This window comes from Alligator mississippiensis, chromosome 3 (genome assembly GCF_030867095.1).
Source record: "Alligator mississippiensis isolate rAllMis1 chromosome 3, rAllMis1, whole genome shotgun sequence".
Lineage (NCBI taxonomy): Eukaryota > Metazoa > Chordata > Crocodylia > Alligatoridae > Alligator > Alligator mississippiensis.
In genome coordinates, this window is record NC_081826.1 from 217,363,080 (window position 1) to 217,435,168 (window position 72,089).

The 72,089-nt window shown below is 40.8% G+C and overlaps 2 long non-coding RNA genes across 2 annotated transcripts; one reads left to right on the forward strand and one right to left on the reverse strand.

The window, feature by feature from the left end:
- The first annotated feature begins 12,223 nt into the window (after positions 1-12,223).
- On the forward strand, positions 12,224-41,618 carry LOC109280743 (uncharacterized). The gene is made up of 3 exons (XR_002087151.2): positions 12,224-12,368; positions 38,074-38,177; positions 38,552-41,618. It is a non-coding gene; the product is annotated as an uncharacterized LOC109280743 (long non-coding RNA).
- On the reverse strand, positions 34,297-58,246 carry LOC132249547 (uncharacterized). Its single transcript, XR_009461031.1, has 4 exons — positions 57,893-58,246; positions 57,131-57,189; positions 56,785-56,880; positions 34,297-35,179 (listed from the first exon to the last, which is right to left on the reverse strand). It is a non-coding gene; the product is annotated as an uncharacterized LOC132249547 (long non-coding RNA).
- Between the last annotated feature and the right edge of the window lie 13,843 nt (positions 58,247-72,089).

The following is a 72,089-nucleotide window of genomic DNA, read 5'->3' on the forward strand; positions in this document are numbered from 1 at the left end:
TTGGCATGATCTTTAACGAATAATGTTTTTCAATTTGTGTATGCATCCGCGTGTGCATGTGCATATTTTTGGCATAATCAAGGAAGTGAGCCTATGTTCCCATTCAACTCCCAGGCACCTAATGAATGCAATCTGGAGAGCTTTCAGTAAGCAGATATATTTAAAACAAACAATGGTAACAATATTGAAATGCAGCTCATATTACTACCTCACTTCTAAGCATTTCCTCTCAAATCCCTTGCAACATGACCACATCAAACTACAATCCCATGTCTTCCTTGGGTTGCTTCTTAGCCTGAAGCTTTTTGAGCATGTTCTTTGGTTCAATTCAGGTTTTGCAATCTAATCACTACTCTGTATGGTTGAATTCCCCATTGAGCACTAATAGCATGTTAGAACAGTGTGCGAAAAAAGTCAAAGGAAATGACTGTCTTTAATAAATATAAAAGACATTTTCTCTTTCTCTAATTTTAAATTCAAGGATAACTTCACATTAATAGATTCAAAGCCGCAGAAACACACAATAACAGGTCTGGTTATACGGTTTGTTAAACACAAAATAGAGCTGTACAGCACAACCTCTGTTTCTGTCATGACTGGAAAAGTAATAACATGTTTAGAAAAGAACACATTTTAATGAAGATGCATCTGATACAAGAAAGAAAAAGAGGAAAGAAATTCTTCTATCTAACCTGTCATAAGTGCCTACATGAACATATTCTTGCTTATATTATGCAGACAGCATAGAGAAATAGTCAAGATCTAATTAATTTTACAAGTCTACAGTGACTGCAAATTTCTCCTCTATTAGACCCTGGCCATTGTATTCAATGCCCTTCATTCCACTAATTCTCACAAAGCCCCACTCTCTCCTTCTCCCCTCCCTCCTACCCCCCGCCCCAACACTACAGTCTGTGGAAATTGTAATTGGTATTTTGTTGGGTAAGATGACATTCTAGATAACTTATTCTTATCTTGGGTCTAACTTAGTGGACAAAAGGAGAAGCACTTTTGAGAGAGAGAGACAATCCTTTAGAAAGGAAATTTAGTTAAAAAACTCAGACTTATGCATTAATACAGTCATCCTCAGTTGCAGGTCAGCCAGCAGAAACTATTGAAGGTTGTAGGAGGATTAAGCCTAGGTCCTACAACCTGCTCACTTTTCCATGATGTTTTTTGTAGATTATGTATTAGAAGAAAAAGGTATTTAAAAATCTATTCTGTTAAGTTGCCTATACTTTCTTATATAACATTAATATATATTTAATACATTCTCTGTGACCTTATTAAAAAAATCATATTCAAGCAATTTCAATGAGGACAAAAAAATAAGCTTCCTCTAGTGCTAAATATTGTATTAGTGTTGTCTACTTTTCTATTAATATTTGAAATTAGAAATTATAACAAGAGAAAAAGAGTGGATTGAGAGAGGACTGCTAGTAACAATCATATCTCGATAACATTACATGCTTATACCAGAGAGAAGATATGCCTACTGTCTTTTCCTTTGTTGTTTTCACTCACATTTCCTTCCCCATCCCCAGGCACAAAAACTGATGTGAATTCAAATCTTTTGGGAAGTTTCACAAATACTTTAAAAAATTTGCTTGAAAACAATTTTTTTCTTTCTGCACATTGTGAAAGAGTAACATAAGGAGGGAAATATTTCACTTCTGAAAAAGTAACTGAAAACAAGGAAAAAACGTGGCAATTGTATAGTTTTCAAGTGTGTGCAATGTTTTTCTTTGGTGCTATCTGAGCAGTTTCACAATTGTTTGAATTATGATAGTTAATACAGTTTTAAAAAATAAACCACATGAAGATCATTATTTCCTGTTTTTACCATACAAAGCGGTTTGAATTGCATAAAATTTGTTATTTGTATTTTTGCTTTTTTTGCAATTGTAGATTTTTTTTCAAATGGGCCTTGAGTAAAGTTTTTACTTTTACTTCTAGCATGAAATTTAACTTTTAAAGTTAAAATGTTATGTCCTATCTAATAAGTGCTGTGTGGCCTTTTAGTATCATTTTTCTTATTTCCTTTGGCGCACCACTTATGGCACTGAATAGAGAGAAGCTTCCTTCCTTTTTTTTAGCCTTGTAGCACTGAATTGATTTGAAGACTTGTGTATGATTTCTTATCTCAGGAAGGAAAGAAAGAAGTGTGTGTTATAGGAGGCCACCATGTGTGGTTGGTAGAAATGCAAAGACAAAGAGGAGATGAGCTAAGAAAGAGGAGAGCAAAAGTCCAGAAAGAATGTTTTTGGTTCTCTTTGGTGTATGTGTTAATTTGCTGATTGGCTCTGGGGAAAGGTGATGGGAAAGACTGTTTTGGCAGAGCAAGAGTTTAACATCTTACCAGCTTGAAAGGCAGTTCTCAGGGCTGATGTGGGTCACCATTGGAGTACAGCGAACAAAAATCCAAAGGTCCCCCCAAGGTCAAAATCCTGAGGCTATGTGGAGAGGCAGGGGCAGGAAAAGAGAGAAACAGAGCAAAATGGAAATGCAGATTTAGAAAGACAAAACCAGCTACTGTCTCTATCTAAAAAGGGGGCGGGGTGGGGGGAGGGGAACCAGCTGATTTTCCTCTCTTCCTTTCCTCAAAATCCTCAGAGATCTTGAGCTTTCTATCTGGCTGCCAAGATCTAATCAACATCTTTTCCTGCCTTGACTCACCCATAAAGAAAATAATCTGTATTTTGAAATGATGGTTACATTTAGACATTATGGTGAAAATCTTTTCGCAATTAATAGAGGACTTGGGAATATTTTTTAAGCATATGATACAGTAATCACAAAGCAAAGAGAAACATATTCACAATTTTATGTCCAAATTTTCAGCCAGCTGATTGCCTCAGGTGTAGTATTGTGCAGATCCAATACAGTTCCCTCAAATGCACGAGGAGGGCATCCAGAGGTGATGTGATTCAAAGTTTGAAAATTGGTGTTACAGTCACAGTTCGGTAAGCTAGTCCAATGCCATCAATGTAACAGAAATGCACATCTGCTGTGCCCTGTCCTGATTTGGTTTAGAGAAGAAACTGAACTAAAAAACTACATGTTTGGTTACAACTTGTTATAACAGACTAAATACTGCATTATGTGTCATGTTGGTTTCCAGTAATATTTGAAATTAGTTATATAGTTACCTTCACCAAGTGTTATTAACTGCAAGAGATCAAAAAAAAAAAAGAAGAAAAATCTGTAATGATTCTGATACTTAATGACTGGTTGTCAAATCATTATACCTTAGGCTGTATTAATTTCAGTGGAGATGGTGGGGCAATCCACCCGCCCTACCTTTCAGCTGGCTGGTCAAACCACGAACCAACCTCCCACCCTTCCCTTCCTCTCTCCTATTCTGAAGGCAGCCCTGGAGCTGGGAAGAGGGAGGGTGGGAGGAATGGAGGGGCAGGGCTAGGGAAAAGTGGCTGCAGACATGCAGCTTCTCTAAACTGGAGCTCGATCCCCCAGCCCGCTAGACCGAATAGTGAACATGTTAGGTCCAGGGTAATACTGCAACTCATGGGCTTCCTGCAAAGCAGCATGAGTTATAGCAGGGAGCTGCACGTTTGTCAGTGCCCTGAGAATCTAAACAAAAATGATGGAAAGGGGCACATAAACAGCATCTATTCAAATGACACAGATGTACAAAGCCTTAATTATGGATAGGAATTGTTCCTGAAGTAATAGTAGGCTTCTGGCACACATTCATATAAAGGTACCATAGTATCTGATCCATGATTCCAACAATTGTGCCTCTTGCCGTGCCACATGTACATGGCACAGTTTTGGGATCATGATCGTAGGCTTCTCCTGCATTGGCAGGTTGAAAACTGGGTGGTTGTAGCACAGTGACCCAGAGTTATCCTGGGGCCAGTTCTGGCAATGAAATGATTGTTGCCTCCAACTCCAGAACCATATTAAATCCAGGTCAAGACCTCAGGACTGCACCAAGGCTGGGTTAACAATCAGCTGATTGTGAACATTGGCTATGGGGCACCCCTGAACCTGCCAGACATTCATTTTAAGGTGCCATAAAAAATAGCCAGAAATATGTTGTACATTAAATGTGGAACATTTTTATGGGTGGTTTGCCATTTTCTGGCACCTTAACTTGGATGCAAATCTAGCATACTTGCCATTTATGCCACAATTAACTCATTAATCAAGGCATAAATGTGCCACATGAGGGTCCATAAAGATTCCAATTTCCAAAACATGATCAGCAAGATTGTAATAGAGAAGCTGAAACTTTTTTTTATATTTAGCAAAGATTTCTGAGTACTCGGACATTAATCATTTTCTGATTACTACTTCTCAACTATCAGATGTTGAAGGAAAAAGTAAAAAAGAATTCCTGAAAACCTAAAGTTCCATGCATGAAAAACTGCATTGGCAAATTATAATTAGAAACTTAGATGTTGGTGGTTACTCTTTGTCTGGAAAGCACCATAAAACAAATTCTGCTATAAAGCACTATAGTGCTATAGAGGAATAAAGAAGAAATAAGAAGAGGAGTTAACAAGCAGTTTTGTTTTGAAAACCTATTGATTTGGCAGTAGGTTTGAAATATCTCTTGGATGAAGCTTCGAAGTCTAAGGGATCACAAAGGGACTCAGAAATGGGTGTTGAGGACCACTTCGCGCTTCCTACGTTGCTAAATTGGTGAGGTCTCATAGATCTCAGCTCACTGGAAAAGGAATACCATGGAATTCCTGTCTGGAAAAAAATGGAAAGCCATTGTCTTAAGCAACTGTTTAATCATAGTCTGTGGAAGACAATGAAAAATATACTTAGATAAAATTCACAACATGTAATTAAATGGAGTAATGGGGCATGTACATTATGTAGTTTCCAAATAATCAATAATTTATACTTAAAACTTGTGATAAAATAGCTGTGCAACGTGAAATGAGAAATAAAAGGAGGCTGAGCCATGTTCCTACTTGAGTTAACTCCTTAGAAATAGTCATACTGCAAAATGATTGCTGATATATTATTACTGCAGTTTCCTTGATCACTGTGAAAACCATGAACCAAAATGTGGTTCTGAAGACCGTACTTTAGGAGAAGAGCATATATATCTGAAGGGGCAATTTTGTGTTGTGTTTAAAATGCTCTTGCTCCATACTTCATAAAATCTAGTGAATATATTCTTTGAGAAGAGAAGTTCAAAGACAGAGAATCCCTGCTTTCACATAGCAAGGAACCTAGCCAGCTAAAAAATATTTAAACCATGGCTTCTGAAATGGTATTTATAGTTTGTACTAGCAGTTTCAATAATAGTATGGTGGAAACCTTAATTAGGTTCACACGTATTTTATTTTTCTTTTACAAGAACTTCTAAAACCCACTAGTAAGGCAGTTACATTTTCTCTAAATCTGTTTCTTCTTAAAATAAAAAGCTAATTTTCTATACAAAGTTTACTGTAAGATTCATAAATGTAGTAATGTCAGAATGATTTCTTAGATGTGGTTGACCTATGAAATGTTCCTGGCAAGCAGGAGTATTCATTAACTATAGTCATTAAATCTATACTAAATAATCTTTTTCTTATAGTTTTTAACAAATATTTTAAACATGCCAATAAAATCTGGGAAGGACTTGCTTTGTATTTATCTGGCATCAAAATGAGATACACAATTAAAATCAGCAATAACATTTTCATGGACATGGCTTTGTAAGTAAATTAGGCTAAAATACTTACTTGAACAGCATTCCATTTGTTCATTTGACATCTTTTAGAAACACTTTGCTTGTAAAAACAGGAAACAATGTGAGGGACAGATTCTGCCTTTTTGAAAACACATGTATAGATGTATATACTGTGCCAGGTTATGTAAATTGTATTGTGTGTCCTCACTTTTCTTTGCAGTGGATAGGGCAGGTTTAGAGTCTCTTCATACTTCTACATAGACCAGTTATGGTTAAAAAACATACTTCAGAATTTTGTAAAAGTCCTAATTTTCCAATTTCCTTTTATTTCCAATACCTTGACCTGGAGCCTTAATCCAGAAGATGTTTAGTTGCAATTATGTTTGCCTGTTTTTGCAACAAAGACCGCATTTTTGCGAAATGAGTTTTTGTATATAAAAATATGTTACTTCTCTAAGTATACTGACCTAATTACAATAGTTCTATCCAGCAATGTGTATATAGTGATACTCGTATGAAAATGCTTATAATGGGGCACATTTACACAAGATGTTTACTACGGAGTGGCCTAATTAACTCCACAGTAAATGTCTTGTCTACGCATGTGGCCCTGTTAGGCTTCAGGAAAATAATAAACTCCACAGCAGGTTAGTACTTGTAAATACAAGTACTATCCTGCTGCAGAATGGTTTAATGCACAGCAACAGACATGTAGACACTGGTCTGGCTGGTTGGGGAATGAGGGTGATTCAGTACAGGGGCTATCTGCTGGCTAGTCCTGTACTGGAGCATACTTGTGCCCCAACCAGCCCCTCCACAACACATTGAACTGGGTAGGAGCAGCCCCAGGCTGGCAGGCTGACCCCATGAACCCCCTGCCACATGGGGCTGTTCTGACCAGACTTAACATGCTGCAGTCCTGGGCACACATGTAAATGGGAATCCCAGGAGCAATAAACTCTGGTGCGATATATGCCAGACTTTATTGCTTCACATTAATATGCATTTGTAAATGTGCCCATGGAGAGGTTATCTCCATATGGGAAGGAAAATTGGATAGACTGGTAGAGGGAATGTTTATACTAGTAGAAGACACACTTATTCTAGTATAACTGACTATGCACTATGGGCTGTACTGGTGTAACTATGCTGTTAAAAAAAACTACCCCAAAACCTTAGTTATACTAGTCCAAAAATCTGTGTGCATCAGATTCTGATTGTATGTAGGTTTATGTAGGAATACCTCTGTTTTGGTGTGAATCTCTGTTGAAAGGGAATTTAAGATGTATCTGGATTTGTAAGATGGATCCTATGTGTATGTACCTTAATGTTAACTTTTACTCACTTATGCCTATCCCTTTCTCTCTCGTCTGTTGACTTGTGACTCTAATCCTCAGCATCCCCTATATAAAACTGGGAACTTCCCTTTCTGGGAAAGTGAAATAGTGATAATTATCACTGTTGTGTTAAGATCTCAGTGGGCATATCTACACAAGATGTCTACTATGCAGTTTACTAATTAACTGTGCAGTAAATGTCTTGGTGTCTATACAAGTGCCTCTATTAGGGCTTACAAAACTAATAAACTCTGCAGCAGGGTAATACTTGTAAAATACAAACATTATCCTGCTGTGGAGTTTTTTTTGTGTGAGCAGCAGCACACACACAGATGCTACCCCAGCTGGCTGGGGCACAGTACACTTCAGCTCAGGCCTAGCTGGCAGGCAGCCCCCACACTGAAGAAATCTGTGCTCCAACCAGCCCTCTGTAGCATGTGGAGCCCTGTTGGAGCAGCCCTGGGCTGGCAGCCTGACCTCCCAGGTCTTTTGCCAGCCTGAGTTGCTCCTATTAGGCTCCACATGCTGTGCACAAATAAACTCTGGAGCAATATGCTCCAGAGTTTTTTGTTCCTGGATCAGTGCTGGATTTAGCCTTAAGCTATTTAAACTACAGCGTAGGGCCTCACAATATGAAGGGCCTCTAAATAAGTAAAAAAAAAAAACCCCTGACAATATCAAGTCTTATAATAATCAGGTGGTAAATGAAGGAGATATGGGAAAATGTCTAAATATAGACATGTTCAGTCTAATGATAAAAATATACATACATTGGATTATTTTTATCAAATGGGGCCTCTTAAGCTGGGCATAGTTTAGGGTAGTGGTCTCCAATCTTTTTAAGTAGGAGATCACCTTTGGTATTTAAAAACAACCCAAAATCTACCATGTACCACTGCCACCCCCACCCCTGCCCTGCAGGTAAATTTGTGGGAAGGGAAGGCTGGGGGAGCAGATTGAGAAAAAATTATTTGGGGACACACCTTCCCAGCATGTAAATCCCACCTGGCCAGGGCCCCATTCAATTTAGCCCTGCTCCTGCGGCACTGTCCCTCACCACAGCAGCCTCGATCTAGCCCCTGCCCCTTCCCTGCCCCACAGACTGACCTGCTGGGTCAGGGTGCACACATGCATGTATGCAGGCACTCAGCCCCCCACCCCAGCCCCGGATAGACTCCAAGAGGCTCTGAGATCTACTGCAAGAGTTTTTCTGAAATCTAATGGTGGATTGAGATCCACTGATTGGTTACCACTGGTTTAGTGCCTCAGCATGTCATAATCCGGCACTGTTCTCGGTGCCTGTTCAAATGGTGCACCCGAGAGCAGAAAACTCTGGAGCAATAAGCGCATGTGTAGATGTGCCCATTAAGATCCAACTTAGAACTCTTGAATTTGGCCTTAATTATCTTTGTGTATCAAGGTGCTCACAAATGTGTTGGCTGAGCTGCCTTGTCAGTTTAAATTGTATTTTAAAAGAAAATAAACATACATTATTATACATATTACCTATCTAAAGATATGAGTTATAATACATTGTTCCTCTTGCTCTTCATACTTCCAATCTGAGACAAACCAGGAGCCTATTAAAACTGATCTCTTTGTGGGGGGGGGGAGGGGGCGGAAGATTTACGGGTGAGTAATTCCCTTTGCTTGTTTTGTAGCTTAGTTTTTGCATAAGGTTCTCATCATTCATGACCATTAACAACAAGCAAGTGCTCTTTAATCACATTTAACATCTGCTGTGCATTTACTTCCATATAGAATTTGTCAGCTCTAGAGGAACAGAGGATGTTAGGTTGGTTTTTTTTCCTCCCCTCATACACTCATTATTGACATTTGGTTTGAGCTACATTATGAAATCAGTGTTGAGTATGAGTCTGTTAGTCTTAGCTCAATCTCTAATGAACTGTAGGCATGACTGGAATAATAAGAGGAACTACAGTATGTTCTCCGGTTTGTATTTGTAACTGAATTACATAATATCTATCTAATACAGTGACAGTCTCACACAGGCAAGCACAAGAGAAACAGCAGTATGCATCTTAGACCTGTGTACTTATTGTTATTATGAAATGGCTGTAATTAACTGAGAGGAATTTTGACCCTAGTAGATGAGTCAGCATAATAAGACAGTGGCTGTTGCACATGAATGAACTCGTGTGCACAATATATTGCTGCATAATGTTCCTTTTGTCAGATTGTAAAATCAAGGGAAATGACATTAATTATGAAAACTTTATAGTAGAAAGCACTGCTGAATAACCTTGTCCAGGTTCAAAGAAGAAAGAAAATGCTTCCCCACATACTTAAGGCTCCATAGTAGCATATTCAGGATAATAGTTCTATGGAAAAATTACCAAGAAAAATGACAGAGTTTTCTTTGTTAGCTCATGTTTCTTCTTACATACCTACACCTTATATATTTCATTGAGATATTGGCAGCCACTATGTAGTTAAGATGGGCTGAGGTTTGCATCTAAATAGGAATAAAAGTCAAGTTTCATAGTTTAATGATTGATTTTTAGTCTTCAGATTTGGCACAGCAACTCTTCAAAGGCTATCGTGAGTGTGTTTATATGTGTACAAAGGCTGGCATGCACACCATTTTGAATCGCAGGCAAAGGCAGGGAGGAAGAAAGCAAGCAAGAAAGCAGACAATTATTATTTGTGGTTGTCTGTGCCTTGAATTTAAATTGAACAAAGAGGTGGATCATCTTTTAACAATTTCATTAGGGCCATTTAAAAAAAAAATTCAATAGGCTATTTTTTCAGGTATGAAAATGCTAGAAAAAATATTTTAACCCAAGTCTATCACTACACTATGCAAAGCTGAATAAGTAAGTATATGTATTAAAGGTGACAGAGATAGATGAGATTAGTTTAGCTTTTTTGCTTGACAGCATTTCCCCACAACATATGTTCAGTGCTATCAGGGCTATTACAGAGAGCACTGACTAATCAGGTAGACAGATTCACAAACAGTGACTGGAACACATGGTGGCCTCTCAGTGTTAAAAGGACCATCACAGTCATTTGTAAACATGGTCAGATAATGCGAGTATTTATCATTTTGATTGTTTCAGCCAAGAACGTAAAAACCAGCAATCTTGTTTCAGTGGTTCACCAGAAAGGAAGAAACTTAGTTTTGCTTTCTGGTATGTACAAGAACTGAAGAAAAAGTCAGAGCTCTTTTTAATAGGTCTCATATTGATCAAATGTATTAAGAGCCTTACCTTTGAAAATAATTAGTGACCATGGTTTTAAAGGCAGGCCAACATTAATTATGAGTGGAAGCAGTAATAGTGTCTCTGCTATTTTAAAATATGTTAATACCAAACATTTTATTTATCAAATACTGGATCTGTGTCAAAAGGTTAAGTAAATCTGATTGCAGGGAGAAGCAGTTCAAGTTCTACATGACTAATTTAGCTAGTGGTAAGTGGTTTGCTGACCTAATTTTACAGCTCCTCACAGGATATATTTGTAAACGAATCTGTAGCTACAGCAGTCACATGCAGCAGCCAGTACGATATCTTTTATTGCAAAAGACTTTTGTGGTATTTGCATAAGCTTCTAGAGATCATCTAGTTAAGGATGTTAGTGGATGAGCTGAAGACTTGTATCTGTTGGGGTAGAAAGAAATATTTTAAAAGCTGTGCACCTTGTCTTTATTTACTAGCAGTGGAGGAGTGAAATCTTTGCTTGAGATTCAGATGGAAGATAGTGCTGTCCATCAGGTTTGTAAGGGGCAAACTTCAGTGCCCTATTACACTGGTGATAAAGATTGATTCTCCCTAAAACTTTCCACCAGGAATTCTCATTCCACTTTTGTAAACTGTCATAATATAGATGTTAGATTTAGGAAGGAACTCTTACTTCCTCTAGTACAAGTCCTTGCTAGAGCAAAATTGGATCCTATTGTACATTTACTAGGGTTCTGTCTATTCCAGTTCTAAATATCCCAAATGATGGGATCTATATCATTTCTTTTTCAGGGAGGAGAGGCCCTGCTTTGTTCCCAGCTTCTTTTGTTAAAGGGGGAATTAAGAAAAATGAGTGTTTGCACAAATTTTAAGTCTGAATCCATTTTTTCCCATTTTCTTGGCAATACTGAAACACAAAAAATAATCATTCTGGTTTCAGCCCATAGCAGATTTTTTCAAAATGCTTAGCAAATAGAAAAGTTGAGAAAATAATTCAGTGAAATTAAACACTTAAGTTTTGTACATTTTAAATAATGTTTAAGGCTTAAAAAATAAAGGTCATAAAGAGACAAAATATTTGTTTGCATTCCCCTCATGGATCTTTGGGGAGTCTTATGGGCTGGATGACATTGCACCAGGGGCCAGATCTGGCTCATGGGCTAGAGAGTGAGCAGCCATGCTTCAATTTTTAAGAAAATTTCATTTCATCAACCATTTTAGGGGTAGAATAAATGTAAATAGTTTTTTAGTATATGTTGTGACCAGTATTACGGCCCAAACCATAGTACTTTTTAAACAACAAACCTGAGTAAAGCAAATGTGTTCTTCTACTGTTAACTATGAAATAGGAAGTATCTGCCATAGTTTAAGTACTTTTTGATTGCATTGAACTTAGAGAACATCTAAGAGTATCTCATGGAAATACATTATGCATGAGATAATTATATACATTATAGGTAGAGCTGCCTGATCCAATTAGCAGAAGAGTGCTTGGAATGTAACCTGCAACACTTGGTGAAACCTTGTCTGTAGCTTTGGCTCCAGGTCATGCTGAAGTAGTATGCATAGGGTGCTTCAGAATGCATTGCTTTTGATATCTTGTATTCAACACAGCATTAGAATTCATGTGAGATAAGTTGTTGACAACCAGAAGTACTTGCATAACTAAACTGAAGAATTATTATGTTTTCATAAAATGGGAGAGAAGCCATAATCTGACCATTTCTTTTTGACAGTGAAGTTTTTAACACAGCTCTAATTGAAACCAGAGTTGCCTTTTTAATGTACTCTAGAAAAGTAATTTTGTAATGAAGTTAGATAAGCCAGACCTGGTGATGAAGAGAGGGTGCTCCTCCTCCCCCCCCCCCCCCCAAAAAAAAAAAAAAATGTACTGGAGAAGAAGTTCCAGGTGGATTGGCCTATTAGGCTAGTCATGGTATATTGTGAGGTGCAGAGAAATGCTCTTTCTAATACAAAATGGTTTTTACTCCCTTGGCCTGTAGAAATTGAGCATGTACTCATGATATTTGTTTTATCTAGCAAATGACCTTGAAAGAGTGTGTTCAGACACTGCCTGAGCTGTTTCTATAATAAATGAACTGTAACTCCATATGTCCAGTTCTGGAGTCTTTCTGCACACTTCAGTGAAAGTCCGTGGAACGACTGCAGGTATGTTAATATTTTAAGGGTTCTATGTTTTGTCATCTTGAGATGGACCTTTATTATTTCATTAATGCAATTTTTTTGTGCACGTGTGTGATGAGATGCTGGATTTTTAATTAGTTGTAATGCTTACACCCATGTTTGTCAAATCCAGGCTTATTTGTTTTGCCCTTATTTGGTGTATATGCTGAAAAGTTGTACCGCATAACTGGTTTAAACAACAGAACCTTGGTTCTAATTTTTGGCTGCAAGCAGATCTTAATACTAATATAAATTATGTTGGACCAAAAGTACTTTTGATGCAGATTCAGAGATGCATGTTGATTTGCCTTGATTCTGAGAAACTGCATACCTGTCAGCAGTTGAAAAGTAAAATAGGGATAATGAGAAAAAACAACTTCTCTCAAATAAATTGGGCTGTACATGCTTGTGAAGAGTAAAGTAGAGAAAGTATACGTGTTTTGCTAAAGAGCAGGGAGTCTTCCTTCTGAATAAGGATAATATTTGGCTGTGTGGACCAATATACTTGTTAATCCTAAAATAACCTTTCCTCATGTTGGGGCCCACTGATCCAAGGTTTATGAAAGGGGGGTGAGGTACAGGGTTGAGTCATGGCTGGACCCCCTGAGCTGGCAGAAGGCACTAGGGAGTGGGGCAGGAAGTCAGTGTACATAAGGGGGGGAAGGGGTGTTGCCTGTTGCCACCTCCTGTACTACTCTCCCTCAGCTGATTTGGGGGCAGTAGGGTGCTGCGCTTGGCCAGGGACAGCAGCAGTGGTCCACAGATTCCTCCTTCCACCACCTGCTTCCTGCCCACCCTTACCCTGAAGGTCTCCCCTACTGGCCAGGAGAGCAGGCACTGTAAGGAGGAATCTGCACAATGCCACTGCTGTCCCCATCCAAGCCCAGTCCTCTATGCCTTCTGTAGCTGAAGCAAGGCAGAAATAGCTCTGGGACTCCACTCACACCTGTGTCCACTGGGGACAGCAGCAGCAGCAATGGGGTGAGCAGGGGTGCAGAACTGGTTCCCACAACCTCCCCAGTATATACTATAGCAGTTAACCCTTATCTAGCTATTCTGGAGTTGCTCAAACCTTTCACATAGCTGTTATAAAGGAAAACCTTTTATGGTTTCACTGGGAGTTCTACCTATATAGTAACTGGAGAAGCGCCTTGTCATTAGAGATACTGATATACCAAAGCAGCTAACTACATGGGCCTATGTTAACTTCAAACACCATTTGAAACTATCTGGAAAAAATCTGATCAAATCTTGTTTGATGTAGTGAAATGATGCAAAGCAAGTGGCAACTAGTCCCTTATTTGCTTAGTGAGGGAAGTCAGTCATTGGGGAGAGAGAATTTATTTTCATTTCCAGACTTCTAGTTTGCTGTAAACAGTTTGTACATGTTTGTGTATAGATGTCACTAGATGCATTGAAAACCTTCTGCTGTTAACAATACAAGTTTCTGAATATATGTATGCATAGGAAACAATGAGCTTTTTCATCTGACACAAAATTACATTGTTTTGAATAGGGCACTACCATAAATTTGTATCATTTTGCACACATGGAGGTCTGCTTCATATAATCAGATTCTTGGCATGCATGAACTTTTTTTTTTTTTTTTTTAAATAAGGGTGTCCCTGAATCATTTTTACTTTGTCTAATCTCCTCAGGGGATCTACTCCATTGTGAGCCCTTAAGTTTATGCCAGTGAGAAAGTTGTGGAGTAATTTTGTACATTTTCCCCCAGCCACCTTAAGATGATTGGCCATTTAAGTTACCTTCCTTCATCTTATGCCACATCAATGGAGAATCTTTATAACCAAGAAAACTGAGCTGCCCATGTGCTGCCCATGAGATATTGTATGTGATTTGGTGCGTTGCCTACCAGTCCTTCCTCAGGTGCTTGTAAGGACATCTTTCCTGTTTTATAACTGCATCTCCACAGCCCCAAAGACCTCCAAATTATTGTGTTCCTACTGCGATTCCATGGCTAGTTGAAGAGGGATGTTTCTGTAGCATATGGCTAATTCCCTCTCATATATACTTAATATATTCTTAATTTATTGTCTCTCTTTAATCTGGATACAATAGAAATATTTTGAATACAATAGCCTATCCTTATTTACTTAGAATAAAAATTAAAGAATGTATACATAATTTCTTAAGAGCTTCAGCATACCACACTTGTGAAACCTCTAATGCTTCTATATTTTCTTTCCAGTTATTGTGTATGTGCTAAAAAAGGTCAACCCTAAAAGCTATTCATGTTAAGATTTTAACTAAAATTAAATTGTCCAATGTATTTGTTGTAGTTGTCTTTTGGTTCTGAATGATAAAAGGTTGCAAAAATAGCATAACAAACAAACCTAAGAAAGGTGGCAGTTTCTGTTTTATTTTGTATTTTTTAAACTAACTATATACTTTTGTTCTTGTTTATTCATTACATAACAGCAAAATGGATCACATGAAACTTGCTGCAAGATATCCATCAAATTAAATGGGCTATTATATCCTAAGGTGATATTAATTTTAACCTCATTTATATTAATGTAAAGCACATCGTCAAGGCAGAAGTGAAAATGGAAGCAACATTTGTTAGTAAATTCAACCTAATGCCCTGGCAGTGTTATAGACGTACCATTAATTACACTGCACTAGTCACGGCACTAAATTATGCAGGGTAAATTTGCTTCTTAATGTTGACCTTAATTTGGCTACTATCAAAAGAATGCTTCATCTTAAAGACCTATCAAAATATTGATTTGAAACCTCACGTATAATTGGGTATTCCACAATTTTAATGTCTAGCAGAAAAGAATGTTTTGCACCATACTTTGTCATTTCTGGACAATTATTCTTTCAAGAATAAAGAGGATAAAACTGCAGATCAGTTACCTGTTGGCTATGACCAGACCAATATTGAGTGATTACCTGTTTTATCAACGATTTATTTCCCCCTCAGTAATGGTGTAAAGCAAATTCTTATGCCATATGCATTTGATTGCAATTGATAAGGGATTTATGATGTTAATCATAAATCCATTTTTTATACTTGCCCTAGTCAGCAGATACTGTGCAACATAAAGCATTATTTGTAATATATTTCATGTATGTGAAGTCTAGGTATGGTGCAGTGTTTTATTGTTCCATTTGGTATGTTAAAAATTATGAGCTGATTTTCTGGCTAGTATTGACTATGTTTTTCTTTCATCTATCACTCAGTGTGGGGGATGGGAGCATTTTATATTCTTCATACATTTTGCTATTATAAACCAAGTTAGTTAAAATACAAAGAAGAAGACTTTTGTGGAACAATTAAAGTATCTTTTTAATGTATACACACATATGTGTACATGGACTTGCCTGTGATATTTATAACAAAGGTAAAATTAAATACCATAAAAGATTGCACATTTGTATGGTATACTGAGTGCAAACAGTTATACCAATAAAAGAAACAGAGTAGATATACTAAAATGAAAATAAGATGAAATAATGAACAGGCAATATTGTAGAGAGGTCAGGACACCAGATGGAGAGCCAGAAACTCCCTTTGCAGTTCTGTCCCTGTATAGCAGTATGAATTTGAAAAAGTAATCTGATCAATCTTTTCCTCTATGTTCACTTGCATCTTTTCTCTCTTATGTCTGTAAGCTCTTCCAATCAAAGATAGCTCTCCCTATTATATTTGTATAGTGCAGAGCACAATGGAGCCACAGTCTTGACCAGGGCTAAATATAACGGTAATAAATAAATAAATATATTTATATATATAATAATATATATAAATATATATATATATATATATATTAAATGCAAAAAGTTTGTACAAACTCATGTTAGTCTCATTAGAGGTGTGATTCAATCATTAAATAGAAAATCAATTAAAATCAATAAATACAAAATCTAAAGTTCCAAATGCTGTATCGAACAGGCTAAGTGTCTCACATTGTGTATATTTTCTGGTAGGTGAAATAGGGACAATATTCTGCTTTTGCCTAATGTGAGTAATCACACTAACTGCGTTACTACTCAGCTAAGTAAGGTGAACAGGAATTGGCTTTAAATCAGAAATATATTTAATGCAATGAGGAGTCATAGGGTTTAAGGACAGAAGGGGTCATTACATCATCTAGTTTTTCTTCTAGGACATCACAGACCATGACATCTCAGCAAGTTACCTTCATATTGGGCCCAGTAATTTTGGTTAGACTGAAACAGGACTGATTTTTGGCTAAAGCATATCTTACGGATACATGCTGCTGCCAGAATCTTGACTTGCAGATTTCACTTTCTTTGAGCCAAATTCAGCATTGCATCAACACAGATAACTCTTTAAGTTTTGTTGGTGATTTCCTGTGTTTAATTGGGCAAGTGTTACTCTGGCTTCATTTGGTTTTCATCTTGTTTCAGACCCTGGCTGAAGTGGCTGTCAGGATAGGGCACTCTTTAGGAGTTCTTTCTCAGTGAATGGTGCTGTGGCTGAGAATGGTTAGAACTGAGGTGGGAGGAGGAGATGCAGTCATTTCTGACATCCATCTTGGGGAGAAGCGGACTGTGAGATGCTGGGAACCAGGAGGTGGGTGTACTCTCAACAGGTTAATGAATTTAGTGTTGAAAAATACCGGCACCTGCCATATAAGTCCAAACTTCTCGTCCTATAGTACCAGTGGTGTTCCCCAAGGCTCCATCCTTGGACCTATACTCTTTAGCATCTATATGAACAATGTGAACATTGATGACATTCAATGTGGAAAAATGCAAGGTACTCCACCCTGGGAAAAAAACCCTGCATCACGCTTATAGGCTTGGCAATACTATGCTCTCTAGCACCACTGCCGAAAGGGACTTTGGGGGTCATGACTGACCACAAGATGAACATGAGCCATCAATGCAAGGTAGCAGCTGGTAAAGTGAGCAAAACTCTGGCTTGCATCCATAGATGCTTCTCAAGCAAATCTCAGGATGTCATCCTCCCCCTGTACTCGGCCTTGTTGAGGCCGCAGCTGGAGTACTGCATCCCATTCTGGGCTAAACAATTTAAAACGGATGTGAAAAAGCTTGAGAGAGTCCAGAGGAGAGCCACATGCATGATCAGATGGCAAGAGAACAGGCCTTATGATAAGAGGCTGAGAGCCACGGGACTCTTCAGCCTGGAAAAGTGCAGGCTCAGAGGTGACTTAGTGGCTGCCTGTAAGTATATAAGGGGGTGCACATCAGGATCTGGGGGAATGCCTGTTCACCAGGGATAACAAGGTCACAATCTCCTCCAAGACTGTTTTAGGCTGGACATAAGGAAAAACTTCTTTACTGTCTGAGCCCCCAAGAATAGACTAGACTAGAATAGACTGCCTCCAGAGGTGGTGCAAGCACCTACTCCAGACTCTTTTAAGAAACATTCGGATGCCTATCCTGCTGGAATCCTTTGACCCTAGCTGACTTCCTGCCCCTGGGGCAGGGGGCTGAATTCGGTGATCTTCCAAGGACCCTTCCAGCCCTAGTGTCTGTGAAAAGTCTATGAAATGTAATAGAAAATGTTCCCTTTTTATGTATTGTTTTAAAGTTTTGTCTCATTTAAAGGTTCTGCTGCTCCTCCCTGAGTCACCAGTGAGTGTATCCACCTAGTTTTCCTATTGGTTTTCTGATTCTGAGAGCAATGAGTCTATACAGCACCTCTTTTAGCCTTTAGGAGAGAACTGTCCGAGTGGGGGTGATCAGGTCCATTCATCTCTATTCTGTATGCAGCTGAGCACTTTCTTATTCCCTGAAAGGTGTCCTCAAACTCTTCCTCACTTGTTTTGGTCTCCTGCCCCTGAATAAATTGCTGCTGAATTCTGACATTGATTTCTACATTCTTGGTCACAGAGAGCAGACATGATTTAGTGTTGTTATTTAGCCAGAAGGCTTTTCCTATGCCTCTCCTGCCTCTCAGCACTCATTTATCTGCTTTCTGAACTCTGTTGTATTTCTGTATTTAATTCTCTGATGGTGGCAAATAGTTTAAAACTGTTAAGTGCAACTGTGACTTTGAGGCCATTGTGTTTAGTTATTTACACTTTGCTGTGGGCACTGGCAATATGTTGCCTTCTTTCCATCCTGCTGCTGCATCGGATTATTGTGTTAAATTGTGTTTATGAGCATTTTGGGATATATTTTCATATTAGTTTATAGCTATGGCAAATATCTTGTTAATGTAAAATCAATGTGTAGACTTTAACTTCCTCATTAAATTCCATTATTTTTTATGTGTTAATGCAAGAATATTATATGTAAATCATGCTAGAGAGTTTACTGCATTAATGGAACTGATGACAGTAATGCATGTGAAATGTGCCTTCAAGACCCACTTAAATGGTTAATCTGATTTAGGTTATTTTAACCAATTGTATGTTTATTAAACAACTGAGAATGAAGTGCAATCTAGAAAAAACATTTAAATTCATAAGTATATTATGTATGAAATACTTCATAATTATTATAATAAAGTATCATTTGTAGAATTAATTGAATGAGTGCTAAGAACTGGAGGGGATTAGGGAGTAAATATTAACAGGAAAAAAATTGAAATTCTTGTTTGACCTGCTACAGCATTCAATACTCCATCACAATTTGGCACTGGCCCTTTTCACCAGCTTTCAATGAGAAGGTATTTTCTATGTACATTTTGAGCTCTAGTCCCCATATATCAGAGGCTAACCTAGGGACTATTTGTTCCAGGATTTCCCATGTGTTTTTTACTATTTGCCTACACAGTTTTTAAAAACATTACTTTATCTGCACCCTCCAGAAGCTTCTTGAACTTTTGCATGGAATTCTTACCTTGTTAAAACTAGGTTTATTTTTGGTATAACATATACTCAGCGGGCATATCTACATGTACATTTGATCCAAGATCAGTTTACTTGCAGGTAAACTACATGCAAATAACTGCTCCTGGGAAGGCATTTACACATGCACAGATGTGGCAGCACATTTGCTGCCCTTAGCACCAAACTGCTGCCACTTCCTCCAGCCCTGCAATGAGCACCTGCAGCCACCAGGGGGCGCTTGAGGCTCTGACTGCAGCTGCTAGCAGCAGACAGCCATCTTGAAAAGCCATCCCTGTTCTCTGCTCTCTGGCCAACCACTTTGCTGGCTAGGAGTAGTATGCACAGTGCAGGGGCAGTATGTGGCAGCTCTCTCCTCACTGCCTCTGCCTCCCTGTGCCATGGCTGCTCCATCCGCAGTCCCTGGCAGCAACAACCAGCACCCTGGGTTCCTGGTGGCCACTACAGTAGCCCTGCTGGCCTGCCAAGCTGACCACCACTGGTCCATAGCCATTTGGGCTCTCCCAGCTCCCTGACATGCAGTAACTGCCTGCTTGGCTGCAGCACGCCATGCCAGGGCTGTGCCACCTTGTGCCTGCAGCCTGGACCTCATCCAGCTAGATGGACCCTGGCAGGGAGGCCAACAATGGGCTGCTGGATGCCACCACTGGGGCTGCCCTCGCCCTTCTAGGCCTGCAGCCCCACTGCCTCTGGGCCCACTAGGCCAGCCAGTACTGGCTGCATATCATTCAGCAGACCTGGGATGACAAGCAGTGACTGGAGGTGTTCTGGATGACCCAGGCCACCTTCTGGGACCTCCCAGGGCAACTCTGGCCACACCTGGAGTGACAGGACACCAACATACAGCAGCCCTTCTCCATGGACACCCAGCTGGCCCTCACCCTTCTCCAGCTCACCATGCCCACCAGCCTTTGCTATGTGGACCATCTCTTTGGCGTGGGCAAGGCCACTGCTGGGGAGGCCATCCTGGAGGTGCCCAGCACCCTCCAGGATGTGCTGTGGCACATGGTGCTCTGGGTGCATGACCCCCTGTGGTGCTGATGGGGTTCCATGCCTGGGGCTTCCCCCAGTGCATCAGGGCCCTGGACAGGATCCACATCCCTGTCACCTTCCCACCCCATTATGACCACCCCTACTACAGCCAGAGGCACTTTCAGTCATTTGGGTTCCAAGCCATCATGGACCACTGCAGCACCTTTATGAATGTGCTGGTTGTGCAGACAGTGTTCACAATGTCCATGTGTTCTGCAACTCTGGCCTGCAAGCCCTGGTGGAGAGCAGCTGCTTTGTGTAGCCTGCAGTTTCCTAGACAGTTTCCCATGGACCCCCCACTCCTCCTGGTAACCCCCTTCCTTCTTTTGGCTACACTCAATAAGAGGATGATGTCTGCTGGGGGTAGAGGGAGGGCAGGGGGGAGGGTAATTGGTGAGTGCCTTTAAGATAAAGGCAGTCCAGCCAGGGAGTACTTCAGGGCAGACAGGGTGCAGCAGACATCGGGGTGCAGGCAGGGTGCCAGGCCAACAGGGAAAACAAGACAGTTGGCAAACACCTGCAAGTGGTCAGCTGACCAGATGTAGGCAGGATCCTGGGAGCATTTAAGCCCAAGGCTGTAGCTGGCAGGGGAGTCTCTCTCTGGCAGTTGCTGGGGAATGAGCTCCTGCCTAGAAGGGACACCCAGGGATGCTTGACTATCTGGTTCACTGCCTACAGGGGTAGTGAGGCTCTGGGAGCTCACAAAGTACCCTGGCAGAGAGGCATGCTATGCTAGAGTTATATAGTAGCCCTCTTAAAGGGACAGAGGGTATACTATACCCTGGCAGGGAGGCATGCAATACTAGAGGGCAAATATTTGCCCTCTTAAAGGGGCAGAGGGCTGTTTCCATTGTCATTATTATGTTATAGCCCAGGGGTTTATGTTTATGTTGCTGTTTGAGCCGGTAGCTTGGGCTAGGACTATAAGGGGCAGTTTTGGAGGTCTCATTAGTAACTGTGAAGCATGTGATTGCTTTGAGCTCTTAACAGGTGTGGGCTCAAAGCCTGAAGTTATTGTAGAGCCCAGTGAGGGCCAGTACAGAGCTTGTAGGGCCCAGGGGCCTGGTGCCTGACAGGAAAACAATGAGACAGAGGCCAGGGCTCAGTGCCTGAGAGGTGCACAGTGAGACTGGGGCCAGAGACCTGATGCCTGAGAGGGGCACAAAGAGATGGAGGCCAAAAGCATGCTTTCTAGGAGGGGCCCAGTGAGATAGGGGCTAAGGGTCTGGTACCAGAAGAGTGTGGCCCTCATGGTTAGGCAGAGGTCAGGGACCCTGAGGGTGAAGGCAATAGATTGAAGTTAGTGTCTCCAAAGCCAGGTTCAGCATGGTGGGCCTAGGCAAACTAGCCTAGTGAGATTGAAAGGGGTGGAGGCTGGGGAAACCAAGGACCCAGCAGAGGGAACAACATTTTTGTAACACCCACAAGGGTTGGGGTGAGGTATAAGGGAGGACAAGGAGCCACACAATTTGCCCCTAAGGCTATAGGTGCCCTACAGGGGCCTAGTCAAGCTGTGAGTGATCTATTAAGATGGAGGATGGGAATGAGACCATGGGGGGGGGGGGAGAACTAATAGGACTGAGACTCACTCTGAGGCCTGTTGGTGGCCTCCCTTAAACACTCTTTAATAGTAAGATCAAGGCATAGTGGGTGAGTGAACTAGAGAAGAGAGGCCGTAGAATATGAGCCAGACAGGAGTCTCAGTTTCACTGAAAGATGTCATGGCTGCCCCAGTGGTTGTGACTTGTTACAATGAGTTTTAATATGGCTGAAGAGTCCAATCCATGCTCTGCAAGTTTTTCCACAGGTATGACGGGTGGGGGGACACAGCTGTTGGCCAGGATGTTCTGCACTTTGCTTCCTCCTCTGCCATTTCTCAGCTTCCTGAGCAGGACAGTTCTCTTCAAAGTGGGCTGTAGTTTGATGTATGGTGAAGTGCCATTAAGACCTGTTACCAGCTAGTATTTCCCAGTTTGTAAGGTTGATGCCATCCTTCTTAAGGTATGCTTTCAGGGTGTCCATGTAGCACTTCTTCTGTCCTCTGTGGGTCCTACCATGACTCAGTTGGGAGAAGAGGACTTGCTTTGGGAGACAAATATCAGCCATCTGCACACAGTGGTCAGCCCAGTGGAGTTGATGTTTCACAATTTTTGCCTCAATGCTGGCTATGTTAGCTGCAGAAAGGATGCTGGCATTGGTGTGGTGGTCTTCCATCTAATGCGAAGGATCTTCCTGAGGCAGCACTGATGGAACCATTCCAGACACTTAAGATGGCTTTGATATGTCACCTACATCTCACCTCCATGGAGAAGCATGGGGATAACCCCTGTATTGTAGACCAGGATCTTAGTTTCCAACTGTAGATCTTGGATGGCAAAGACATGGTGAAACAACTTTCCAAAGGATATGCTGGCACAGCGTATGGGGTAGGAGAGTGTGGGGTAGACCATGCAGTGTTGGGGCGGGTGCATGAGCAAGACCTATGGTGTGCAGCTTGTAAGGAACACAGGGCAGACCACACATCCTGCCTCCTCTGCCTGCCCACACCCAGCCACTGGCCTCTCCCCACCCTACTTAACTTTAGCTTTAGCTTTAGATCTGGCTCCAGCCCCTTTGGCCATGACCTGCCTGTGCCTGAAGGTGCTGCCACTGCTTCTGCCTGGCCAGGCTAGGACTGGGGCTGAGGTGGGGCTGCCACTGCTGCTGGCTGTCCTGGAGTTGGAACCATAGCCACCCAGATGTTAATCAGCAGGAGAGAGCAGGTGGGTCAGGCACTGGGGGAAAGGGACATAGAGGTCAAGAGGTCAGGCACAGGGGGTAGCAAAGGATGGGGAAGCAGGCAGTATTGGGGCACTCAGCAAGGACAGGTAGAAGCAGGGCAGGCACACACACACACAGGGAACAAGGGCCTGGGAGGAGGGGGCACATGTTTGGGGGGTGGCACTGTGGGGGGGGAAAGTGGCAGAAGGGGCAGGCACTTGGCAGGGGCAAATGGGAGGGTGGACAGGAGGCAGGGGTCAAGCAAAGGCACAATGGGGTCAAAGGATAGGGGGCAGCCAGGAGAGACAAAGGATGAGGATACATGGGACGGGTCTGGCTCCTTGCCCCCCACTGCTGCTTTGTGGGGATGAATTTAAGATGCCCCCACCCCATAATCTGATTCTATACAAGGAAAATTATAATAAATTTAGAATTTTGCATGCATAGAATCTAATTATTGAGGGGTCATCTTAAATTTGAGGTTGTCTTGGATTCAGGTAAATACAGTACTTAGCATACCAATTACAGTAGTATGATTAAAATACATTTTTTGTATAATTGGTATCCTGTCAGTCTTAAAAAATAAAATCTATTTTTTTAATCTGGAGAAACAGGGTTTGTTTATTTTTTTTAAATTTACTTCAGAGGAATTACATTTATCAGGTGAAATTAAATAAACCAGCTGAGTAGCTAAGTTGAAAACTGCTGGTTTGATTCATCTACAGTTGATGGATAGGATTCGTATGAGTTTGTCACTCACCACAGAAAATTCTCAATTAGCATCATGAATGTGTTGATGAACTAATCAATCAGCCTTTCACATATCCTTAAGAACTACAGCAACAATATCAAGAATTTAATTGTTAAAAACGATTAAACCATATCAATCTCTCAAACTACACACTTAAAGAAAAGAAGTCATCTCAGAAACCTACTAAATCATGTTTGTCATCTTTAAATACATTTAATTTAAATCATGAAAATATTAGCATTTTTGTTTCAAAATCAAGATGTTCAGCACATTATATATCACAGTTCAGTGATAACTATTTAGGCCAATCATGGGTATTCCTCACTTATAATTTAAGATAAATGTTATAATCCTATAGTATATATTTTTCTGCATTACAGATTTACATATAGATTTATGTATATATATTCATTATATATATTACATAATATATACTATGCACATATACCATTTTTATATGTGTAATTCAACCTAGACTTCCAAAATTGCATAGAAAGCAGTTCAAATGGTAAACATCTAAATAAGTGGCTATATTTCAAATTATCATCTAGCACCATCCATGGAGTGATGCTTAGAGAAGAACAGTATGGCTAAGGACAAACGGTCCAAAAGCCTGAGGCTGAATCAATTCAATTTCTGCTACTCCATGCTGCTTATTCATGTGGGCACTGATGATATTGCCAGGGGAGACCCTGAGGAGATCAGAAATGACTACAGGGCTTGGGTGCAAGAGTGAAGGGGATGGAGGCTCACATGGTGTTCTCCTTGATCCTTCCGGTTAAGGGAAAGGGTGTGGGCAGGAGTGGGCACATCCTGCAGATAAATGCATGGCTTCTTGTGACCAGTAGGGCTTTGGCTTCTTTGACCACAGGGTGATGTTCCAAGAAGAAGAATTGCTAGGAAGAGATGAAATTCACTTGACAAAGAGAGGGAAGAGCATCTTTGCACACAGATTCACTAACCTAGTGAGGAGATCTTTAAACTAGTTTCACCAGGGGATGGAGACCAAAGCCCTCAGGTAAGTGGGGAAGTGGGTAACCTGGAGAAAGTGCAAGCAGGAGTGGCCAACAAGGGAGGTGCTCTCATTCTTCCTGAGAAATCAGGGCAATTGACTAGTTACCTTAAGTGCCTGTACACAAATGCACGGAGCCTGGGAAACAAGCATGAACAAATGGAAATCATCACACAGTCACAGAACTATGATGTGATTGGAATAACAGACTTGGTGGGATAGCTCATAAACTGAATCACTGTCATGGATGGGTATAAACTGTTCAGAAAGGACTGGCAGGGGAGAAGAGGAGGACTTTATATAAAAGAGTCATGTGATTGCTCAGAGCTCCAGTATGAAACTGGAGATAGGCCTGTTGAAAGTCTCTGGTTTAGGGCCAGAGGGGAAAGCAACAAGGGTGATGTTGTGGCAGGGGTCTGAGATAGACTACAAGACCAGAAGGATGTGGTGGATGAGGCTTTCTTCAAACAGCTAGTGGGAGCTTCTCAATCACACACCCTGGTTCTCATGGGGGACTTCAGTCACTCTGACATCTGCTAGGAGGTCAATACCATAGGCAGCAGAAGGGGAGAGGAGCTAATGGGACTTAACCCACACAAATGCAGGGCAGTGGTAGGGCTGCAAGGCAGTCCAGCTGCAGGCTTCTGTTGGCTGTAGCAGGAGTGGGGAGAGGTGAGCATGCAGCAGTGGAGAAAGGGAGTGGGGCTGAGGCTGGGGAAGGTGTTGCACAGCTGGGGTGGGTCACAAGACAGAGCCGTGAGTGGTTCATCCTGGGGGCATGGCTCCTGCTGCTATGTGCACCCCTGGAGGGCATGGGGGGCATGTGCTTTTGGATCTGCATGGGGTGAGGGCAGGCTGCCGCTGGAGGCTGGGACCAGGGCTGTGTTGGGCTCTTCCCGGTGGGAAGGGTTTGGGCTGCGCTGCACTCAGGGCAGCTGGCAGCGGCACTGGGTAGGGGCTGCCTTTGTAGGGGCTGCCTCAAGCACAGTGCAGCTGAAATTCTCCCTCATAAGGAAGAGCCAGTGTGCAGTAGCAGCTGCCTCTCCCCCTCACACAGAATGGGGGGGCATGTGCCCCCCCCCGGGCCTCTGCTTGTCCCACCATCCAGTCTGTCCAGGGCCACACTCAACTTAGTTTCTGCTCCTGCCTGTGCTCCGCTTCCTCCCTCACTGCTGGAGCCTTGATCTGCTCCCCCACCCCATGGCCCTTTCCCCTCCCCTGCCCCTTCCCCCACAGAGTTGCATGCTGGGGGGGAGGGCACACACGCCCATGTACACACACATTCTGCCCCTCCAAATATTTTTTTTCCCTTCTGCCTATAGACAATACAGCAGTGTGCAGGCAATCCAGGAAGTTTTTGGAGAGTGTTCGGGGCAACTTCCTGGTGCAAGTGCTGGATTGGCCAACTAGGGGCTGTGCTCTTCTTGACCTACTGCTCAAAAACAGGGAAGAATTGGTGGGGAATATAATAGTGGATGGCAACTTGGGCAGCAGTGGCCATGAGATGATTTAGTTCAGGATCCTGAGGAAAGGAAGGATGGAGAGCAGCAGAACAAGGACCCTGGACTTAAGAAAAACAGACTTTGACTCCTGCATCCCCCAACAAATTCCCATTTGGAAATTACCATCTGGAAAACATGGAGCATTTCCCATACCTTGTAAGCCACCTCCCAGTCAGTCAGTCCTGATGTAGAAATTGGACATAGGATTTGCTGTGCCAGCATATCCTTTGGAAAGCTACTTCTCCATGCACCCCTTTCCCTACCACATAAACCACCCTGACCTGAGCTGCAGCTTAGCCTTGGCTTTGGCCCCAAGCCTGAGCCTCTGCCTGTTCTGGCTGGTACTTGAACAGAGGGGCTAGGGACACAAATTATACATAAATCTGTATAAGTGATTCGAAACTAGTTCAAATCTGCATCACAACAGAAGTTTGGTGCACATAAACCACTTTCAAAATGGCTGAAACTGGTTTAAGATAAACCTGGATGCCTTTAAGTCGGTAGGCCCGGATGAGCTCCATCCAAGGGTGCTGAAGGCACTGGCCGACATCATTGCAGAGCCACTGGCGGGAATATTTGAATGCTCATGGCGCACGGGCCAAGTCCAGGAGGACTGGAAAAGGGCCAATGTGGTCCCCATTTTCAAGAAGGGGAGGAAGGAGGACCCGGGCAACTATAGGCCAGTCAGTCTCACCTTCATCCTTGGCAAAGTCTTTGAAAAAATTATCAAGGCTCACATTTGTGAGAGCCCAGCAGGACAAATTATGCTGAGGGGAAACCAGCACGGGTTCGTGGCAGGCAGATCGTGCCTGAGTAATCTAGTCTCTTTTTAAGACCAGGTTACGAAACACCTGGACACAGGAGGAGGGGTGGATGTCGTATACTTGGACTTCAGGAAGGCCTTCAATACGGTATCCCACCCCATACTGGTGAACAAGTTAAGAGGCTGTGACTTGGATGACTACCCAGTCTGGTGGGTGGCGAATTGACTGGAGGGTCTCACCCAGAGAGTCGTGGTAGATGGGTCGGTTTCGACCTGGAAGGGTGTGGGCAGTGGGGTCCCGCAGGGCTTGGTCCTTGGACTGATACTCTTTAATGTCTTCATCAGTGACTTGGACGAGGGAGTGAAATGTACTCTGTCCAAGTTTGCAGATGACACAAAGCTATGGGGAGAAGTGGACACGCCGGAGGGCAGGGAACAGCTGCAAGCAGACCTGGACAGGTTGGACAAGTGGGCAGAAAACAACAGAATGCAGTTCAACAAGGAGAAATGCAAAGTGCTGCACCTAGGGAGGAAAAATGTCCAGCACACCTACAGCCTAGGAAATGACCTGCTGGGTGGCACGGAAGTGGAAAGGGATCTTGGAGTCCTAGTGGACTCCAAGATGAACATGAGTCGGCAGTGTGACGAAACCATCAGAAAAGCCAATGGCACTTTATCGTGCATCAGCGGATGCATGACAAATAGGTCCAGGGAGGTGATACTTCCCCTCTATCGGGCACTGGTCAGAACACAGTTGGAGTACTGCGTGCAATTCTGGGCACCACACTTCAAGAAGGATGCGGATAACCTGGAGAGGGTCCAGAGAAGGGCCACTCGTATGGTTAAGGACCTGAAGACCAAGCCCTACGAGGAGAGACTAGAGAAACTGGACCTTTTCAGCCTCCGCAAGAGAAGGTTGAGAGGCGACCTTGTGGCTGCCTATAAGTTCATCACAGGGGCACAGAAGGGAATAGGTGAGTATTTATTCACCAAGGCGCCCCCGGGGGTTACAAGAAATAATGGCCACAAGCTAGCAGAGAGCAGATTTAGACTGGACATTAGGAAGAACTTCTTCACAGTTCGAGTGGCCAAGGTCTGGAACGGGCTCCCAAGGGAAGTGGTGCTCTCCCCTACCCTGGGGGTCTTCAAGAGGAGGTTAGATGAGTATCTAGCTGGGGTCATCTAGACCCAGCACTCTTTCCTGCTTACGCAGGGGGTCGGACTCGATGATCTATTGAGGTCCCTTCTGACCCTAGCATCTATGAATCTATGGATGGATGTAGTATCAGACTTAACTGATTTAGGTTAAATTGGTTTATTGAACTTCTGTTCCAGATCCCCTCTAGATTCAAATTAACTCACAGTCACCCAGCATTTCAGAATGCTTTGTACTTCCTCTGCAAACCTCCCCTCTCAGGGTAGGTGGGCTAGCCTTGGCCCAAGCTGTCTGCTCCAGCCAAGCAAGGAGGCATGGTCTAGTGCCCCTCAGCTTCTGGCCTGGGCCACTTCAGGCATGTGGCTGCATTTCCAGAACCAAACGTGAATGTCTGTTCACTTGCTCATTGGGTCAATGCAGTTTAGACTATGCTGCAAATACTGAATCAGTTCAGCCTCAGACTTCTTTACTGTCTATACTTAGCCAAGGCTTTTTTTCCTCCCATGTTGATTAGGGGGAAAAAACATCCCCTTGGCTTTGAGTAAATATCATATATCATAATGATCATCTAATATCTTCATAAACTACATAAACCTGATCTCAATAATAATATAAACAATGAATTCTTGCATCTAAACTCAACTGGCCCAGTCAAAAGCTCCTTCTATTTTCCCTCTGGTAAGTGTAGGAAGAAGGCATGCATGAGAAGTGTTTCAGTCTTAAACCATATTGTAATGAACCACAAACAGCCTCACTGGAATTTCAGTTGTTTGTGTCTCCGATGTACATTCAGCGATCCACAACAGCATGTAACTTCTAACTACTGTATACTTCAGAGATTGCCACTGCATGTGTCTGGCTTAGGGCCCTTGGTTGCATTCAAGCTTGTCAGTTTGTTTAGTAACAGATATGTTTAGTGTTCCCCTTTTAGTCTTACAGATGAATCCTTGATTTCAGAAATTAACCCAGTTCTTGAAGATATCAAGCAGGCCACATTTAGGAATGATGTCACTATCATCTTTTTCAGGAAGAAAAAGACTTAAGAGCCACATCCAGATGAGCGTGCACATACCTCTTGCCCTGTCTCAAACCCCTTTGAGATGGGGTAAGAGGTACGTAAGGCAATGAAAAAATGTTCCCTGCACTGCAAACTTGCAGCACGGGGCGAAAATTAGACCCCTGGATATCTAGGATTCTAAAAAACAAATGTTTTAAAAAGTGGAGCAAGGCATGGTCCCTGAGGAAACTGGAGGCTGGGTCCTCCAGGGAGATGCTCTGGCTGCTAGAGCATCTCCGTGGTTGGCCCCTCACCCTGGTGCTGAAGCAGTATGCTCCAGAGCTGGTGAGTAAGGGGTCGGGGGGGCTGGAGGATCAGAGAGGGGACTATGGGGGGGACCCCCTCCAGCCCCGTCTGCTCCCCCAGCCCCCCGATCCCTTCAGTGCAACTGCCCCCCCGAGGCTCCTGATCCCTGGGGATGCCTTCCCCAACCCCTCCGATCCCCATGGTGCCGGGCCCCATCCCCCTAAGGCCCCCACTCCCTGCCACCCCACCCCAGCATGCTCACTTAAAAACCCCAAACAAACAAAAAACCCTGACCTTACTGGTAGCTCCAAATGCCATCAAGATCACTTGGGGCCCCACCTGCAAAGTAGGACAGTCCCAGTGGCACCAGCCTGGGCCCTCCTGCCCTGTGCTGCCTGGGGGTGGGGGGGCTCTGTCAGAAGTCCCTGGAGCTTCCCCACCCCTGCTCTTGGGTTAAGTTGAAGGGGTTTTTTTCCGGGGGGGGGGCAGGGCGGTTTCTGTTTTTTTCTGGCTTTTTTTTTTTTTAAGTGCTGGTGCCTGGGGTTGTGGGGGCAGCCATGGGGGCCTGGGGGTGCAAGTGGGGGGTGGGGCCAGGTGGGACAACCATTGGGGGGCCTGGGAGAGTGGGGGGTTGGGGCTGGGTGGGGCAGCCATGGGGGGGCTGTAGCAGCTGGTGGGGGATGGGGCCAGGTGCGGCAGCAATTGGGGGGCTGGAGTGGGGCGTGTGGGCCTTGTGGGGGGTGGTGGTAGCCCCTGAGGGAGCCATTTGGCCCCTGTTGGGGAGCCATAATCCCTGTGTAGCCATAGCCCCCCAACAGCCAGTGCTTTAACACTATAGATCTATCAATAAAACATTGCCCAACTGATCGCTGTCTCTCTGTGTCTCACTCTCTCTCTGTCTTTATAGTGGTATTTTGTTTTAATTGTGGAGGAACATGGATTTTGGGGTATTTTACAGAGTGACTTTGGGATTTTTTTTATTAGGGATTTTTCAGTTTTCTAATAGGGGACACCAAAATTCGTGCTAGGGAGGCCAGTGGCAGGACCCTGCCTGCTCAGAGCTGTCAGCTTGGACCCAGCTGGCTGTGGCTGACCTCCTGGCCAAATGGAGCCAGGAGGACATGATTTGACAATACAAAGCAGGCCACCACACCCGGAACATCTTCTGGGCAATAGGTGGCCAGGCAGGGGGCACACATGGCAGTAGTGCCACACAGAGGCTAACCCTGCAGCCACAACCCACTGGCAGCTGGCCCAGAGGGGCAGATGCCTCATCCTGGTCTGGCAGGTGTGCAGCAGGTCACAGCCAGGCAGCAGCCCCCATTGCCGGACTGCTGCAGGGGGTAGAGGGTGCAGAGAACTCTCTGGGCTGCTTCAGCAATCCAGCTGGCACAAGGGGTATTGTCCTCAGGTACCAATAGCATGAGCCCCAGAAGATCATGAGAGCGAGTAGCCCTGAGCTATTTGCCAAGGCAGCTTTTTGCCCTGTCCTGGCCCCAGCAGTACAGCTTTTTGTATTGCTGGGAACAGCACAGGTGCTGGCCCCAGGCTCTAGCTGCCCCTGGCTGCAGATCTTGGAGGAGCCAGGTAGGGTTATTTTGCCCCAAGTGGCACAATTTGCTCCTCAACAAAGTACATGTCCAAGCACGTGTGCTGGAGCAAAAAGTCCCTGCTCAAATTTGCACCAATTCTATTTGAGCTGCTGCAAGCACACGTGAGTCCCAGTGAGTCTAATGTGGCCTGGAAGAAGCTTTGAATGCTGGACAGACAACAATATCCTTCAGAAAGCACATACAGAGCTGGCCATATTTGTGGACAGAAACAGTAGATCAGCTGCGGCTTCCAACCAGTCTCACCTAGTGAGAAGAGACCTGTTTTTTAAATACAGTTATCTGAACCTTACTCATTTAGATGACAATTTTATTTATCTCCCCTTTGTTTTCCTTGTTTTCCTCTTCTGAGACAGGTTCTCTATTCAGTAGGGGAAAATGTTCATGTATTTTCCATTATTTTCTGGAATTTGAAAAAAAAAAAGTAATCTGTTTAGGGGTTAGCCATGCTGGCAGGAATGTGTCTGGTGTTGGTAAACTCTTATTCCCTCATAAATTGCCTTGGTAGGAAGGGTGGGCCCCATTACCAGATCCTACAAAACCAGCCATTTGTTGCAAAGGTCATATTGATCTGCCAGTTTCTCATGGTCATAGAGAGATCCCCTCAGAGAATGTACTGTAGAGCGCTAGGCTGTGGCTCAAAACATAGGACTGTTTTTGTGTATTTGATCAATATATAGTTCTAGGTCATGCCCAATCTGGCCTTGTTCTATACCATGTTATAGAAACCACTCTTTTATGCTGACAGATAATTTCCTTATGGCAACAGACAGAAACAAAGCAATTCCAGTATTTCTTCATCATTTGGCAAACGTTGTAATGAAGGGGATATTTTGTTCAAAGGCATTTTTAGTTTGTTTGTATTATGATAGTGCCTAGAGGGCACAATTAGCACAAGAGCCCCATTTTGGTAGCTGACAAACAAATATAGATTGAAAGGCAATTCCTGCTCAGAAGAGTTTATAGTCTAAAATCCCAATTCTGCAAAACTACCTACATTCTGATCTGTGTGGTCTCATACATGCATAAAGCTGTCCTGTTGAGTTCAAGACCTGAATTTATAAGCTTCAACGCAACACACCATTATGGTACTGAATTACAAGTAGGTCTATGTTATGTTGGAGACTGGCTGTCTTGAAAAAGACTCGTCATAGCAACTGTATTGATCTGAGTGGCACAGTAAGACTAAGAACGCACTTATAAGCTTAAAGGGATAGGACTTAGAGTCCTTTCAATATCAGGTCCTAGATTCTGGGACACCAGTCCAAATAAATTAGTCCTGTCCATGCCATCTTCCATTCCAGTGTCATAACCTAATACTCCATAAATAATCCTAGCATAAGAGAATAGTGCGGCATACTCAAAGATAGAATACTATGTTTAAAGCATGAGCAAAATTACCAATGGTGGCAAGCGTGGCTGAAACACTTACAGAGAAGACAGATATCAGATTTGATACCGCCTGGTCAAATTGGTATAAACTGTGTGGGTTTTTGCCTTCCTCTATAGTGGGAGCTGGGGGTCCTTGTATTTCTCAAACATATTTTAACAACCTTGCAGCAGCAGGATGTTAGCCGCTGTAGTCCCCCTTCCTTACCTGTGGCAGGCTAAGGTGTTAAGTCTTGTGCTTTTATCAGGGTTGACTGTGTAGTTTTGCTAATATGTTAGACAATGGATTTGTATAAAATGTTTTGGATAGGGATGAAACTGCCTCATTTAGGGGGTTGGATTAGATGATATCTGGAGCCCTTCTTCTCTGATTTGCTATGATTCTATGATCAACACAAAGGCACATTTTCCCCTTAAATTTATCCCAAGGATTTTTTTTGTTTTTAAATCAGCCACTTTAAATATTTTCCCAACCATGAGAATAATTCATCTTCCAACACAAATATATTTGCAGGTCTGCTTGTTGCCCATGTTTGTGTTCATTAGTTTTTAAAAAGGAAGTCTTTATTATGAAAAATAGGAAAAAAAACTCTATAAAAACTTTTGGATCAGGTTGTATTTCACCCTCCATGGAAACAAAGGGAGCAAAAAGCACAAAAAAACTCCCTTCTCAAACTGCCAGGGAAAGGAGAGGCTTCTACATTTTGCCCCTCTCTGTATCAGAGGGATTACTGAATCCTCTTCAGTGATGATGTGGTGCCCATGCATCCTGGACCTCTTAGCATAATTCATCCTTCAGCTATTTTGGGATGGTGTAGCTCTCATTATTGCTAGGTGTGGGTATACTGTAAAAGTATCGTTTTCTGAATTGCAGGGGTTTAGGTTGTAGCCGTGTTGGTCTAAGGATATAGGCAGACAAGGTTCCTTGGGTGAATTTGATATCTTTTATTAGACCAACCCAAATGGATGGAGAATAGTTATTAAGCAAGCTTTCGGGTTCAAAAACCCTTCGTCAGGCTAAGGACGCTGCAGCAGTTGCTGTGTGCTCTTCCTGGATGGAATGAAAAGTAAACAAGCCAGTTTTCTGAATTGCGCATTTAGCTTTCTTGTTTGTTTGCTTGTTTTGATTAAGAGGAAGCTTGATAAGGGAGCCAGGAATTCTCTGAAAATATTACATTTACCAGGTCCTGTTTTCTTGAACTCAGGAAGAATACAACAAGAGAGAGTTTCTTTGTTCACAGTTCCAAACCTCTTCAGCCTTAAAAGCATTCTTCCTCGGTGCTTATTTTAGTTCTCAGTCTGTCTCCTTGAGTGTTTGCTTCTTTCCTGTGAAGGTTTTGTGGCATTTCTCCTTGCCTATGCCCAGATGCACTACTCAAGCTACTGTATTGTCCAGTTTTATCAATCAGAATGAGCCGCCTCCTCCCCCATCCCCTGCTTTCCTGCTAACTCCAAATCCAGTCTTGCATGTGGCTTTGCTTTAGGCAGATAGCCATATTGTTTCAGTTATCTGGAAATAAAGGAGTTCTAGTGCTTCTTACATGTATCTTGAATGAATCACCATTGTTGGTGTTTCCTCTACCAACATGTAACCTGACTCATAAAAGTACCACATTTCCATGGCAGTTTTCATTCCTGGATGTTGAAATTCTTGTGTAATTAAGAACATAAATCACAGAATAACTGCCTGTTACAACATAGTATTAGGGATAAGAGCTATATATGCACATGTGAGGAGGGCGATGTTTGACCAACAACAAAAATGCTGCTTTCAAAAGAACGTTACGAAGTTAGCAAAGAGGAGCACACGAAAGCTAGGATTTGCCAGAATGAAGGTTGCCTGTACAACTTTAATTATGTTGGGTGTATTCACAAAGATAGCATTTTAATTACTTTATCATATAGTATTTTTGTAACCTAGGAAGGTTGCCTCCTACAATCACAGGCCATCCTCACTTAATACACAACTATTCAATACTTCCTTTTCTCCTTGTTCAGTCAGGCCTTAGGCTGTCTTTAATGAACACTATTCAAACTCCTCTCCAAAGACAGAATTGTCAGTTTTCTCCTGGGCTTTTGTATGGCACTCATCACTAAAGTATCTGAATGCTTCACAGACATTAATAAATTTATAGTCACAACATCCCTGTAAGAGGACTGGGGGTATTTTAATCCTATGGAGAGGGAATCCGAGGCACAGAGCAAATATGATCAGGAATATCTACTAATTTGTGGGCCCATTTCAAGAAGCCTTAAGGCCTCCTGATTTTTCCAGAACACTTAGCATTATATAGCTGTTCATGTGTTCAAAGCACAGTTGCCATTGACTTCAGCCACAGCCATGAGTTCTCAGTACTTCTGCAAATCAGATTCCAGGGTCACAAGGCAGGCAGTCAGGCAGAAAACACAGAGCACATAATTACTGCCTGCCTGCCGAAAATTTAGGTTAAGTAGTTTGCTTAGCATCACCTCAGAAGTCTACTGGTAAGGCATGAATGCAAACCAGTTCTCTAGGTCAGCATTTAGTTGTTTTAACCATGAAAACCATGTCTCCTCCTGCAATAATCTGTTTTGTTCACTGTGCATTTTTCATCTTGTGCAACTAAAGAGGCAGGGGTCTTCCAGACAAGAACTACTTTCACAACACAGCCCTCGTTCCTCCTCAGAGTCGATCTATCCTCTGCATGGAATAAGGCAACAGTTCTGTGAAAAACATAGGGTATGATCTTTTAATCTATGATACTGAGAGCAACCCAAATTGAAACATTTATTTTTCATTCAGATTTTTAAACTCTTTTTATAATCCTTCAATCTAGATACATTTCTAAATAAAACATCTAAATAAAACATTTCATTTTTTTTTCTGTTTTTTGATCCAAATTATGTGCTGAAAGTGACACAACTCTGCACCAGAAACTCTGTGACCAAATTATTCATCTGAAAAGTTCCATCCACCTCTAATCAGTATATATGAACCTAAAGAGACCAGAATACAATTTCTCAGACAACCTCAATTTCTTGCATTTCCTATTTTTTTAATGTTTTGATTTGTTACATATGTCCTTTCAATGTCTGTTGACATCTAGTCATTTTAGTGTTGTGTTTTCTATCTCTGGATGGATCCAAGGTCATAGTGTCAGTTTGTATTGTGTGTCCATTGAAAAGTTAGTAATGTCTCTCTATGAACTGACATTTGAGCCAGATTATAACAATACATATAGGACAGATGTTTCTCAAAACGTAAACCACATTACATTGATACCTCCTTGTTGCACATAGAAATATGAATTTCTTGCTTTATGAACATTAGTTTTCTATTATTTCATTGCCAGTTATAATATAATACAAATGAAAGGTAGAAAACACACTAGGAGCCTGGTCTGGTGTACTTGCAAGTGTGCAAAGAAGAAAGTTAGACAGGGAAAATGTTTTCTTATCAACTTAAAATCTCTTACTTTATATGCCAAATGATTGTCCCGTAACAAACTTTTATACATGGCAAAATTCCTTTTTAGAGAAAGATTCTGTCAGATTCATTTTAATATGATTTTGCTGCAAAGCCTTACCTCTTGTACTAGAAGTATAATGCTACATAGTATGGTATACTCAACATCAAGCAAAGCCAAGATATGTAACAAAATATATTTATATCAAAAACCCAAGACAGACATGCGGTACTGTATAAAAGCAGATGAGAGCTTTACAGTATGCTTCTTAACTGAAAAGACTATAGTTGACTTCCAAGGATTGAATCAGGGTTTCAGGTCAAAAGAACAAAGATTTACCAGAGTGCTTTTGGCAGAAGGAATGATATACTGGGTTCTACTTGAACTTCCTAAATTATAATTACTAGTCAGGGGAATACACTGCATGCATGAAAAATAGATTTTCAATATATGGATCTGAGACCTCTCCACGTCTCTGAATTTCATCATGACTTATTTAAATGCATTTACCAGAAGGGGTAAAAGAACCCCCTACAAATAACATGAAAAATTCTTACCTACTTAATTTACCCTTTGTTTTAATTAAGCAAAATGAGCCATTTTATTAATAAAAATTGTATGGCATCCAACTTGACTCTATTACAGACTAATAAAATGATTGATCTATGCCCTGAAGAGGTTACATCTTAAATAGAAACAACCATAAAAACTAAAAATAAAGGGGATTCGAAGGAGTAAGGGCATAAGAAGACTACAAAGTTTTCCATATGCCTTTAAGTTTTTCAAGGGGTCGATACTTTTCTTTATCTGTTATTCTTGAAGGCGTCTTTTGTGCATTACCAAATAACTGTATTTGGGAAGGATTTAAATACAAAAAGTGGAAGCAAAGTGGTGAGATGGAATTGGTGGCATGGAGAAATTATCTCATAAGAATAAGGTATAAACCTACAAATAATTTTAAGTTAAGGATCTGACAGAATCCTTTAATGAATCTCAGTATTCCTGGGTACTCCTGGTCACAATGAAGACTTTCATTATGTTTCATAATTCTTCATGATGGCTAACTACTTTTTTGTGTTTTATACAGATAGGAGGGCTACAATCAAAACATATATCCCCACCCCCCAAAAATTCTACTTTACTGTCATTTAACTTTCATGTAAGGTTGAGTTATTGTATTTTCTTGCATACAACTTAAACTTTTTTCCCTCAGAAATCAGCTGCTGGAAATTGGGGTGTACACTATAATTGAGAAAATATGGTAATAAGTTTGTGTTACTTAAGATTGCCTGGGGGAAAGTGAAAATAAGGCTGCACATGCTCCATAGGGAGCAGCACAATGAATGTATTGGCCTCCCTAGTTGCTGCTATTCAATTACTTGCTGCTACTTTCTAGTATTTTTAACGATAAGGTTTTTTTCATTCTGCCTTTCAAAAACAAGGTGCATATCATAGGGTGTTTGTGTGGGGGTGTTATATATCAGAAAATTTGGTAAATTTGTAGAGCTAAATGAAATAAGGAATTGCCATACCATGGGAAATTCTGACATATCAATATGTTGCTTGCATCCCAAAATAAGAGGAAATGTTGAAACTAAAGAGTAAGTGGAAATCATTTTAATCTGAAATGACATATTATTTTGTTTAGGGGATTTCATCAAAATGAAATATTGCAAAATTTCTGAAATGAAAAGGTCCCATTTTGGTTTATTGAAATTACCCAGGATGCTTTATTTCTAGCCCCAGTCTTCATCCACTGGCCAGGTTTCTTTATCAGACTGTTATCCATACTACATCCAAAGTTATGTGATTTTTTGATGTACCGCATAGATTGGTCAGAAGAAAATCAGCTTGTTCTCTTCTGGGAAGTGCAAGAAGAACTTGGTTACAGGAGACAAGAGTTTGATCTTGGCTTAGTTGTTTTAGGATCTGGAACCAGATCCCAAGGGAAGTGATGCTCGCTCCTACCCTGGGGGTCTTCAAAAGGAGGCTAGATAATCACCTAGCCAGGGTTATTTGACCCCAGCATCCTTTCCTGCCCAGGGCAGGGGTCAGACTTGATGATCTGCTCAGGTCCCTTCTGACCCTACCTACTATGAAACTATGAGAAAGTGGCCAGATGATACTCTCACAATGCATTATACTCTACAGGGTTCCCAAAGTTTTTATGCCACAGCACAGAAGTGGCCGCGGCCTGGCAAACATGGCCCAGCAGTTACAGCCAACTGCAGCTAGAATTTCCAGCCAGAAGACAGGTAAGGATACTCCCACGCCTGGGGCTCTGGGGGGCTGCAGTTTGCCGGTCCATGGCCACTTCTGGTCTACCCTAGAAGCTTCCTCTGATGGTTCTGGTCACAGAGGACCTGAACGCACCTCATGGAATGGATGTTTTAGGGGAGACAAGAGAACTGAATTTTATTCAGTTTCCCTCTTGGTTGACACTTTTGGATGTGTACCAATGGTTGGTGGAAGGCCTGAAATGATTTTACTACTAAGTATCTTGAAGGAATAAGAGAAAATACAGAAATACATTGGAGGTGAAACCACCAAAAATTCTGTTTATGTTCTTTCTTGCAAATTTCCCATATCATTTAATATTTAAAATACCTTCCTTTCTGTTCTTTTTCAGACCCTGTCTTCAAAAAAGAGCTAAGGATAAAGAAGTGCCTCTCACGAAGGTTTTTCATTTAAGTTTCTGTGTCACAGATACATTATGAACAATATTGATTTTTCTGACCTCAGTCAAGCAGCATGAAGACTTGGCTTAGATTCATCTTTACCTTATATTTGTCATAAATCTTAGATGTGCCAATATTCTATATTTGAATGCTTTGTGCACATTAGCAATATTGTAAAATCATATTGTATTAAGTGACAAACCACTAAATTTATTGCACAATGGGTTCATCTTAGCACTACATACATTATGAATAATAAAACACTTATTGATCCTAATGACAGATTATTACAACATTCATTTTTAGTTGAGCCAGGGCATTTTCCCAATTGATATTGTACAGATATTTGCTAAAACAGCACAGCCACAGGAAGCTTTCCTTATGCTATAATGATGTTGTTCATCATAATTATGTTGTGTCAGCACACACATATAGGTCAATTTAAGTTCAGAAAGATAGGATTATATATTCTTCTCAGTGTGTGCATGCTGTTTAAATGCTTCACTGCCTCTAAAACTAACAGTAGTTACATGTATACAGTAAATAATCCCTGTTCAATGAAATGAGAATATACTTGTCATCCTTCTGGTTTAGAAAACAGAGTTGCCACAGAAAGTGCTGAGTGCAATGCTGCACAAATTTGATGATTCCAACACAGGGATTAGCATTGTTAAAATGAAATCACTGCACGATTTGAGTAATTAAATGTATTTGAAATTTTGAGTTACCTCAACGTATTAATATTGGTGGTGAATGTATGTTAGAGACATAAAACAGTTCTTAGGAAAGCTGCAGTCTTTCTGAAATTGTGCAGGAGAAAATGTCATTTTTTTACTGTATGTAGACTTGTCTAGTTACTTTTGTAATTAATTTTGATAGTTGCACTTCCTTTCAAAATATGCCATGAATAATCTGCCTGTTGGCTAAAAGATAGGAGGGTCCATCTTTAATTCAATGGATGTGATATTTGTGCATATAATTGTCACTGGTATTGAATATAAATTGTCTTGCTTCCCTGATGTGCAGACAAGTTTCCAGGGTGCATGCACATTGTTATTGAATGTGTGTGTTTAATTTTGTCCTGCATATTTTGAGGTGTGATACTTTTTCTTGGCAATTTCCAGTTTTCATAAATATACATTCATCCAAATAATTTATTATTATTATTGTTATTGAAAAGATAAAAAATAGTGATAGGTGAAAAAAAAGGGGGAAAATGAGCCTAAGAATGATTGTCATTTCTGTCATGTATTGCAGTACAATCTGCCTGCTATACAATGATTCACAATAAGAGGGTGTAGAAACAATGTAAGAGGCTTTAAATGTGCTGCAGTGATAATGATGGCAATAGATGCTTTAAACCATGAAACTGTCTTTGCATTGCTTTGAAACAGCCAATTAACTAACATTCCATATTGGCTTAAGTGAGCTGATCAAATGCCAAATCACTCCATCAATCCTTAGTTTGCACTCTGGTTCTCTAAAGGTGAATGTATTGTCTTCTTTCATTGAACTGAATGGTTTCAGTTGTTGATATGTATAAAAGAAAAAGTATAATCAAACTAGATAAGTAGATTTTAAATTAGTTCTCATTTCTTTAACAAGCAGTAGGCACTACTTTGTTTTGCAAGCAAAACTAATGAATAATTTTTGGGTGATTGGTCACTGTCACTCCTCCAAATAAGACTGATTTCTTGAAGAAAAATTATGGACACAAACCACAGTATGTTCTCTGTCTTTTTTTTCCTTTGAACTCAGTAAGATTTCATACATTCTTAGCACTCAGCGCATTAGAAAAGATCAGCATTATTTCAAACTATAAAAATCCATGGGGTGGAGATTCAATTTGCATTACTGTCTATATCCCCCACCAATACTGCCTGTAATTCAAAATGACCCTGTTTTTTTTACCCGGGAAGCTTATTTTGAAGAACAGCATTTAACTTAACAGTAGTCAGTATTTGGGAATTTTATGCATACAGGTCTCAGATAATTGTCTATACTGATGAATATCATTTTGGCTGACTCACAAGCTGATTGGACGTGTGCCCAAGGGCATAGGTGCCAGGCAAAGATGATTTTACTAGAACAGTTTGCATAACAAGCAACTGTCATCTCATTAGCAAGCATAGGCATTTTTGCCACACGCTGTTTAACACATCATCACACCTGTTCACACTCCATTGTCCTAAGGATGGAGTTAGGCAGCTTTTTGTTGACTTTATTTTTTTCATTTCTCACTGATGTTGGTCATCCTGTGCCAAAGATTCAGAAGTGTGAGATAAATGCAATTTACACTTTAGTATGTGGGTGTGAGAGAGATGCTGGGGGCAAAGGTGGGGGGTGGTAAAGGGCATGATTATGTTTGCAATAGTGACCAGCAGCAGTGGCTTGTTCTATCTTATACCTTCTCCTACCTGCTGGCTACTGTTCTTGCCATTACTGCGTCTGCTCCTTTAGCATGTAAGCTACAGATACAGCTATAGCCCAAAGATTGGGAAAATTACAATCTCACAAATAAATCTGTTATAAAGACACCCAATTGCCCCTTTTGGAGTTGGACTACATAGAAAGAAAGTTAATATGATAACATTGAGTTCAGCTCAAGGGAGGCAGCTATAGCTAGTTAACCCTTACTCAGAAAAACCAGCAATGGCTAACTGATGTGGTTCAAGTAAAGCATCGCTATGCTGTTCTGTTAACTTAGGGTTACTTTACATCTGGGTTTTTCTGGACATGTCCTCTTTTTGGGTCCTCCCATCTCTGTTCGGGCAGTTTTTTAAAATATCAGTAAATGTCCAGGATTTTACTATGTCTCTGCTTTCCTGGCACTTCCTGGCTTGCCCCAGCAAGAAGCTGCTTAGGGCTGGGGGGAACGAGGGCATCTGCTCACAAGTCCTGGCACCTGCAGCCAGGGCTTGGGGAAAGAGAGAGAGAGAGAAAGAGTGTGTGTGTGTGTGTGTGTGTGTGTGTGGCAGGCACCTGTCAGTGCCAGGGCTGCAGCAGAAGGCAGGTAGTGGGGGAGGTACCAGCCACTCCAGCAGGGGAAGTGAATGGGGGGTTCTTCGGGGGTAGCAAGGAGCTGTGTGGACAGCAGGGCTGGGGAGGGGCAGGGGGCTGGGGGTTGGGAGTGAGGGGCACTGACAGGGCTGGAGGGAGGGCTATAGCTTGGGAGTAAAGGGCATCTGCAGGGTGGGGGACTGTGGGTTGGGAGTACAGGGCACAGGCAGGGCTGGGGGCTGTGAGTTGGGAGTGAAGGATATCAGCAGAGATGGGGAGCTATGGGTTGGGAGTGAGAGGCACCAGCATGGTTTGTGGGGCAGGGTACTGTGGGTCGGGATTAATGGGCAGCTGCAGGGCTGGAGGGGAGGGGGCTGTGACTTGGGAGTGAGGGACAGGGCACGGGCATATCACTGCTCCCCCAGTCATATTATGCCCCCCTGCCCCAAGTGACCTCTTTTTTGAACCTAGAAATATGGTAACCCTGATTAACTGAACCATTTCTCATTTGTAATTTTGGTCTTTTGCATATGCAAAAAAAGGCAAAATCTTGTGCGTTCATGCTTTGTGGTGTCCCAGGAAACGGCAAACATCATGTTTAAACTTCTCATTCCGTGTTGTAAAATATATGCTATTTCTACATTTTGTCAGGTATTTATTATTGCAATTTCACACCCTACTCTTAAAATAGTTACATATCAAAAAATGATGTCCGTACAATTTGTGTAAGCCCAGATATCCCATTATCCTTGATTACGGCATGGCCTGAACATTGATCTACACTGTTAAACTGGTGACGTGGTAGGCATTTCATATTGGAATGGAAAGCAGAACTTTGATCAAATGGTTAAAATTTTAGAACAGTTACTCCGCTTAATATCTTTCTTCTCCAGAACAACTATTAAAATAGAGTTGTTTGCTGATGCAATGGCTGTACATTTGTCAAGATACATTGTGTCCACAATCGGGACTTCTAGGACTTTTAGGCTGTTTCATAGGTTTCCACTTTTTCACTTCCAGCTGAGCAAAGCTGCACTATGAACTTTTGCAAAGTTGGACCTTCAAGGGCATAACAACATTTGCGTTCTTCCAATGTTAGAGCCATGACCTTTTTCCTTTTTTGGATGTTATAAACAACAAGACTTAACTATTGCTTAGTGTAAGACCTTTGAAATGTTTTAGATCTTTAAACAAGAACCATTATGAAAGCAAAAACTCATCTTTTTTACTTCATAATTTCTTTTCAGGTTTTTTTTTTTCTCCTCTAAAGGGGAATGAATGAAATTACAGCAACAGGTAAACACAAAATACTTACTATCTGATGTAGATATGGTGATTCCATAGACTGCAGATTTTGGTGAATCTTTTAAAATAAAGTTTTGTGTATTTTTATGCTTTAACTCCAGGACAATGAATAATTCTCATTTCTTCCACGGCAGCCAAAGGGAGCAAAACATTTTAAATGTAACCTTCTATATACTGAGTAGATTCAGCACCCAGGTCACTTTTCTTGGTTATATTGGACAAACACCATCGCTACTATGATTTCTCTGGGAAATATACCCTGACACTGCAGGAAGGTAGTTGTATGTTCCAATGACCCTGAGAACTGTGCAAGCACATTTTTGTTTGCTCCTGGTAGGACTACCAACTTAAACAAGTGAAAGGGTTGGGGCAGGGTCTTGATGAAAAGCAGTCCACTGGTCCTCTAGTTTTCAGATGACGTTGTAGATCAGCTACCTGTCCTCACAAAAATAGTTAATGCAGCAAACAGCTTGCTACACAAGGAAGCAGAATGTTATTTGTACCCGAAGAAAAGTTTGATGACATGGGAAGTTTGATTTCAAATGCAGTCCCAAGAACCTGGGAAAATAGTATTTTAGTTCCATGAATATCTATTTCCCTCTTTGAGGACCTAATGTATGGATATCTAAATCCAAACCATCCTTCCCTTTCATAATGAGGAATTGAGTGAATGAAGGATAACTGGTGTTTAAGAGAGAGGATCCTGGGCTTCAGTCCAGCAGACCTGCTTGTCTGTTTCTAAAAGGAAATATCAGTATCGTCTTCAGCAGTCAAGCAGCATTTTCTGTATAGACAGATGATCATCTTTGCATTTCATTATCCTTCCACCTCCTGCCTGTCCTCACCTTCCTTAGACATGTCCTAATATTAAATGAATGCCCTTGCTCAGAGGAGAGATTTCTGTAGTCCAACTGCAGCTGTCAAAACTGTAACACTTGTTAGGAGTAACACTGCATCATTCTCTAATGTGTTAGGCCATCTATGCCATTGGGAATTGTGCATTTGACTCTTGATATTCTATATGCCTCCTAAGGCAGTTCTCTTCATTTTTTAATCCTCTACTATTTCCTTCCAGCCAACCTTCATGTGTCCTCCCAACCCCAAGAAAACCACAGGCACACTTGAAGCTCTGATCAGGAGTCTATAATTATCATTCAAAAGGCACCAAGCAAATGCTACTTGGTTTTGAAAACTCTCTCTTTCTTGAACTTTTTGATTTTTTTTTTTTGGTGTTTTATAGATATATAAATACAAACATTCTACATCTGTCTTTCAGAATGGGTGTCTTAGCTGGTCAATTTTGTATAGCAGTTGTGGCAGAAATGGGTCTTGAAAAGAGATTGGAATTAACATTTCCAATGATGAAAAATGGAGAACTGTATCTTTGAATGCAGTAACTCTGAAGAAGAATCTAGGGATCATAATGGACAAGTAATGGAACATAAGATTAGTGTGATGCTCTGCTGAAAAGGGGGGTTAATACATCTTTTTGTGCATTAACAGGGGGGAGTAGTGAAGTGATTTTACTTTTGTATGTGGCACTGGTGATACTAATACAGTTCTGGTGTCCGCATTTGAAAAGGATGTTAAGAAGCTGGAGAGGATTTAGAAAAGAGCAACAAAAATTACTTGATAACAGGAAAAAAAATCCTGTGTTGACAAACTTTAAGAGCTCAATCTGTCCAGTATATCAAAAGGAAGATTTACAGGTGCCTTCATTACAAGATAGAAGCACCTTAGCAGGAAGAAAATACTGGATACTGATGGGCTCTTTAATTTAGCAAGGAAAGGAATAACAAGAATGGCTGGAAGCCAAAGCCAGAGTAATTCAATTTAGAAATAAGGCAGAGATTTTTTTTTTAAACAGAGATGGTGATTAACCATTGGAACAAACTCTCAAGGGACGTGGTTGATTCTTCATCTATCTTCAGACATACCATCTTCAGAAAATATAAAGATTGCATATTTCAAGAAGATATAAAGACAAATTCTTCTTTACCCAAACAAGCTTTATTGGTTTCAATCCAGAGGTAATTGGGTGAAATTTAAGGGTTAGTGATATACAGGAAGCCAGGACAGATGATCTAAAGGTCCCCTCTGGCCTAAACTCTATGAACACTGTGAGTGTTTATTGACTGAACATTTTCTCTGAGTAAGGCATTCAATATTTGGCCCACAGAGTAGTATCTTCTATTCCTCCAGTGCATCATAGGGCAAGAATTTGTCTGCCATGATAGAGGGACAGAAACACTGAATCCCTTCATACAGTAAAATTTACATAGCCATTCAACTTACAAAATCATCACATGAGAATATTTCTTTTTCAAGCTACAAAGTGAAAAATGCCTGACACTTGAAAACTGCAAGAACATGATTTGAATGCTATTGGGGACTGTTCCTACACATTTTGTATTACAGCTGTTGTGTGTGTAACCTACAAATGGCACTTGCACTATGTTTGCATTAGGAAACTGTGTGTGTGTGTGTGTGTGTGTATAGCTATATATATCCCTCAGGCTCTGTATTTGCAGGCAATCTCATGTGAGACAGAAACAGCAGGGGAGAAAGTACAGCAAAGAGAACTATCTGACAGAGGATCTTCAGACAAGATTTATCAACGGATGGGAGAAATGGGCAATCTCCTTCTAGCTTCAGAGCCAAAATCATATTGCTCAGTTTGGTTGGCCAGGCCATTTTCTTTCCCACTGTGAAACACTTATAAAACTTGTGGTACTTATTTGAAGATTAGTGCGCAAAACATAGAACATCTGTCTCCAATCTTTCTGACAGGCTGTGTAAAGATTGTTTCAACAGAGTGGGTTGCAAAACTCATGATCTCAACTTGAGCCAGTTCAAGCTGCTTATGTATGTGCAGGGAGGTATAAGTTTGAGACATGAGTAATTTTCTTTTTAAGCAATCTTTGTGTTTTCAGTTAGCTTTTAAGAGCCTTGCTCTATGTACTGACATCAGTGCTCTTTCCCAACATGTTGAAATGAGTCACTGCAGAGAAAGGAAGGATTAGGGATTTATGTGAATGGAGGGAATACAGAAACTGGAGTTGGAAAAAAAACCCCTTCATATAGGTGAAATCAAGGAAAACCCATAAAGGTCTCATTGGAAAAATAGCAGAATTTCTCATTTTGAAAGAAATTGTTTTTTCTCAGACACACACATAAAATATTTATATACAGACAGTCTGTGTAACACTCTGTTTTTCCCTTTCCTCACCTTCAGTGTTGTCTATTTATCTACCTGTTGGTTATTGTGTAAATTCAAAACTATGAGGTCAGTTGCACTAAACCAAAATGTTCAAAAAATGTGAAAAAGTTTTCAAAATATGATGATTTTGGCTTAGAAATCCTGAGATGTGAAACTACTAAATTTGGGTTTCTTTTACATGTCTTTTGGGGTCTGAGCTTTCAGTTTATATTGAAAAACTTTCCCAGAATTTTTTCCCTTCACAACCCAGGGGGCTAGAAATATATTTTTATTAAAAGAAAAAAAGGGGAGCTTAAATTCTGATAAAAATCTCTTGCCACCAGGAGCTGGGGCTTGCAAAGGAATATAAAATATTGTACCATGAAAGTTGGGACAAGTAGAGCGTTCTGGAGTGGGAACTGTCTTTCTATTGTTATATGCGTATAGTACCAAGTGTAGTAGGAGCTAATTCCATCTTTGGGGTTGTAGAAGTGCTACTGCAGTTGAAGTAATATAGTATAATAATAACACATGCATTATAACACCAGAACAAAGTGTGACATCCTCACTCAGTTTTTACTTTGGCCTTATATTGGGCTCTCTGTTTGAATAAGGACAATGCAAGCACTCCAGCTTATTTATAGGTTTTACATGCCAACAGTTGTAAAGCTGCATTTTTATTATGTATTCAGTGACTGTTCTGATGATGGATTACTGGCATTGAGGGCTTTAAGAGGAGGCCTTTTTATTAATTGAGCTGCATCTCTTTAGTAGATATTCTCCACTTCTTCACTCCTTGTCTGCCTGTGAGGCAAAATATGGGGTTTTCATTGAGACACTTGCAAGCACTGTTCTTTAATCAGGTAATAGAAACCAGTAACAACATGGATTCTTCTATACAAATAGCAGAGTTCTGTTAGATTTTAGGACAGAAATTCTGTAGCCATTTTTAAAGCATGTTTTCTGCATGCTGTCATGTTGTATGGCTGGAGACCTGGGAATAGTTGGTTGGTCCATGTGTCTTCGCACTATATTTAACAATGTCTCCTCTTTTCATATTGCCAATTCATTTATTCTGATGTTTTTTCTACTTATTTAGTTTTTGTTTTTTAAATTACTTGATGAACGTGCTCTGGGGATATGTAATCACACTAGGCCTTGCTTCTGAACTATTTACTGCCATTATTTCTTCTCTAGTAGTTATTTATAATTTACTATTAGTTTTATTAATTCACTATTAGCTGTACTAATAGTTGTCGGTGCTATGGTGGTATCATTTCTGCAACATAACTGGATGAGTGAAGAACTGGAGGAGGCCTTCATTTAAGTCACTGAATATGGACATTTTTTATTAAAAATGTTTGTGATCACTTATTAGCTCTAGTGGTTGTTAAATCACCAAAGTGGTTGATATTGCTGTTTACTGGTACATTTTAAGTATGAAATAAAGAATACTGTATTTCATGGTGTATAAGTCAAGTTTTGAAGCCCAATTTTTGTGTTTTAATAATCAAACTCAACTTATACACTGTGCCATATCAAAAATCAGAGACAGGGCTGGGCTTGGGTGGGATCAGTGCTCAACTGGCATGGTCCCATCCCTGTGAGCAGTGCTGCTGGCACTGCTTACAGGGGATGAGGCTGCACCAGGCAAGCTCCAAGCCCAGCTCCGTCCCCGTCCCTTGTGAGCAGCTCTGGGCTTGCAAGGGATGAGGTTGCACTAGCCAAGAGCTGAGCCTGGCCCTCTCTGCTGCAAGCTGTGTTGCTGAATGCTGAGCCCGGTTCTGGTCACAGGGGATGGGGCTTGGCTCGATGCTCAGCTGGCACAGCCTCATCCCCTGTGAGCAGCACTGGGCTTGGCATTTGGCAGCATTGCACACAGCAGACCCATCCTCTGCAAGCCTGGTGGTGTTCTCAGGGGATGGGGATGTGGCTGGGCTGGGCTTGGCCAGGCTCAGCATTTGGCTGGTGAGGCCTCATCCCCTGTGAGTGGTGCTGCTGGCACTGCTTGCAGAGGATGAGGCTGCACCAGCCACGCGCTGAGCTTAGCCCTGTTCCTGTCCCTTGCAAGCAGCTCTGGGCTCTCAGGAGATGGGGCTCAGTGCTTGGCTGGTGCAGCCTTATCTCTGTGAGCAGCACTGGGCTCAGCATTTGGCAGCACTGTTCACAGTTTACCCATCCCCTGCAAGATAAGTGCCACTCGCAGGAGATGGGATTTGGGATGGGGCTGGGCTAGGCTGGCCTTGGTGCTTATCTGGTGTGGCCTCATCCCCTGCGAGCAGCACCAGCAGCGCCTCTTGGAGGGGATGGGGCCACACCAGCCAAGTGCTGAGCCCAGCCAAGCCCAGCCCCATCCCTGTCCCTGTCCCTGTTCCCTGAGAGCAGTACTGGACTTGGCACTGCTCGCAGGGGACAGGGACAGTGACGGGCTCAATGCTCAGGTGGTGCAGCCCTGTACGCTGCAAGTGGTGCCAACTGTGTCGCTCACAGGGGATGGGGCCAGGCCAGCCAAGTGCTGAGCCTGCCCCCACTTATATACCATGCCTATGAAAATCCTTACGTTTCAGATTGGAAAGCCAGGGATCAACCTCTACACTGTGTCAACCTATACACCATAATCTTTGGTAATTTACAGAGACTATCTCATTTGAAGCAAAGCTGTATGATCTCCTAAACTCATACACAATTCAAATTACTCTGTGTGCGTGTGTGTGAGACATTCCAATTTATGTATTTACCATTTTTTTTAGCTTAAAATAATGCCTGGTGAATAGCCTGATCATTTCTGATAGCATACGGCCAGGTCCACCTCTAATGGCATAAGCTGTACTTCCTTTAGTTAATTAGATTTAGCTGGTTACTAACTGACTCTAATGGCACCATAAACTCAACCAAGTGACAGGTGACAGTCTGCTTTGAGGTAAAATGTCTTGCCCTTGAAGCATAAAAGAGCAGAGGAAGGGAAACAAGAGGAATCCCAGTTTACAGCCTAGTCTCCCCTGCTGAAAAACCTGCAACTTCTGCAGATGTGTCTGTGGCTCAATGATTGGACTCTTAAGTCACCTCAAGACCCATCAGTGAGCCATGGTAGAGATCATCCTAGAATTGAGGGATTGCTGATGATGGATTGCTGTTCCCCACAAGGGATTCAGGATTCAAGGAGACAGGAGGTGGCATTTTCAAAACTGTAATTAAACCTGGAGAGGTTTTATCAGTTTTATTACCTGTTAGGAGCTCCATGTGCCCTCAGTATTTCTACACACCTTCTAGCCCCAGAAACTCTTGCCTTCTTCTGTGTATTTGCTGGCCACCACCCAAACATCTGGGAGAAAAGAGGTGTCTTTTTTTCCACTGGGAGCTCTCAGCTGTCATGAAACTCAGGCTGGGAGTGGGCATATGTGCTTGATATTCAGCTCAGAGTTGACTTGTATGGAAGATGATTATTATGCTTGTGAGCTTTTGGACTAGAATGATTATACTAGTGCAAAGGGTACAGAAAATACTTTCGTTCCATAATCATATTGTAGGGATGTTACTGATTTCAGAGGTTGAAAACAATGCCTTTTTGGAAAAAGATTGGTTAGTGTATTAACAAAAAGAAAGCAAAAGGAAAAAAAAAAGTAAAATGTCTAGAATTTAACTTTCCATTCCCCATCTGATTTTCCAAGGATCAGGAAAGGAGGGTAGAAATTTCAAAGCTGGCTTCATCTCTGCACATTAAAACAGCTGACAATTGACTTTAGCTGTAATTATTAGCTTCTCACCAGTATTTAGAGATGTATTGTAGAGATCAGTGCTTTGAACTTTACTTTTTAGTTCTATTTGTATTGTACCATTATTTCCTAGAGACCTTTTTTTATTTTTATTTAGATCTTGCACTGGGCTATAACTACTTGAAACTAAAAATTCTCTATGGATTGATTTCCATACATTACAAATGTGGCATGTGTTATTGTACTAGACAAAAAGGTCAACAAGTCAATTTGTTACCCTGCTAGAATATTTGCTGGAGATTGTACAGTGATCCTTTGTAAGAAGCTGGCTGTTGTAATTCTTATCTTTCCCTCTAGCTAGAATCATAGTTAAAGCTGGTCATGGAGTAGAATTCAAAGCTCTGTAAAACTTTAGATGGTCAAAATGTCTGAGCAACTCCAATGCTTATAATTGCTGAATTAAATTATTACTACCAAAATATTATTACATCAGTCTTTCTATATATTTCTATATATATATATTTCTATATAGATAGATTATATATATATAGAGAGAGAGAAATGTATGTGTATATATACATCTGCTGTACATCTCTCTCTCTCTATATATGTATGTATGTGTGTGTGCATATATATACATATATATATATATGCACATACATATACATATACATATACGTGTGTATGTGTGTGTGTATATACCCGAGATTGCCACCTCACCAATCTTAAAAAGGCTTTCACCCAACAAGATCACTCCTCCAGAGAGGTAAATTGCACCTTTGAAAGAGCCACCTGGATACCACGTGAAGAACTGCTGCAGTACAGAACCCCTCCCTCCCCCATCCCCCACAAATCGCACACCGCTGGTTATGACATATCACCCCTCCCTTGAACCTGTATGAAAAATCCTCAAACAACTGCAACCCATACTAGAAAGAGACGCTATTCTTAAAAAGATCTTCCCAGAGCCACCCATCCTAGCCTTCAACAAGCACCGAACCTTGCCAACCTCATCACCAGAAGCAAACTTCCTCAAGCCCAGAACACACCAAAAGGATCCAGACCGTGCCAGGACAAGAAATGCAAACCTGCCCCCACATCTCCACCACCCCCACAATTACTACACCCCACAACAGAGCCATCAGCATTCCTGGATCTTACAGCTGCACCTCCAGGAATGTAGTATACCTCATCCAATGCACCAAATGCCCTGATGGAAAATATGTAGGAGAGACCAAACAACAACTGCGCACCAGAACGAACGCACACCGGAAATCTATCTAAGACAGAAATACCCAATTACCGGTGGGGGCACATTTCTCACAGGAGGGACACTCTCTCTCCAATCTCTCAGTCCTGATCCTCAAGGGAAACTTACACAACATTTCCCAGAGATGAGCCTATGAACTCCATTTCATCAACCTCCTGGATACTAGAGATCATGGACTAAATATAGACATTGGATTTTTGACACATTATAATCTGCCTGGCAACTGAGTCCCCAGCCCAGCCCAGCCCCTGGCTTCTTTACTTTTCATTCCATCCAGGAAGAGCACGCACCAACTGCTGAAACTTCCTTAGCCTGACGAAGGGTTTTTGAACTCGAAAGCTTGCTTAATAACCATTCTCCAACTATTTGAGTCGGTCTAATAAAAGATATCAAATTCACCCAATGAACCTTGTCTGCCTATAAAATACACATATACTCATACATTCATACATATATATGTATAGAGAGAGAGAGATGTACAGCAGGTGTGTGTGTGTGTGTGTGTGTGTGTGTGTGTGTGTGTGTGTATTTAGAGCTGTACAGCAGCATGTGTTGATAATATGTTGAATCTATTGTATTTATTATCCCAATGCTGATACCCCAGAAAACTTGGTTCCATTGAAATGAATGGAATCATACATGCGTGTGATAATTTCAGGACTGACCTCAAAGGACATATCTACACCAGTGGTTCTCAACCTTTTTAGACTCAAGGCACCCCACATTAGAATCAAGGTGCTACTCAGAAAATGCCAGCTCTTAGCTTTTTGGGGGTTTTTTGACTATGGAAAAATAATAGAGCAATTGTTTTCATGCAAAAAAACTCAAAAAGACCACAACAGGTCAGAATGGTTCTGATGCTATGGATTCCTATATGAAATATCTGGGTTTATTTCATGAATCATGTGTAGATGTTTGCCCACCTAATAGTGCTAACACATCACAGCACCCTGCAGCACTCTTAGAAGGAACTCTTGGCATCCAAGAGTGCTGCAGCACACTGATTGAGACTCACGGGTCTATACAAGTGGCACTCAACCTTTTGGCCCCATGGGCCATGTCAGTGATGTAGGAGAGGTCTGCGGGCCAGATTAGATCCTGTGTGCCAGGATCAGGCCTTCATACCTGGATTGGGACCCCTCATGGCCTCAGCTGACCTCTACACATGAGGATGGGGTTCTGGGGCCCCACACTGCCTCTGCCCAGCCCTGTATTCTGGGATCAGGCTCTAGGGTCCTGCACACACTCTGCCTAGACCTGCATGCTAAAATTGGGTCCTGGGACCCTCTGCTGCCCCTACCTGGCCCCATGTACCAAGACTGGGCCCCACACTGCTGTGCCTACTTGATCTAGTGCAAGGCCACAGTTTTGCTTCCATTTATTGCACAATAAGAGTGCACATAGGCAGTTACTGAAGAGCAGTGAACTCTTGTCCTCCTTTATCTCACAGTAAATTGTGATACACTCATCCCTTTTGAGTAACCGTCTATCTAGTATTCCTTCTGGTGCAATGTGACCCCATAATGCCTCCTACACTGGGCTGTGACATTAAAGTCACAATCTCTAGTTCTGTACTTTCAGTAGGACAAATATGCTAAACAAAAACATAATTGATCTAACAGAGTCAACCTTCTTCTGGCATTAAAATGCATTTTAATAAATAAATTACCTAGGGAAATACACAGCATTACCTATTGATTGAAAACGGATGGGACTTTTTTCTGTTGCAAACATAGAAATTGAATGGAAAATTGCTGTATTTATTGTGGGGTAACAGTCTGGTGATGACTGTCTGTATAATTGACAGTCTTTTCTTTGAAGCTTGAATTCTGAGCTCTGGGTCTCTGAGAGCAGATCAAAGGGCCAAAATAGGCATTGGGATGAAGCTGTTCATAGTCTAAGTGCTTTAAAAGCCTTGCCTTACTCTGAGTGACAACTGATAAAAATGTTTCCTAATGCCCCAGTACCCTAGTGCTGTCAGAGGGTTAAAGGGCAGTACGGTGTTAGTCATATAGAATTCAGCACTGCCCTAGAATTACTGATGTAACAATCAAGCTGTGAGACTGCTTCAGATGCCTCTTTGTCTTCTCTGCAATTGTGAATCTTTCATGCGCTTTTCTCAGTGATTTTCCTCCCTCCTCTTGCCTTTACTAATTAAAATTCTAATCACTTTGACAGCTAGCTCTAGGAAAAAAAAACCATTCTTCCATGCTGGAGAAGGTAATTTCAAGGTGTTTTAGCTGCCAAAGAAACAAATGGAAATCAGACAAAAAAGCGAGTTGTCATCAGAGGATGAGCTACCTGCACTATCCCCTTTTTCACTATATTAAGATATTAAACTTTTAAGGAAAAAAGATGGTTCTCTCTCTCGCTTTATATTATTGCCAGATATTTGGAGACATTGTAGTCTGATTTACCTTCTGGTATTCGTAAAGGTTTTGTTTACCCTGGTTAACATCAAAATGATTTACCTTTCTTGTCATGAATTGCAGAGCAATGCAATGTCAAACATTTAACTTGGTTTGATATGTGATTGTAGATGATGCATATTGCCTGCTTTTGTGAGCTGTGGTTAGGAACATTCATTTAAATGTACAGGAGCCCACCGACACAGATTTAAAATAATACATAGTTCTTGATGCAATGTTGCAGCTTTGAAGCTAGGGATATGAGAATATTTATGTCTTATAAAACATAAAACAATGTTCAAATGTCACTAGCTAATTCATTTATGGAAGGGGCATCTAACAGGGAATTTCAAACCGGGGTATTTCTTTAAATGGATATAAAGCTGGGTTTGTGTATGATTCAGGATTGCAGGTTAATAGTAACATGCAGTTGTGTTACATTAAGCATATAGTAAATATACTGGTACATAGATAACGTTAGCATTGGTCTTGCATTTTAAAGAATAGTTCTGAATGTCAGACCTATGTCTTGGTGTTCACAAAGAAACCCTGAAATAGGCTTTGGTCCTGAGTTTGGAAAATTGGTCTTGAACAGTCCTGCTGTATAAAGTGTCCTGCTATCTCACTGCACACAGCACCATGCTGCTTGGAACAATGGGAATATGATTTAACTGCTTCCAACTTTGGGCTACCTTCTGAAGCTGGAGCAGTGTAGCCAGCTTCACTTGTCACTGAACGCAGTTCATCCATGGTGCTATGTCAATGTAATACCACAAAAAACTGGAAGTGGTGTTGACTACATTAGATTCTGAAGTTCTGTATGGTGCCTGGGACTGTATCTTGGATTTTGATCCCTAAAGTGAGGTCTTCTTTTATATTATGCATAGATGTATGTATATTAAATAAATGTGCATAATTAACCTACAAACACACACATTTACACAAAGAGAAACAGGCATACCCACACCTACAGAGCTCCAGTTCTGCCCTCAGATCTGCACCAAGTATTTCTCATGATTAAAATAAATCATGTGTTTGGAGTATTTTATAGATTTAGTTATATTTAGTTATTTTTATTTATTTCTGTGTCATTATCTCCAGGCTTCAATTTTAGGGGTGAATGAACCAGTGTGGATTGTACAAAATGACTTTTGCCAGTCTTTCAAACTAAGTCCAACATTTATTACGATTTTGAAAATCTTTGCTTGGCTTTTATGATTGATTTGTTACTTTCTGCACCCCTGAACATCTTGGTTCTGGCCCAGATGAAGAAGAATGAGATTTTTCTGCTGAAAGTGTATTCTTATGGAATCTGCAACCTACTTTTTCTATAGTGTTTGTGCACTTTTCTCTGACCTCAGGAACTGGAAGGCAGAGAGATGAGAGAGAAAGCTATCTATGGGTTGTCCATAGCATTGTGTTGTATTAATTTTGCTATGTTTTGAACAGAATCGAAAGGGGCCGTACAGCTGCAATATTGCAAACAGAATTGTATACTTTAGTAGTAGTACAGCAAGTGCAGGAACCATGCATTTCCTCTCCTTCCCCTCTTTTCCTGTCATCCCTCCCAAATTTTTAATAAAAATTTTGCTATGGGATAGCAATACTCATTTAATTTATTTGAACATTTTTAACAACTCTACTAGAAGCCATCCTTTATCTGTAACTGAAAGAAGAGGAGTGCCATCTACTTAGAGCATTTATTCTTCTCTACTTCTGTATATGGCTCCCATAGCACATTTTTCATTAATGTGAGATTCCAACACAACAGGGGTTCCCATCTTAACTTGAAAATGCCAGGCTCCTGGAGCCTTGCTTCTAGGAACAGTTAGTAGTTTACTGACGTAACATGCACTTGCTATAGCTGTTTTACAAAGGCTCTTGAAATTCCTGCCCAAATCCAGCAGTTCCACTTCAATAGGTTATTTAGTCAAATTAAATTGTACCTGCTACTACATGACTGTATTCTTAATTGGATATTATTGATCATGCGACAGCCATCATTGGACATACTTTATTTCAGGGGTGCTCAACTGCTTGATCCAGTGTGGGGGACCTGGGGATCCCCAGGGGTCTGGAAATGTGGCAGTAGGGGAATGGAACCACTGTTCCTCCTAACACATTTCTGGACATGTGGGGAGCCCCGCAGGTTGGAGGATGCAGCACTGTGAACCAGATCTGGCTTGCAAGCTGGGGGTTGAGCACCCATGCCTTATTATTTTGCCTATATTACACACATTTTTTCCCAAAGAACACCTGCTGGAAATAGTAGTGGGCATGATATGCAAGTGAGAGTAGTTTCTGTCACTTACTGGACAAAGATGAAAGTAAAATCTTCAGGGACTCGCAGGGAACAGAACAATGAACAGGTTCACATCCCTGGCTGCTGCTACTCAGTTACTTACTACAAGGAAAGATCTTTATTTCTTCATTCTGTCTTTTAGAACAAGGTGAGAATTTTATTCTGGGGTGTGTTGTATGTAACAAAATATAGTATAATGCACAATGGTACTGGAAAGGAAATAGTTTTTTCTGCCAAAATGATTAAAAGAGAAGCATTGTTTATCCCAGTAGGGCAAGGGGGGAAAAGGTGGCCCAGACAAGGAGAACTCAGACCTCAACCAGATCTTCCTTTCATAAATTTAGTCTAGTGGTCTCCCTTTCGACCTACTACTGGATATTTTTTAGGATTAAATTCTTAAAGGCAGGCCAAAAAGATGTTCAAAAGAAGGAGCTGGAAAAACAAACTGTGCACAAAAAATCTATCATATGAAATCATCCATACTGTCATGAGAACATCATATTTTATCTGTAATGTTTACCTGATTGAACTTCTAAATATTGTAAAGATTCTTTGTAAGAACTAAGTTTTGAACAAATCAAATCAATATTATGATGACTATCAAGATGTTTTTAATATCATTATATTTACTTAGGCCTCAGAAGCTGTGGTGGGCTGGGGGAGGGCTAAATATTGTAGACATTTGAAAAAAAAAACTTGTTTGGTCTGCAGAATGAACAATGGTTTAGGAAGGTGCTTCATTTGTCTAAATTACTTCATGCATAACGAGTTAAAAGTGCCTTTTACATCATGATAAAAAGTCAAGCATAAAGTAACCAAACATAATAGCCTCTGAATTTTGGTCAGTCTAGTTACCTTTGCATCTGCATACACAGAACCCACCTCATCAGCTACCAATAAGTGGTACTGTCCATGCTTTGAAAACAAAGATAAAATCCTATTTAAATAGCTTTTGTCACAGTAAATGTTTGAGTTAATAATTCTTACCATAACTGTCTGTTTAATCTCTGTAGCATGTAGAAACTGAGCACCAATGTCAATACCAAAAGCCAAATTATGTTCAACTCTCCAGTCTCTTGGATGCTGTAAATAAGGACAGACAAATACCTGTTAGTAGCAGTGGAGAAGTAAGAGAATTATATATCTCTATCAAAGTTGTAAAATAGAATGTATATTGGCTCTCTACGAAGGCCCAGAAGTTGAACGTGACCAGACTCCAAGTTAGGACAAAACAAGAAAATCCCATGAGAGCTAGTGCCCAGAGGGATCCCCAGCATTACAGACTGATAGAAAGCCCACCAGCAAGGCAGCTACATCTTAGCTGAAAACCAACCTGAGCTTATGCAGTCCTCACCACTGAAAGAGTGTGGCAAATTTCTCAGGAAAAGACGACTAGAGATAAATAACAGAAAAGAGAGGAAACGTGAGAATGGTTAAAGCAAGTGAAGGCTTGGCATAAACATGATAGTGTGGGCTTGAAATCTGGTTATTGTACCTGGCCTTGTTAAGAGACCCCAGGTTGGAGCTTACAGCAGAAGTTAGAGGCAGCCCCTTTTTCCTTCTCTTATCCACAAGGGCTACGCTACTGTTGTTTTAGAAATATTTTCCCCACTTTTCTTGTCAGCAGTCCCTGAAGCACTATTGCTGGGTCATTTTTCCTTTTCTATGTTTGTGACTTTAGCACCGGCTCCTGAGAAAAGAAATGAGAGACTTCTGCTTTTCTTCCAATTCTGCTTTTCTTCCAACCACTTGGTGCGGGGAAGTGTTTTGTTTGGGGTCAAGTGGAATGTGCTGTTTGATTTGAAACAACATTTGGAGGGCTATTATTTTCCCTTTTATTTTTAACCAAAAAAAAAGGGGGGGAGGCGGGGGGGGTTGATCCAAAGATCAATTTGATTTTCCCCAAACCCTGGTTTTTTCATTTGGCTGCTAACCTGAAAAATCAGTTATTTGTGTTGCCCTACTCAGGTTTCCTTTTATATCCAGATCCTCATAAAAATATGCAGAATGGCTATCTTAAATTCCTGCTTTTTGTGCATACTCAGCAAGTTCCTCCGAGCATCTGAAGCGATAGAAAAGCAACGTGCGCACTTACGCTGAGCGGAGATTGGAGGTGATGAGACGGGGTTTTGGCAGCGCTTCACGTCGCTGGTTCAGAATTCTCATTCCTCTCGTTTCCTTTCTCATCAGCCAGCAAAATGGGTTGACATGAGGAAAATGTCTGCCAAGGAACTTTAACAGGAGGCAGTTTTTAATTAACAGAGGCCAAAGAAGGTGATAACCCCAAGGGTAGCGAAGAGAAATTAACATGGAAAAGCAGTTCCACGCTTCCGTGGGTCCCAAAAGGCCAGTCGTATTAGTGGTGTCTGTTCTGATTGAACCTTTGCTGTGTCTTTTTATTGATTCACTTGTCAGAATCTGACAAAAACACTGCTGGCCGTCAGTTGTTTGCTCCTGGTAGCAGCTTATGGCTAGAAACAGCTTCGTTGTAAACCATTCAGCATAGCAAGGTCTGTCATTGTGGTTAGCATTTCCCAGAAATGATTAATTTTGTTCGACTTAGAACAAAAACTAAACTGCACTAAAATAAAAGCCAACCGAAATGAAAGTAAACACAGTCCATGCATTCTTTCCAAGTCACCATTTCATCCTGTTAACTGTTTGCTTGGGCTTAGAGTAAAAAATGTAATTACTAAGCTATTTTTAAAGTGAGATTTCAGACACTATGATCGTGTTGCCGAGAGATTGTAGTCATACCTGGCACTTCTGGAAAGTGTTTTAAAAAAATAATATCCTGTGGATAAATATTTCAAGTTTCCATTCCTAGGCTGAAAATGAATAATAAATGGAACTGGTGAGAGCTTGAGGAAAAATCTGCCTAGCCAGCAGTAAATAGATAAATAAATAAATGAAAATGTAAATGTAATAAATAAATTAAGATGATGCAGCGTTTATGAGCTTTAAGAAGCTGATCCAATGTCAGCTGAAGTCAACGGGCTCAGGAGCCAGTTGTAGGAGAGGTCAGTGAAACTCAAGCTGTCACTTTAAGTATGCCTTCTGCACTTTTGGTTCCAAACAAAAAAGAGCATACAGTTTAATAATATTTGAACAGCTTTATACATTGTGTCCTATGTTTTCCTTCTTGCCTCCTGCTTCCCACTGCCATGGCATTATTGTCTTTTTTTCAAATGTAAGTCTTTTCCCAATATTCCTCTAGGAATGTGAAACCCTAACCTTCGTCGCCAGTTAAGGAGTTGATATATTCAAGAGTGATCCTCCCATTTCAATTTAAGGAACGCTAGCCTCAGACTTTCATAGGTTTGAAATGTTCACATATGCACACTTCCAAGTTCTGTCCTTGGAAAAGCAGCATGAGCATTGCTTGTTGACTTCAGTGGGAATGACACCTTTATAAGATGACAGGGGCTGGCCTCCATGCAGTGCACTACTTTTTTTTCAATCCACTTCAGATAAAAACCATAAATCCAAAGATTCACAAAGTGAAATACTGATGGCTACTTATTTGCACCAAATGTAGGCAAATGTTTGCATAAGACACATCTCCAATCAGAGTGCAGCTTTTCCATGCTAATTTACTTATCTTCCTCAACACTGTTCTGGAAGAACCAGCTATAAAGGGGAATGGGTACATAGCCAACACGCCTATTCAGTCTTATGTTTCTATTGTTTTTTTCACGTGGCTCCATTTAATTCCAAAGTTGCTGATATACCTTGGAATAAAGTCACCTGTTCACTTCTAGAAAGTGGATTAAGACCCCTGGTTTATTTTTAAAAGTTCAGCAAACAGGTATCAAACATCTGTTTCCCATTAATGTGCATTGAAGATATTTTTAAAATAGCTGATTCAATTAGAGTTTTGTTACAATAATTTCCCCATCTCCATGGTAACTTTCCCACTAATATTTACCTTAATGTCATTAAAATGGTTCAGATATAAACCTCTAGAACAAGTATTTTTGTTGTTGTTGGGTTTGTTTTTTTTTATAATGGAAACGGTAACTGATTTAACAATAGAAACACTGGTAACAAATAAGATTAATACAGCTAGAGAGGCATTATGTTATTAGCCCAATTTGTACTTCTGAACCCATAAATTTTATATGTGCTGTGTATTGTTTGATTCACATCCATAATGATAACCCTTCCTGAGCCCACGGAGAAGAATGGAGTAAACATATTACAAGGAAATGGAAGGAGATTATTTTGAGTCATGGTTCTTTTCAGATCCCAAAATACAAATAAAATATGCCCCTCCCACCCCCCCACCCCCTCTTGGCTTCCAGCTGAAAAATGTAGTGCATCTATAGTGGTGTTGCTTTTTGTTATGATTTCTGTATGTCATCATTTAAGTCAAGACAATGGATGTTGAGAAAACATTTATCCCCTTTGAAAACAAGTCTTAGAGGAAATATTGACAAATGATATTTTAATTGGTTTGACCTCTAAAGTGATTAAATAATCATGAAACCTCTTCTGTTTAACAACTGCTTGTGGTACTTTATATTCTTGCCTCAGAGTGTAGCAGTTTCTAGCTAGTAACAGTGTGATTGATTTTTCCATATCAGATACAATGTTATGGTCTATTGTTTCCATAGCAAACATACAGCATCTGTCTTCAAACTCAGACTGCAGTCCTGCACTATCCAGTAATACTTTATGTGACCATATCCTTCCATTACAAGTATGAGTGGATTAATATTGATTTTTTCCTCTTGTCCAAGACTGTAGGTCCATTTTAACAGCAATAAATTACAAAGCCGAAACAGGAGGCTATGCTTGCTCCTCCTCGCTTCTCATGGCTGAGATTATTACTTTGTCTCGAAACCAATTTCTACTGTTTTTAACCCATTACAGGACTAAAAGCTCTGTTCAGGTTTAAACACTTGTTTGGATGATGTGGCCAAAAACAATTCACAGTTTCCAGTAAACCCAGAGCCCTTGGTTCCAGTAAAAGCTCTTGACTTTTTCCAGGAGTTGGCAAGAGCAAACTCCTTTAGCTTGCATGCGTCAATGTAGAAATAATGCAGGTTATGAGAAGTAAGAGGTGAGGATTCCAAGATGTAAGAATTTGCTATTCACGTAGGATGATAGAGGGAGAAAAAGGGTGAACTCCTCATGCTGCTGCCTTAGTACTTTAGATTCTGTCTGCTAAAGGGATATATTTCCTTTTGCATATGATCAGTGCTATAAGAATAAATCACAGGAGTGCCTTTGTTCTGGGCTAACAGAAACTCTGATCCTTCTTTTTTTTCCAGAGATATCTAAGCCACTCCACCCCCTACACCTGTTTATGCCAACAATCTTCTGATGGTATGTGCTGTGTGAAATACAAGTATTAAGTAAGGGATTTGCCAAGGATTTCTTAATAACTGAAACTCTTCTATTTAACATCTTGAATTATCTAAAGATATACTTGCCAATTATGTTCTTTTACAGAGTGGTAACTGTAACCTGGCAAACTGTGTCTTATAATGAAATGCCTGCTAATGCTATAAATATAAACTTAAATTTATAAAACTATAAATGTCTCTAATAAAATGTGAACAACAGAGTTTCAATCTTTTATGCTAAATATAATTTTGTAAAAAGTAGTTACATGCTAAACAGATATTAGAAAGTAGGAGTAGTGTTAGAAAAAGAGGGAGGTTTGTAAAAGTAGCTAGTATTGGAACACTGTATATTAATAATTTAAAAAACAAATTAAAAAAAGGAGTATCTGCCAATCCTAAACTTTCCCCAAATGTCACCATGGCAGTTTATGAACTTTACAAGACTGCCTTGATTTCTCTCTCTCCTCTTGTAAACTTCCTCAGATCTTTTTGACTAACTAATTCAGAGGGGCATAACCTTTCATAAACTCTCTATATTAGTTAGTGCCACTCTGCATTGCCATCTGCCTGATTTGAGATTAGCATAACTACATCTGCTTGTAAGATCTGTATGTGAAGGCCTGAAGTCAGTTAGTTTTCAGGTTGTTTGTAAGTTTGCCTTGAAACACTGAATGCATCTGGCAATAAAACTACCCATCCTAGCTTTTAAACAAGTAGCGAACCTCACCAACATTGTCAGCAGAAGCAAACTTCGCATGGCCCAAAGCACATTGAATGCATCCAGACCATGCTAGGACAAGAAATGTAAAACCTGCCAACACATGTCCAACACTCCCACAATAACTACATCCTGCAACAAAACCATCACCATTCCTGGATCTTACACCTGCATCTCCAGAAATGTAATGCGTCTCATCCAGTGCACTAAATGCCCTGATGGAAAATGTGTAGGAGAAACCAAACAACTGCGCACCAGAATGAGCACATACTGAAAATCTATCAAAGACAAAAATACCCAATTACGTGGGTGCACACTTCTTACAAGACAACCACTCTCTCTCCAATGTCTCAGTTCTAAGCCTCAAAGGGAATTTACAAAACACCTTTTGTGGATGGGCCTACAAACTTCACTTCATAAATCTACTGGATACAAAAAAATTGTGGATTAAATAGAGACATTGGATTTATAGCACATTATAACCTGCCTGCCATCCGATAATCCCCGGTAACCTCTCTACATTTTACCAGCTACATTCTATCACCAGTTTTACATTCCTCCTTCTCCCCCACCCCCCCACCTACCTGTCTCACACCTATTGTCTCCCATTCCCTCTGATCCTCACTGCCACACATTTACATTTTCACAGACCTGCATTTTGCATATTGATTTCTATTCCACCATGGAGAACACATAACACCAGCAGACTTTCCCTATGTCTGAAGAAAGGTGTTTGTGCCTTAAAGCTTGCAAAGAACAATTTTTCCAACTATTTAGTTGGTCTAATAAAAGATATGACATTTACCCATAGAACCTTGTCTGGCTATAAAATGAGGTGAGGGTTCTGCCTAACAGATCAAACACATGGCAGCAATCTGCAGTTAGGGTCAACATAGTGGATATTCCACCCCATTGATCTCTGAATCCATTTGTATATGTTATCCTAGGTATACAGGGGAGATAAACTGTGGAAATGACCATGAAGAAAAAAGAGAACAAAACTGATTACTGTCTAATTTATGAGTACTGGTTAATTTAACTATGCAAGTCTGAAAAGCTAAAGGAACACTGCAAGTGCCTTTTTCCATTGTTGTGTTAGAAAAAATTTAACGCTTTTCTAAATATATTCCTTTTAGGTGAAACTGCTGTAGTTTGTGCATTCCTAATATCTTTATGATTAAACTTGTAGAAAGAGGCCAATAAATCTCAAGAAATTAGTCCTTTTTCCTATTTACAATTTTTTTTCTTTACAAGCATCTTTCTTATTTGCTTGCTATTTGTAATTGTTCAACTAGGCATTTGTGTGTGTATTGATCTGAACATGTATTATGAATGATTTAATATTTAGGTTGTGTAATTAGCCACATAAGAAACCTGGTATTTTTTGTCGCCAGATTTGATGACCTAATCTCTATAGTGGAACAGATATTTTAATTTTCTCAGGGTAGTGGGGGAAGTGAACTCTATTCTACTCAAGGTCTTATACTTCACTCATTGTTATGACATATGAATGCCTCGCTGTAATGTAATAAAGTTAGTGGCTGATAAGCAGGACACAGGAATTTAAATTGGACTTTTAAAACGCTTTCATTTTCTCATTTCAGTTAAGACAAACACCTTGAATTTAGAAATACATGTTAAATTCTGATTGAGGGAGGAAAATAAACATTTAGTAGGTAATCAGGATTGAATCACTAATTGTACAATGACTATTACCTGTAAACTGCTTCAAGCATGGTCATTAATGTTTAGTATGGGTTAATGGAACAGTCTAAGACCATGGTGCTCAAGATTTTGGCCCTGTGCGCCAGATGAACGTCATTGGGCCAGTCTGTGAGATGGTATCAGGCTCCAGGCTGCCCTGTGTGCCAGATTTGGTGCACAGGGCCAAAGCCCTCAAGGCTCTACACAGACCTGGGGGAGCCTTGTGGGCTGGATGACATGGTGCTGGAAGCTGGATCTGGCCTGTGGGCTGGGTGTTGAGAATCCAAGGTCTAAGCTTTGCTTATTGTCTTTACTTTTAAATAAGATTTTGTTTTGTTTTGTTCTGCTGTTTTCCTGCAAAATGATGTGTTCTTCAGTTTGGTTATACAATTGTTATTAAAGCTTATTTAAAAACATGGTATTGTATGAGACCTATTTGAGAAGTGATTTGGCCATGCTTAAACATTTATAAACAGGTGATTAAATGAATGGATGATGTGGTTCTTCTATTGGATTATACTTTTTAACATATTTTTCCCTAACAGCATTGAATGTTTGACTATGATTTTTATCATGGAATATAAACTATTAATGCCATAATTATAATTTAAGAAACTAAATATTAAAGTTGCACTATGATATCAAAACCAATTTATCTGTATAATCAGATCAAAGGTTGTCATTGAGGTTATATTTAAAATGTTTAAAACAACAGTAAGTCATGCAATGTTTTAATCACTTTTTATGAGCTTCTTACCCAATCAAAGCATAGAATTCATCAAGGCTGGTTGGTATAATGTATACACTTGACTTGTATACACATTGTCCTTGAGGACAATGTGGAGCCACACCACCCAGCATGAGCATGGAAAATGATTGCTAGCATAGTGATGGAGTAAAGCAATGTTTGCACCACAAGCCTGCTTCCCCTCAACAAAAAGAGGGGGAAGGATAGTTATTCTCTTCTCCCATTTCTCTTCTCCATTGTCCCTCCTTGTTTCTATGTACCTGTGAATAAGCCAAGCCCTAAGAGAGGGTTTTGAAAAAGTGTACTGATGCTTAAGGAAAGAAGTCACCACAGTTGGTTCTGTGTTTTGTGTTGGCTTTTTTTCTTGACTGGGGCCTTGAACATATGGGAGTGACCCTATTTGGAACTCTAATACTATTCTGACACACAAAAAATGGATTAGATCTTGTATTATTATTACCAGAAAGTATTATCAACCCCTGAAACATATTTTTTTTCATATTCAAAGACTTTTGATGGTTCATAGATTTTAAGGCTAGAATATGGCATTAAATTACATACTCTGGCCATTCATTTATGGCTCAAGCCATATGATCCCTGTATAGAGCCTAGTTACTCGATGATTTTTTTTAAAACATTCTTCTTTTAAAAGAGGTAATTGCCAAAAAAAAAAAATACTTTATACCCCCTTCATGATATTTATGATCTGGCCCTCAAGCTTGAGTATTATAGTGATTTCCTCTAACCTTTCTGAAGCATGGGTGAAAACTTTGAAATTCTTGTAAGAGTAGCTGTGGTAATTGTTCCAGTATGAAACCCTAAAGCAGGCTATATTTAGTTTTCAGGTACAAAAGTCAAAACTTAACAAATGTTCATCAAAAGATTTTTAAGAGCCTCTGGCATGAGCTAATTAGAATCAGTTACCGAACTGTGAAAAGGCAAAGCTGATTGGTTAAAGCTCACCCACTGAATGACGCAGACCTCTGTCAGACTTTTGGCTCTGAGTAATTATTGAACAATATAAGAGAGGCATTCTCTGAGGCTGTAAAGGGTTACATAGTGAAGGGAATTATTTGGACTTCTGCTTCTTTTGTTCAGAAGTTGGGAAGTGTATACTGAATGAAGTATAATAAGAGAATAGCAAGAGAAACAATATGCCATGCATATGATGCGTGAACTATACCATGGAAAAATGGATTCTGTTCAAATAGTTCCTATGGAATGCTGGGCAAGTCACTTAAATAAAAAACTAGCCTATTCTACCTTCCAGTACTAGACTCTAATCTTAGTCTATATAGATTATACATTCCTGAATGTTGAGCATTTTCCCTACCTATTAGATACCTTTACCAAAAAAAGTAAACATGGATGACCATATTCAACAGTGGATAAAATCTGCCATTACTGCCTTTGAGGCTAAGTATAAACAGTCAAAAAGCCTGAGGCTGAATCAATTTAGTCTTTGTAGATTAGTCGAAACTCCAGAGATTAAACTGAGAAACAACTGGACAGACACACTTTTGATTCAAGAAATGCAGCCACTTATCTACAGTGGCTCAGGCCAGAAGCTGGGGGGTGCTAGACCACAGATCTCTGATGCATACCCAGCATGGGCTTTGTGTTCACTTCTTCTTCTTGCTCCCCCGAAGGTCTCTGGGATTTTCAGTCCATAATTACAGCAGCAGGACTCTGTAAGTTTGCTCATCGCTTTCTCTTTCTGCTTCTAGGTGCCTCTGGGATTTTTAGTCCACAGTCGGAACCAGCAGTAAGTTTTTAGCAGGGCAGGAGTGCACAACTCGGGGGGAAGGAAGTTTAATTCCCTTCCTAGCCCCAGATCCGGGCCAAGGTTTGCCTGGAGGGGAAGTCCCTCCCTCCCACCCTCCCAACCCTCCTTTACTGGTGCAGACAGCCCAGCATTTTGGAGAACTGTGATTTGACTTGAACCAGGAAGGTGTCTGGGACAGAAGTTTCATAAACCAGTTTGACCCAAATCAGTTAAGTCTGATACTACATTCAACCAAGTTTATCTTAGACCATTTTCAACCATTTTGAAACTGGTTTATGTACACTGATCTTCTGTTCTGTTACACGCTTAAACCAGATTCTGATGACTTTAACCAGTTTATGTGTAACTTCTGTCTGTAGCCTGGATGTCTTCAAAATCTTGTCTTTGATCATGACATCAGGTCTCAAACCAAACTTCTCATCTACCAGGCTGTAGCCATCCCTATATTGTTGTAGGGGTGTGAAATATATTGGAAACACCTGAAAGCTTTGGAATGTTATCATTATCAGTGTCTTTGAAAAAAATCCCCTATATCAATTTGAAAAACAGAAGAAAGTACCAGAGTTCTGGCTCAAGCAAACACCACGAGCATTGAAGCCATGTATATACAGCACCAGCTCCATAGATAGGACATGTTATATGGATGCCTGATAACTGGTGCCCAAAACAGGTCCTATACTCCCAAGCTTACTGATGGTCACCACTCTAGAGGTGGGCAAAAGAAGAGGTTCAACGATACCTTGAAAGCTAATCTGTGGCAATGTGATATTAACATCAATACCTGGGAGACTCAAGCAGTGAATAATCCCCAATGGTGCTCCAATGTATAGCAAGGCATCTATCATTTGAACAAAGTCTCATCACTATGAAGTAGATAGATGAGAGAGACAAAAGGAAAAAGCTGTGAGCCAGCATCACCAGTATCTATTCCTTTCACCTAGAACTATTTGCCATATCTGCAGTCAAATGTGGATCTCAGATTTGCTTCTTCAGTCATGTCCCTATTTATTGGAAGACTGTCATCCTAGTACTGAGCAACTGCTGACAATGAGGTTGCTTTGTATATGTTTTGTTTCTAATTTGCTGATGCCTCACTTTGTAAAGTGGCCAAAAAAAACTTCTTTAGTTTAAGACAAAAGAGTGTAAGTATCTGGTTGTTAACATGGGCATCAGCTGGCTGCCTGCTAGACATAAACAAAAAGGAACTCTACTTGCCTGGGAGGTGAGGAATGTGTATATACTTCTGCTTCTAAGGTATGGAAAAAGTTGTGCTTTTCTTCTTGAGTGGGGGATATTGTAATCAGCACCTGAGGGACTGATCCAAATCTATAAAAGTAAATGGAAAGGCTGCTATTGATTTAATTGATCTATGTATTGGGCCTGTACTCAGCATGGAGCAACAGAATTACTTAAACTGCAGGGGAAAAAGCAAACTCTTAAGAAAAGACTTCCTAGGTACTCAAGAAAAATATTGCATAGTACTACTTTGGAACATATTTAATTCTCAAGTTGCTCTTAAAGGAGACCGGCTGTTTATTTCTATCTTCTGAGGAAGTTCAGGGCACAGTGGGTAAAATGTCACCAATAAATAAGAGAAATGGTTGCTGTAAACTTTAACAAAAGACATCTGTCTTTAATAGTGACAATGGAAAGTGAGGAACATTTGTAAATGCAAAAATATTGCAGATAAGAAGTAGCTTTATGCTCAGTCATTTTATTACTTTATATAACTGCACACACAACAAGGTTTGCACTGGAAGAAAGATGTGCCATGCCATTCAGCTACGAAGTGAAGTCTTAGCCCCAGTGAAGCCCAGAGCCAATAGTAAAATAGGGTGTATATAGTTAAAAAAGAACAAAAAACAAATACACAAAAAACAGCTCAAGGATATAGAACTGATTACTTTTTTCATATTTCATTGCATTAAAATACAATTTTTTTTTCTTTTTTTTTGATGCTGCCACAGAATTCCCATTTGGGTGCTGTAGTGTGTCATAGAACTGCTGTGAAAAATGCATCACCCACTTATTTTCATTCTGTATATGAAAATTCCTTTACAGCACAGATGGGTACTTATCTAAGATGGAAAACCCAGGAGTAGAAGTAGATGTGCACTTAGTGCCACTTTAAGGCTTTCTCTGCCTCATTTCCAGGATTTGGCACTATGGATGGAGGAACAAATAGTCAGGGTGTTCATGAAACCACAGACTTGGTGCAGACTTGTCCCAAGAGAGGTAGCCACCGAACTGAGGTCCAGCTTGCTGTGGACCATAAGGGTGATGATGTTACTGGTATAAGGTTTTTTCAGACATGTCCATATATTATGATGAACAATCTTAATTTCACTGTTCAGGAGTGGAGTGTCACAGGTTGTAGCAACAGTGAGATGGCTACTTTTAATAGGGTTCATTTGATTTTATTATCATTTAGTAAAACCTCTTGGTTTGCCACTTTGCAAACTAATCCTTATGGGAAAAGCTTGAGGTGACCACAAGTTTATAGTTGAAATCCCACTGTATGTATTTGGGGAGCTGTGCCAGTTGGAGAGTTCCTGAAAATTGCCAATGTGATAAAGCCAATAGGACAAATTGCTCTAAAGTTACGACTGTCTCTTGTGCACACAAAGTAAATAGCCCAAAACGTGGAAACACTCTCACCACACTAAGTAGACAGAAATAATAAAGGTAAAATTAGTATGCTTCTGTCATCTCAGTAACCAAATTAATTGCAAAGAACAGGCCTAAGAGAATCACTTTCTATATTTGCATGTATTACAACTAAGTAGGGACAGAAAAAGCTTCTTAGTGGAACAATCAGACAGAACTTGTATGCACCTCAGAATTACACAATGGCCTAAGAATAACCAAATCACCAAAAGGCATCCAAGCTAATCAAGTTTCCTGTTCACCACTGAGCAGTAGCGATTGCTCATCAAGAATCATTTAGTTTAAAGAGGTTTTCTGGAGATGCCTTATTTAAACACATTTCCCAAATAGGCTCCAGTAAAAATGGTTTTCTGGAATAAAGACCTCAAATTTTACGTTTTGCAATGTGGCATGTGTTGGCTTAGAAATTATATTTAAAGGTATGATTTTTTGGGAATTGGCTTATAGGGATAGATATATGAATTAAAAGGGTTCAAGATGGGCAGCAGGGGTTAATTGATTTCTAAGGAGCTTGGGTCTTGCATACAAAGTTTCACCCGGCCTTGGAAGCAGACAGGCTGTCTAACACAACTAGGACACATAGCCTAGAAAACAGCCTAGGAATCCAGGAAGTATGTACTATACTGTCCCATAACATGAAACAAGTGACATCAGCTACAAGGCCTCAGAGCAGCAAGGGGGCTAAGTCCTGGTTTGGGGGGAACAGACCAAATTAGGAGAAGGCCCAGAAGGCTATGTGGATGTGTGACCACAAACAGACAATCAACCAGAGATAGCCACGGATGAAGAGTCATTAGGAGTCATCAAGAGGGAAGGAGAATACAAAAGCAGAGACTTGAGAGTAACTAGGGGTTCCTCCTTCTCTTCCTTTCTGTCCCTCCGTGTCCCCCACTTGGGTTCCTCCTTCCCCCTGAGAGGGGTCCCCATCCCTGTCTTGATTCCTATTTCTGGGACGGGTCCCTGAGGCAACCACGGACTGAGGGCATACGACCAGCCCATTACATGCATCCCACTGGAAGGGGTCTTTGGACCTTGGCATCCCACCTTCAGACTGCTGACATCTGACACCTAAGAGAATGAGCCTTAGAGTGAAGACTGCATCCTGATCAGATGCACTTTGACTGTGAAGACAGCCCTAGGATTTGGTAGATATATAGAATTGTTTGATTGCTTGTATTTATGATGGTACCACTTATGTTTGAGCTCTAGCCCCTTCTGTTTGCAATTGACCAGTCTTGGGCCCCCTGCATCATAGTCTGACTCTTGTCTGCCACGTCTTGATTATTTTATGATGTTATTAGTCGGGAGGTGTTACTTATTTTCTATTGCAGTCAGACACTGGCAATCTAAGTGGGGATTTACCTGGGTCACGACCTCTCCTGTGTCTCATCCAGACGCCACCCAAAATTTATGTCATCGATTGAATCACAGTCTTATTTGGGTTAAACAATTTTCTTTATTTTTTACAGGATTTATTTTTACATCTAGAACCAACCCACAATTAGACAGACTGGTTATTTAACCCTGTTCAGGTAAATCTTAATTTTAACTTTGGAAATATTCAGCTGGTTCCACTCTCATGTAATATACAGTTTAGGATAATTGTAACGTAACAGTTCAAACTAAACAGGGATTTTATACTTTTTTCCCCCCATTTCTGTCTTTATTGTATAGGTTGCCCTATCTCTGGGCAAGATATTATCTCACCAGATCTCTCTGTGCACTCCTGCTTCTTTAAGGGTGATGGAGTAGCCATGACTTGGGCTCTTTCTCTCATTAAACTCTCTAGAGCCCGATTGGATCCACTAGATACCCAAACACAATAAAAGAAATAACCCCCCCCAGCTTTCACTATAACTTGAAAGGCAGCCTCTTTATTCTCTTCACTGCTGTCTCAGCTGACATTCTTTCACTATTTGGAGTTTTTAAAAAAAATTCGTTTTTTTTGAAGACGAACCCTCTTTGCTGGTGACTCCCTGCTTAACAAGATCCGGTCAAGCTCTCTCCTCCAGTCAGAACCCGTCCTCAGGGTTCTCTCTTCCCCAATAGCCTTCTCGGGATTTCCTCTGCTGAGGTGTCTCTAGCTCCAGACTCTTCTGGACTCTCTCCATCCCTCCCCTCCTGGGGCTGCTCTATCTTCATGGAACAGCTGCTCTGGAAACAGAGCTCTCCCTCCATCTTCTCTTCTCCCCTCTGCTCGGTCTCGTTCCCTGAGGTAAGTATCTGATTTATAGCCAGTTCCTCTTCACAGAATTGCTTCTTTTCTGTTACCAATGTTTATCAATAAATTTGCCTATTATTGAATGGAAAGGTCATGATTGGTCTGAGGGTGGGTCCCCCTTTCCCAAACAAGGTATCTGGATCCTAAATCCAGAGCCAACAGCATGTATTGGAACATGTTGAATCATCTACATATGCAATATTAAGTAGAAAATCAGGGAAATATTTTCAGTATGTTAACTGAAGAGAGAAGTTGCCTTTTCTGACAGCAAAATGATTTTCTTCATACATGGAAAGGAAATTATATGTATTTCAATTTTAATTTCAGCCATTTGCTTCCAAATACTCATCCTTACCAGACAACTCAGAGAGGCAGTATTGACTTCTTTCTGGGATTCAATCATAATTTTAAACAGCTGAAAGAATTATACTAGAATCTTTTCCCTCCATTGTAGTCATTAGGGCATAGTTCTTGGCTCAAGTTTAGTGAAAATTTCAGTTGTTATCATTGGCAGATGGATTTTCTTGACTGTGGACTGCATTTGAGGCCCAGTGTTTATAGTGCAAAGGTTGTGTGCAAATTTGTTATGCTTCCTGGTTAACTCAACAAAATAAATTAATCTGATGAAATTCTCATGAAGTGTTTATTTTTTAGGGTTTCTCTAATATATAATAAATTGTAATTTATGAGGTGTAATTGAAGAAAATTCTAGAGGAAGTTGTGTATAAGATTAGGGGATTATTAAATCAACTTTATTGTGTTTTCAAACTTAAAAATGCTTTACAGCTGTAATAAATTGTTTGAGAGTGCTATCAAGCCATAAATTTTAATAATTTAATAAACATTCTGCTGTAAAGTTGGGCATGTGGCCAAAAGCCAGAGCTGTTTGTGTATAGTGTATTGTAACAGTAATGCACTGTTTTTAGTTTACCTGGCTAATGCAAGAATGATCTGTTCTCATGCATAACACGTGGTGACCTTCCATTAATTTTAATGAACAGCAACTAGGAACTCATAGAAGTCAGAAAGATATCTCAAGTCTCCCTCCTCCTTCCCCATCTTTGCAGGTGGTTAGATACTGCTAAGTGTAGAGGGGC